This window comes from Ailuropoda melanoleuca, chromosome 4 (assembly GCF_002007445.2).
Source record: "Ailuropoda melanoleuca isolate Jingjing chromosome 4, ASM200744v2, whole genome shotgun sequence".
In the NCBI taxonomy this organism is placed as follows: Eukaryota; Metazoa; Chordata; class Mammalia; order Carnivora; family Ursidae; genus Ailuropoda; species Ailuropoda melanoleuca.
In genome coordinates this window covers 15,797,339-15,848,542 of record NC_048221.1, presented here as the reverse complement: position 1 = coordinate 15,848,542, position 51,204 = coordinate 15,797,339, and the positions used below count along the sequence as shown (strand labels likewise).

Here is a 51,204-nt window from a genome sequence, read left to right as displayed (position 1 = left end):
CGCAGCTCCGCGCCCGCGGCCGCAGGTGGGGGGAGCCGGCCGCGCGAGGCCGGGCGCCGTTGGCCCAGTGACTGCCCCGCCAGCCGGCGCTCGCGGTGCCGACTGGACGCAGGCCGCGCGTGGGCATCATTTATTCATCGCCGGTGTCTGGTTCCCGTGCCGCCCGACCCCACCTCGCGGCGGGTGGAGGGCCCGCCCCCCTCCCGGGGGATCAGAGTCCGGATCCCCCTCCCCTAACCCGACCTAGACCGGGCCGAGGGATGGGAGTGGGTGGGAGGGAGAGGACGGGCTAGGGGCGGGTCCTTGAACAACAGGTCCCGCCTTCCCTGCCGCATTCGGGCCTCAGTTTCTCCATCTGGGGCAAGGGGAGGGGCTAGCATCTGCTGATCTGGGAGGCCCTTCCCAGTCTGACGTTCTGAATTTGAAAAACCGTACTGGACCCAGGCTGGTGGTGGTAGTGGTGGTTGTGGGGGGTGGGGGTGGGGGTTGGCAGGCAGGTTGCCATAGGGACAGGCGCTCAGGGATGTCCTGGGCTTTCTGGGCTGGCTTCCTGCCCAGAAACGGCTCTGGTCACTCTGGACACCAGAGCTAGAGCGGGGGATGGGGACGAGGGTATGGTATGGTCAGAGTCTCCAGTTGCGGGTACTATGGAAGGTTCCTGAAGAAGCCAGCATCTGCTGCCCCATGGGACAGGGAAGTCTCCACCGGGAAGGGCTGGAGGACCATTTCCTGACTCTGGCTGACCCTGAGCCTCTGCCCCAGTCTGAGCCCCAATTCTCACTCCAGTCTGAGCCATGATCCTGACCTCACACTGAAGCTAGCCCACATGCACTCTGGTCCTCACCCCAGGATGAGCCTTGACAACCCAGGGATGGAGGGAGGGTGGATCTGAGGAGCTGTGGAGACCAGCAGGGCTCTGGAGGAGGAGGAGGGAGGTCTGGGGTGGGGATACTTCTCTGGTTCATTCTTCTTCCTCTCCCCTTCCTTCCTTCCTTCCTTCCTTCCTTCCTTCCTTCCTTCCTTCCTTCCTTCCCTCCTTTGTTAATTGTTTCCTGCATGCTGACTGCTGGAGAAGCAGCCCAGCTGTTGGACCCCTGCATTCTTCATCACCATGGACACCAGTGGAGCAGGCTGAAGTGCTTTGGGCATTAGGCCCACCCTCAGAATTAGGGACCCTTAGATTCAGAGCCTGGAGGTGCAGCAGATGGGCAAGGACCAAGGCGAGTGACAGCAGAGAGCAGAGGGCCAGCTGTGGACATCCACAGGTGACAGGGCTGGGGGATCACAAGGCAGGCAGAAAAGCAGGAGAGCCACTGGCAAAGGACAGCTGGCCCAAGGAATTCTCGATAGCGGGTGGCCAAGTCTGGGGCCTGGGTGGGCTGGGCCAGGCCACCCCATCCTCCCCAGGTTTGCCCTAGCCAAGCAAACAGGAATTCTACTAAAGCCCAAGTCACTTGCTGAAGCTCCCACCCCCTCATGCCATCTGTCATGGGCCAGGCTAAGGAAAGCCACACTCACCAGCCAGGGAGGTCACCCTTGGGACACAGGGTCAGAGAGGCCTTGGCTGGACTGGGCTGAGGTTAGTGGGCCTGACAGTGGTCTTGGGCAAGCCATTACTCTTCTCTGCTTTGAATTCCTCATCTGTGGAATGGAAAGGACAAGACTTTCTCATCAAGGGGCTGTTGGGAGGATTATATGGAACTAAGGATTATGGGAGTGCTGAGTATAGGAGGGCTCAGTCCAGGAGAGGTGGGATGCCACTGTTTCCTGTAAAGTTCAGTCTTTCCATTCCAGAAGCAGGGCAAGCTCAATGAAGAAATCTGAAAGGCAATACATTCATGTGTGTCCCTATTGTCCCCTGAGATGGCCATTGTTCCACACGGGTTCCATTTCTCTGCAGGCTCTTGAACATAGTTGAGATCTCGCTGTATGCTATACCTTTTTACCCAGAGTTTTTACCCAACACGAGAATCCTAGATCCCCACGTCCCCCAAGGCACTGTCAAATACTGTCACACAGGCTTTGAAGTCAAACTGACTTAAAAGAACAGGGTGTCCTGGGGCGCCTGGGTGGCACAGCGGTTAAGCGTCTGCCTTCGGCTCAGGGCGTGATCCCGGCGTTGTGGGATCGAGCCCCACCTCAGGCTCTTCTGCTGTGAGCCTGCTTCTTCCTCTCCCACTCCCCCTGCTTGTGTTCCCTCTCTCGCTGGCTGTCTCTATCTCTGTTGAATAAATAAATAAAATCTTTAAAAGAAAAAAAAAAAAGAACAGGGTGTCCTGAAACAAGACAGTTTTAAGCTTTTAAAACTTTTATAAAGCTCCAGATTTACAAGAATCACAATTTGGAAGTTTATTTACATTTCCTTTTTTGCCCCGTAGGGATGGCAAAAGTTCACTGAATAAACTGAAATTATTATCCAAAGTTCACAAAACTAAAGTAGCATAAAGAAAACTTAAGTAATGAAACTTGCAAACTATGTTTCTTATAGATTTATAGCTTTACACTTTATAACATCTAAAGTTAATAAAGCTTAAAACCAAGACTCCTGGGGTGTGATCATCTCGACGGCTGTGGGGCCTCAGTGGGCTACTTAACCTCTCTGAGCTTCAATCCCTCATCTGTAAAATGGGCATAAGGACAGTATCATGGCACCTGCACATCACAGGCCTTCAGGCAATGCTAGACCTTCTGTTGTGGTTCTTGTGGGGAAAGGCAGTTGTGCTAGTACATGGTAGTCAAACCCAGCAGCACCTCGTTCAAGGCCCTCTTGTCAAACATTTGCATTTTTCCCAATTCTCCAAAATGTGAAACACCACGGTGAGAGAAACTTCCTGAAAGCTAAAGGCTTTTCCATCTTCGAAGTCTCTTCTTCCTCTCCTCTGTGTACTTAGGAGGAATTGAGGGCCCGAGAGGGGTTGTGCCCTGTGTCAGGTCACACAGGAACTGCCCCTAACCCAGGGTTCTGCCCCCTTTCCAGTACTGTTTCTATTTCTTATGCGGTCCCCAGATCCCCCTGCACCCTACTACCAGTAGGGCCCATCAAGTGTGGGGTGGCAGCGCTCTAGACTCTCAGGGTCCCCAGCCAGGCTCCTCTGGAAGACAGTGTCCCCTCCATGCATGGTGGCATGAATGCTGGCCTGCGGAGCCCTGTTTGTCCTTTGTGTGCTATTTTGAGCTCCTGTGGGTTTCCGGTAGGGACCCGGTCCAGTCTCCTGGGCCTCTGGGTTGGAAGCCATGGGAAGGGTCAATTGATAGTGGCCAGGGGAAACTGTGACCGTTCTTTCTTGGAGTCAGAAATGCCAGGACTCAAGGCTCAGCTCTGGTGAAGCAGAGGGTTGGGAGTGGGTATCCTCCCAGTCACAGAGCCAGGCTGGGATCCAGGACATCTTGGACTTTGCCCGGGCTGGGGGGAGAGGGTGGGGCTCAGGGAACGGGGCTGCCTAGGCCTGTGACACAGTGGCTGGTGCCTACTGGGAGTGGGCTGTCTCTGACCTTGTTGGCCCCAGGCCTGGCCCAGAATAGCTCTGGGGCTGGGGCGGGCCTGGTGAGACCTGTGTGTACAGAAGCACTTGCTCTTGTCCCAGGGCACTCATGTACACAGGCGTGCAAGCGCACTCTGCACTCGCCTCTCTGTGGGTCTGAGTGTGAGTCTTAGTGTGTGTTCTGTGGTGCGTTATGTAAGTCTGTGTCCGTGGGGATGGGCACGTGGTCTGCATGGGCCCACACACAGGGCTGCCTCCTGAGATGTGTTACATGGGAGTTCTGCCAGTGCGTTCAGTAGTAGATGGGTCCGTGTGGCACACATAAGTGTGCATACCACACATTCCTGTGGCTGTGGAATCATACATGTGTGCAGGGGGCGTGGGAGTGGTGTGGGTGGGTGTGTGCAGATCTGTGATGGGACTGGTCAGGGGCCCTTGGCCATGTTGTGGGGGACCAAGGGCAGGTGGACCCAGGGGAGGCTGTCCTTTGGGCACTACTGGGGGCATTACAAATGACTTGGCCCTATCCAAGAGAGAGAGGGGCTTGGCAGGTTTTGCCCCATTTGGCAGATAATCAAACTGGGGCTTGGCAATGCTGGTGAGGTCACCCAGCCTGGGGGTGGTGAAGGGAGGACCAGGCCCCCTTCCAATTCCCCTAGATGTGGCTGAACAGGAAGTCTGGGTCCCGTGGGGAGGAAGCGGAGTGGGCCTGTCCCTTCCTGCTCCAGCCCAGGCAGCACTGCCCTCCCTCGGCTACAGGTACAGATGAGGACACTGAGACCCAAGAGGGGAAGGGCTGGCCCAGAGAAGCCAAACATAAAATCAGCTTCCTCCTGCTCCGGACTCTGTCCCGCCTGCCGTGCTTGTCACACATAGTGAGAACGCACACTCTTAGACAGCCTTGTTCTCTCTACATGTGGCCTTGTCCCTTCCTCCCAAGCCCCAGAAACCCCTTGCATGACCACCCCCATGTGCCAAGGGACCCACAGACCCACGGAGACCCTGCTCCCCTGGGAAGGAACCCCTCGAACCATCATGTGCCCCCTCCACTGGGGGAATCTCTCTTTAGCTTGGCAGGATGGGGCATGACTCCCAACCCCTCAGACTTGAGTAGGGGGTTGGTGGGCTACCCTTTCTGCTCTTCCACTGCCTGTTGGCCTCAGTGTTGTCAGCCATGAAAGGGGCAATGACTCCTGTCATCCCCTGGAACCCGTGTCCCACGGGAAGTGATGGGGGGGGACTGGTGGCTGCTGGAGGGGAACCAGGCAGCAGACAGCGGGCTCCTTTGTTACAGGCTGAACCATTGTCCTCCCCCTCCTGGGATTAGGCTTCCACCACCCTTTCCAAGGTCACAGGCCCTGGAGCAGACAAGCGCTGGCTTCTCGCTCTACTGGGCCATGTGAAGACCCAGGAGTGGGGGCGGGACTTCCCCAAGGCCACACAGAAAAGAAGTGGCGACTGGCCGTACACATCTGGCCCAAGGGGCTGCAGGGCAGCCTCGGTTTCCCCCACTCTCGGCTTCAAGTTTCTTGTGATTCTGTACGGGTGGAGGAGGTCACGAGGCTGCACCCAGGCCCCAGAGTGTCAGAATAGGGGCGAGTGCACCGGGAGGGCCCCGCCAGGGCCAAGAAAGCCAGGCTGCTTCCCCGGGCACTGCCTGCTGTTCTGGGAGCCTTTCGCCGGGAAACCAGGCTAGGCTGGACCTGAGTGAGAGTGTGAGCGAGCGAGCGAGCGTGTGTGTGTTTCAGGGGGCGGAGGAGTCAGTCCTCCTCCTCACACTCCCCGTGGGTCCCAGGAGCCTTCGGACTCCGGAGGGCTCCCGGGAAAGTCCTTAAGAGTAGACGTCGGGCGGGGGGCTGACCGACGCCGCGTCCCACCTCCTGCCTGGCGAGTCCGTCGGCGCCCGCCCCAACTTCCACTAACAACTCCCGGAGGCGGGGCGGGGCGAGGGGCGGGGCGGACGCCGGGGGCGTGGCGGGGGCGTGGCGCGCGACGGGACGGCGGGGGGCGGCGTGTGGGCGGCGGGGAGCGAGCGACCGCGGCGACTCTCCCCGCTCCCGGCACCGGCACCGCACAGGTAAGGGCGGGGCGGAGGTCGCGCGTCTGTGGGCGGGCTCCTGGGCTCCGCGTTCCCCTCACTCCAGGTGGGACCTTCCTAGCGCCCCCTTGGGCCGGCGCGTCGCCGTCCCTCCACGACTCCTCGGTCCCAGGCGGCACTCACACCGGGGCCGTCTGAGTTTGTCCCAAGGCTCCCTCCGTGCCAGCGGGCTTCGACCACGTCGTCCCTGCCCCGTGGTCACCCGGCTCGGGTTTAGGGGCAGCGCAGGGATAGCCTCCGCACCCCCTGCCTGGGGTGCGAGGGCCGCCCCCTGGACCTCGCCCAGCCTGGGAGACTGCCAGGAGGAGGTGACGCCCTCAGTGAGACCGGCACGGGCAAACGCCTAGTGGCTGGAACAGGATCCCATGTTTGGGAAACTCTGGGGACTGTGTGTGCCGGGCCAGGGAGGGGCAGGGGAGCTGTGAGAGACTGGGAGTTGGGGGGTGTGTGTGTCTAGGACAAGAAGCTCAGAGCCATGGAGGGTCAGAGAAGGGGTGCTGGGGGAGAGGCCGAAGTGGAGACTGAGGGGTCAGCTGTGGCAGTTGAGCACCCCCTCCCTTGGGCAGCCCCTCTCTGCTCTGTTTACCACTGCGTTTGCTGGTTGTTTTAGGGGACTCTGGGGCAGCCCAGGAAAAAGTCTCCATGGCAAGCAAAACTTCCTTGCCTGTCCAGACCAGGAAATACCAGCATGGGTGCCATGACAGGGTGTGGCCCAGGGGCCTGAGGGGCCAGAGGGGCCATGGAGAGGGTAGGGGAGGCCTCAGTGACCCTGCCTGAGAGCAACCTGGTGTGGATAGAGGCCAGGAATGCAGGGGAGAGAGCAGGTCTGGCTGCTGGTTGGATTGACACGGGACGGGCAGCTGACTCACCTGGGCACGCCAGGACTAGCCAGTTCTGTCCTCACCCTGCCCCACAGGGAGCACCAAGGCTGCCTGAGGAGGTAGGAGGCTGGGCCCTGCTAGGAATTTGCTGTGTGCCCTGAGGCAAGTCACCCAGCCTTTCTGAACCCCTAGCTCAGGTGAGCCTGGTGGGACAGGCAGCCAGAGGCCTGGGTCTGAGCCCTGCACACACTCTGCACATAGTGTCTTGACCCTCCAGTTCCGTCCTGGGGCTCAGTTTCTCCATAGGTACCTCACATGCAGCCTACCACTAAGGAACCTTAGACCTGGGTGCAGGACGAGAGTAAGGAGGCCATGCCCTTGACCAGAGCTGGGTGGGTTGGGGGTATGACGGGTTTGAGCAGGGATTACACCTGCTGGGTCGCTCTCATGTTGTGGCTTAGCCCTCCCCCCACCCCCAAACACACTCATGTCTGGTCTGCTCCCTGCTCTCGCATCCTTGGTTGCCTCCAGGATGAAGCCCCAAGCTTCCTAGCCAAGGAGCAGGACCCCATGGGCCAGATCCCCGACCTTGTCTGTAGCCTTACCCCCACCCACCACCTCACCGGCCATGTTTAACTTCTGGCCTTTCCTCTGGGCAGTGTGCCTCAGTTCCGTAGGGGTAGACATTGCTTTGGGGCCACAGATCTGGAAGGGTCCTAGAGTTGTGTCTGCCAGTCCGTATCTGTAAGACTCATCCTGAGGGGCCCAGGCTGCTTTGAGTGGGGAGGGAGCCTAAGGACCAGGTCTGTAGGCCCAGAGCAGCTCCCCCCACCAGTTTGTCCTTTCTAGGGAGGGCTTACGGAGTTCAAAAGCTCTGAGCTAAGCAGACCCCCATTTCGTAGAGGAGGTGATTGAGGCCGAGAGAGGAGTAGAGCTCTGGATAAGCTGGAGCATGACCAGGACTGAGCAGTGGGTCGGGCGGTTAGCAGGGAGTCCCGTGGGAGCCGTTGGGGTGGGGGCCACAGGTGCAGGCAGAGTAGGGGTGGCCGCCAGCTCTGTGCAGGGGAGAGGGGGTAGCCTAAGGTGGAGAGGGACAGAGAGCTCCGTGTCCTGGGTGCGGGGTGGCTGGGGTGGGTTCCAGGTCACTGTGAGTGTGGGGGATGCTTGGTATTCAGGACCTCCCAGTCCCAGGCTATTGACTGGCAGGTCCACACTCGCCCTGATCTGGTTCCCAGTCTGCACCTTCTGTGCTGGCTGCACCCTCTTCCTCTACCTTTAGCCTGTGTCCTCACCTCTCAGTTCAGACCCTGACTGACTGGCTGCCAGCTGAGGATGGAAAAGGCACCCCCCCAAAGGGCCTTTCCATTCCATCTGTTTGTGGAGATAATGGGGGAGAGGGTCAGGTGGACCACACTTGCTGTACCTTGGCCCTCTGGCTGGGCTCTACTGGTCTGCCTGAGTTGACCTGGAGTGACGTGCCCTGCTGCACCAGGTCAGGGAAGGGGGCATGGTTGGGGGGGTGTCCCCGGGGCTGCCGCAGGGGCCCACAGAGAGAGCAGGCCACAGCTGGGTGTCTAGCTGCTTCCCCTTCCTGACTGTCCCTCCCAAGGCCTCGCCCTTCTGAGGCTGCAGAGGCAGGAAAGGTGGGGCAGGAATGCCTGGGCCTGGGCCCTTGGCCAGAGTTCAGAGGCAGCCGCCCCGCTCCCCCAGAGCCTCTTCCCTGGAAGTTGTAGATTTTGCCAGGGGCCTGGAATGCCCTCTGGTGCCACTGGGGCTGGGTTGGCAGGGATGAGACCCCTTCCTGTCTGCCCTTTTGGGTCTGTCTGTGTCGCCTGGCCATTCCAGCGGCTTCGATTCTGTCTCCCACCCCACCCAGGTCAGCTAACTGCAGAGCCTATGTCAGAGCCAGGGAGGGGCAGTGCGAGGGTCTAGGGCTAAAAAACTCTCCAGCTCTCAACCCTGAGACGTCTGGTCGGGTCATTTGGGCAGATGAACTTTGCTTGGTGAGGGCACCCAGCTCTGGTGGGAGAGGGCTGTGTCTGCTTGGAGGCCGCAGCCTGGCTGCGGGGTGGTTTGGAGCCCAGGCCCCTCGCTGCCCCTCTTTCTCATCAGAAAGCCACATTCCCAGGGGACCCCGTCTGTGTGGTGGGTCCTTCACTCCAGGGTGGGAAGTCCAAAAACTCAAGCCCACCTGCTCCCCCCCTGCAGCCCCTCCCTCTTTCCTCCGGGCATAGGAGGGTCAGCAGGTTGGGGGGCACGGAGGGTCTAGCTGTCACCCACGCTGACCTCACCCTCCCACTGCTCGGCACCATCTCCTCTACAGCTGTCATCACGCCCATCTCCAGAAGTCTGACTTTGGGTCCTACTGTTTCCTTGCCCTGAGATCCTCCGTGGCTCCCTATTCCCCCAGACCTCTCCTTGCTTACATAGCCTTTATGGGTGACAGGGGTCCTGAGCCATGGCCTTGAGAAAAAGGCTGGGTTCCTCTGACAGTAGGTCCACACTTCCAGAGGCTTGGTGGAGAGGGAGCGAGGTCAGAGCACCCTCAGATATCACTCTGAGCCTTTGGGAGCCATGGTGGGTGTTTGAGCAGGGGAATGAGCAGGCCAGAACTGGGCTTGAGGAGCACCTGACTTTTTGGCTGAAAAGGGATGCTCCCTGGGCACTTCTGAGGCCTCCCTCCTACTCGGGCAGGTCCCCTCAGCTGGGCCCCCGAGGCAGAACAGGGCTGGGGTCGGCAGCTAGTCCAGAAATTCCCCTTTGAGGCCACCCGGGCTGATAGCTCACATCCGTCGTGGGTGGTCCTGGGCACACGGATGGAAGGCATGGCACTGACCGTGCTCTCGCTGGTGCCTTCACTCTGGCCTGTACCCCGTCTGCAGGCTCTGAGGGCAGCGCTCCAGCCATGTGCAGCCCGGAGGAGGAGGCCCTGCTGCGGCTGGAGGAGGTCTTCTCGGCTACCCTCGCCCGCATCAACAGCCTTGTCCTCCAGCCCCTGCTCGAAACCAGTGAGTCTCGGCTTGACAGTGGCGAGGGTGAGGGACACAGGAACCATCCTGGGGATCCGAGTCTTACCTTGTTAGACCTTCTGAGGCACAGCATTCTCAGCCTCAGACAGTATCAGCATCTTCTGATGGGACCAGGGCTCTGCCTCCAGCCACTGGCTGCTCCCTTCTCCGAGGCACCCTGAAGGGCCAGGCCATGAACCCCTGGTCTAGACCCAGCTGTACCTAGAATCAAAATCCCACCTCTTCCAGGGCATGGGCCTGATTCTCTGCCAGGATTCTCATCCCTCACCCAGGGCATGACCCAGTTGGGGTCTCACTTGTGAAATGACCTTGGTCAGGTGCCTCCCACTTGGGGGCTTTCCGTGCATCTGTGGGTGCCAGGGGACCATGGGATCTTATGGACCCCATATCCCAGACCTGAGAAAGCCCAGAGACTCAGGGGACTTAGCGTACTTGGTGCCCCAGGTCATGCGTGCTGTCCCTGTTTTGTGAGGGGGTGGATATATGCCCCCCCGACCCCTCACAGTTGCTGCCCCGCGCTCCAGCCCGCCCGTCCCTGCTGAGCTCAGGGTGCCACGTCGGCTTCCTGTCCCGGCCCAAGGACCCTGAGGATGCAGGACTCTGGCCGCAGCTCCTGGGCTGTGGGGCGCCGCCCCCCTCACATTACGGTTTTGCCCCCCGCCCCAGCCCCAGAGCCCTCGGATGCCCAGGGCAGAGAGGGCGTGCGGCTCCTGCAGCAGCTGCACCAGAGCTCCCAGCGGCTCTGGGAGGTGACGGAGGAGAGCCTGCACTCGCTGCAGGAGAGGCTGGGCCACCAGGACACCGTGGGCCTGGAGTCCCTGCTGTTGCTGCGCGACGCCGACCGCGTGCTACAAGTTCACGTGGAGTAAGACAGCAAGGAAGGCTGGGGCTCGGCCTGGGCATCAGCATGCCCGCCACCGGACACCAGGGCTCACCAGGGGCAGGCTGAGGCCGAGGTTTGGGTTCAGTCTGGGGGAGGGAGGCTCACCTGGGGTTGGCCTCTGGGGCTTGGGCTGCCACCGGGTGCCGGCTCAGACACCCCAGACCTGAGTTTTGGAGCCTCCCAGGGGAGAAAGACTGAGTTGGAATTATCTGGTTGGGACAGGGCACTCAGCAAGTGGGAACCGGGGACCCCGGCAGAACAGGGGTTTGGGGGGGAAGCCGTGGGCTGGGCCTGCAGGCTGTCTCTTGTGCTGCCGGCAGGTACATTGAGTCCTACGCGAGCTGCGTGGTGGTGCAGGCCTTTCAGAAGGCAGCAAAGAAGAGGAGGTGAGCCCAGGATGCTGCAGGGCGCTCAGAGGGCGGGCGGGGGTGTCCGGGAGGGAAGGTCGGGGAAGTCCCATCCCCAGAGCAGCGAGTGTCACAGCCCATGACTCACCCCGTGCGCTCCTGGTTCTAACAATTCCACACCACTCCACACCGGAAGAGAGGGAAGAAGTCTGTGGGGGCTGTGAGCACAGTCCAGATATCCACTAGCCCAGCTTGGCCCTGGGAAGGGGAAGGAGGGACTGTCCTGTTCGAGGTGCACGGTTGGACTCAATGAGCCCTTTACGCGGAGATATTGCCACGGACTGTCCAGTAGGGGCGGCTGCGTTTATCTGATAGGAGAGAAGTTTGGGGTCTGGGACTGCTCCTGGGATCTGGGGGCTTAGCTGGGGTGGGGCGGAGGGCAATGGCGGTGGGTTCAGGAATGGAGGAGGGCAGCAAAGGCGGTGTGCGGCCCTCCCTCCTCCAGGGAGTTCTGGCGGGGGCAGCGGAAGGCCCTGTGGCAGCTGCTGTCGGGCATGAGCTCCGAGGCCTCTGTGGGCACGGCACTGGCCCAGGCCCTCCACCAGCCGCTGGCCCATCACGTGCAGCAGTATGTGTTCCTCCTGCTGAGCCTTGGGGACAGCACTGCGGACGTAAGTAGCAGGGATGTCGGGGGGCCGGGGGCCGCTCACTGGGCCCCGGCTCCAGGGACTCACCTGACCCAGGAACCCCGGTTTGAGAAGGACCCAATTGTGCTTTGGGGTTAGAGCCGTGTTCCGACGGGGGTGGGGGGTGGTTTGACGGGGCCTGTCCTTGCCCCATCCTGTCTGAGGTACGTATCTGTGCCCTAGTGGAGCGGGGCAGAGACCCGGGAGCTGCTGGAGAGTTGTGTACTGGGTGTGAGGACAGCTGGCCCAGGCCCAGCAGCCTCTGGAAGCACCTTCGCACTGGCCTCTCCCCGAAGGAAGGGCTGGCAGGGAGAAAGGGACAGACTTTGGCTTTGATCCAGACCTTCTGAGCAGCCGGGGCCAGGCCAGGGCTGGGGCAAGCATCACGGGGTGGGGGGAGGTTCTGGCAAGCCCCCGCCCCCCCCCCACCAGCTGCTCTGTGTCCCCGCAGCCTTACCCCACGCGGGAGCTGGTGGTGCATGCGGCCACCCTCTTCGGGAACCTGCAGTCCTTCATGAGGCAGGTGCTGGACCAGGCCCTGGCCACGCAGGCTCTCCGGCACTCCCTGAGCAGCCGGCTGAGAGTGAGTGTGAGGCCTGACCGGTGGAGGGAAGGGGCCTGCTGGACTCCCCGAGCGTCCGCTTCCCCGCTTCCCCGTCTGGAAGTGGGAGCGGTGGCCGAGCCAGGTGGCTGGCAGGTCCGGATGTGTAGCCCTCCTCAGGCGCTTGCGGAGCACCTCCCGGGCCAGGCGGTGAGCTGGCTCTGGGGAAGAGCAGTCAGAGCTGGCCCCCTGTCCTGGGATGCCACCAAACGATCCCATCCTCCCGTCACTGCCTGCCGTGGCATGCACTGCCCCCGCTGGGGGGAAAGCCCCCTGTGCCCTGAGAGGGTGTGACAGGCCTGGGGCCCAGCTAGAGGCAGGGACTGCAGAGCCCCTGTGAGTGTCATTGGGGGCTCGGCGGGGACAGTGGCTCGAGGTGGGGTGGGCGTCGAAGCGAAGCTTCAAGGCAAGTTGGGCTGCCCCTCCAGACTGGGCGTCCCGGTGTCCATCGCTGAGCTGGGGGCCTCCAGGAGATGCTCAGACTGTGGGGGCCGGTGCTCCCAGCAGAGGCAAGCAGAGGAGCGGGTACAGCCACCAGGATGGGGGTGCCTGAGCCCCGTGCCTTCCTGCTCTCCTTCTCCAGGATTTGCTCTGCACCCCTGCACGCCGACTCTTGCAGGACAGCCAGGACGTACCGGTGACGGTGACCCCGCTGCGGGCAGAGCGCGTGCTGCTCTTTGACGATGTCCTCGTCTTGCTGCAGGTTGGGGTGGGGCTGAGCAGAGGTTCTGGGGCTGCGGTGGGAGTCTGGGGCCTGGCTGAGAAAGCAAAGGGAAGGAGACAGCTGGGAGCGAGAACTCGGGCTCTTGGGGAGGGGAGGGGTAGGGGCCTGAGAGGCAGGCAGTGCCGGGGTGGGGGTGGCAGGTGGTGTCATCCCTGCAGGAGCGGGGCACTGTTGGGCAAGGCTGCTCCAGGTGCGTCCCAGCCTCAGCCCTTGCCAACCAGCAGCCCTGCTCAACATCACCTCGGTTTCCTCATCTGTAAAATGGGATGCTCATGAGTTTGTCCTTCCACGGGTGCCGGACAACTCTTAATTCTCTTCCTTACGTGGGGGAGGAGCCCCAGATAGGAGGTCCTGGGTGGCTCTTGGTGGTGAGGAGGGCTGGATGAACCACTCGGGGCACACACGAGGCTTCCAGAGGAAAGTGTCACGTGGAAGCAGTGCCTGGGCTCTGGACATCAGCGAAGTCAAAGGGGGAGCTGGGCCGGGGGTTTGGGATTATTCCCTGGCCTGTAAACTTGACTGTGCCTAGTTCCCCGCTGACCTCAGACTGCCCTCATGATAGCCAGAGCTTCTCTGTCCTCTCAGAATGTCAGTCTGGGACTCCCCTGCAGACAGGGAGGCTGAGGCCTGGCAGGGAGGCTACTTGCCCAGACCTGTGTCTCCTGAAACCTGGTTTTGGGGTTCTGATTCAGTTTGACTTCCCCTCCACTCCCGACTTCACGTTCTGTGCTCCAGGTACACTGATGACATACTGTCACTTAAATGCTCTGTGCCCTTTCCTACCTCTGGACCTTTGCATGTCCTGTGCCAGGCCCACCCTTGTCCCTGCCTGTGTCTGGCACCTTCCTCCTGCCCTTCGGGTCTGGGCCTGGCGCCCCCCCCTCCTCCTGGGGCAGCGAGGCAGTGACTGGCCTGCCTAGGCCAGGTCAGGAGGTTGCTATGTGAAATCTCTTAGAGGAAGGGATGTTCATCGGCTCTCAGAGCAGGGACGGCTTTCCAGGTAGAAGGAGCAGCGTGAGCAAAGGGTCAGATTGAGGGAGGTTTGGGGGCAAGCTTGAGAAGGTGTGAGTGTGGCAGGGCCGTGGCACCTTGGTGTGGAGGGGAGGAGGAGTGGGGATCTGTGAGCCGGGAGCAGTCTGTGTGGTCTCAGGGGTCCGGCTCAGCAGCGAGGTCTCCATCCCCCAGGCGGTAGGAGCCTAAGAGAGGTTTCCAGCAGGGGCCTGTGGTGTCCGAGCTGCGGCCATGTTGGAGCAGGATTTGGGGGCAGGGGAAGCTGCTCCTGGGTTCCTGGCCAGGCCCTCAGATGGGAAGGGAGACAGAGGGGCTGCCCTGGAGGTGGGGAGCAGGCTCAGTGCTGGGCCTGCTGGACTGAGCAGCCAGGGGACACCCAGTGGTGTTGCTGCAGGTTGGTGCCTGGAGCAAGCCTGGGCCAGAGCAGTGGGGGGAGCGTCTGGGCTGGGCCCTGGATGACCCCAGTACCCCATCTTCCAGGGTCACAGTGTCCACACCTTTGATCTGAAGCTGGTGTGGCTGGATCCTGGGCAGGACGGGTGAGCAGCCCCCTCCAATGACACCCTGGGCCTTCTGTCCCTCCACCCTCATGAAACTGCCCGCACCCCAGGGCTGGGGCCTCCCGGAACAGCATCCTGGACAGAGCTGGGGCCTACTCGTCACCTCCATCTGTCTAGGTGCACCTTTCACCTCCTCACACCTGAGGAAGAGCTCTCCTTTTGCTCCAAGGACCCCCAGGACCGGGTGAGTGTGGGTGAGCTGTGAATCGGAGTGGTAGGGTAAGAGGAGTGAGCGGACACAGCAGGAGAGGACAGGGAGGGCACAGGTGTACCACCCTGGAGGCTCCGTGGGAGTGGCCAGGCCTCTGGGGTTACGGTCAGAGCGAGGCAGTGGCCAGCTGGGGTCAGGCTTCAGAATGCCACAGAGCACAGGGCATTTTTCCCTAGGAAGCCGGGACCGGGGCCTGTGTTGGTTCCGGTGGTTCCGTCTGGCCCCTCTGGGCAGGCCCCAAAACTGCACACCAGGATCTCGAGTCTGGATGCGGGGCCCGAGGGAGCAGGGTGGGGCAGTTGGAGTTTCCCCCAAGTGCCAGAACAGGGTCGGGAGGTGGTGGAGGGGGTACTATCGGGAGCTACCCCACAAGGCTTCCTAGAGGGGCCTCTGGCACAGCAGTGACCTATCCTGTGTCTCCCCTGTCCCCACCAGATGGTCTGGCAGTGGAAAGTGACTCAGGCTGTGTGCCAGGCCCTGCGTGGGAAGAAGGACTTCCCTGTGCTGGGGGCAGGCCTAGAGCCCTCCGAGCCCCCCACCTGCCGCTGCGTGGCATACACCTTCCGTGCGGAGGGCCGGCTCTGCCAGGCCACCTACGAGGGCGAGTGGTGTCGGGGCAGGCCCCATGGCAGGTGAGTGACCGGGGCTCCAGGCCCAGCAAGGTAGGGCTCCTCCTGGGAGGCTGAGGGGTAGACAGGACCCAGTCACCTCCAGGCACCAACCAAAGGCTTTTTCTTCCTGCATCAGTCTTTCAACTCTGTCTGTCTCCCAGTCTGTCTTAAGCCCCGTTGAACAGGACATGGCCCATAGTAGGTCTGTGCCGGGTAGAGTCCGGATGATGGTAATGAGCCCAGAGCGCGTGGGACAGACTTCAGGTCTGCAGTTACTGTTCTTGGGAGGGCGGAAGGATAATTCTCATGTCCACGTAGCACGAGGTGGTAGTGGAAATGGTTTGCAGACCTCCTATCTCCACCAGTCTTCACAAGAACGCTCTGGGGGAGTGTTACCGCCCGTTCTGTAGGTGTAGAAACTGAGGCCAGAGACTGGCATGACTTGCCTAACACCTTCGGGCAGGTTCTAGGTGAGTCCGGCTTCAGCCGCAGGTCTGCGTGACCCCACAAGCGGGAGGGCTTTGGAAGAATGTGCGCCCCCCCCATGCTACAGCTGGGAAAACCACGCCCCAGAAAGTAGAAGGCACTTGCCAAGGGGACGCTCACAAGCATGTTAGTTTCTGATACCTTGCCTGCTTCCAGAAAGGGCTTGAGGAAGCAAAGGAACAAAAAAACCCCAAAACAAAAAATGATGCTGCGTCAGAAGAGGAGAGGTGGATGCTAGAAACCACTGACTAGCATTTGATTTAAGCATGAAGTTTAGCTCGGAGCTTCCTTGGTCAAGGGAAAAAGGGGACCTGGATGTTTCCCTGGGGGGGGTGCGGTGAGTGTGCTGGAGGCTGCTGGGGCAGGTGTGCCAGGAGTCAGGAAGGGCTGAGAGCCCCTGTGGGTCAGAGAAGAGGGCTGGCTGGGGGCAGAGGGTCCAGTCCAAGGGGAACCTGGGCCTTGGAGAGAGCGTGTGGTGGAGGTCGGCTGGGGGGCCTGTGTGTGTTGAAGGATGGGTCTGGCGGGCCTTATGTGTGTGGACCTCTACTGTCTTCCAGGGGCACCCTGAAGTGGCCCGATGGCCGGAATCACGTGGGGAGTTTTTGCCAGGGCCTGGAGCACGGGTAAGGCTGGAGATGCTGCAGGAGCGGGTGGTGGGCCGGCGAGTGGCTTTCACCCCCGCCCTTGTCACCAGCCTAGCCCCCTCCTCGAGTCCCAAACCTCACGAAGGAACTTAAGGCCATTTGGTCCAGCTCCCCTTGTTGCACAAGAGGGAAAGCCCAGAGGAGGGGGCAGGTCATGGAGGGAGTGGTCAGTGCCTGAAGGTGCTCCCAGGGTGCATGAGGGGCTGGGGGGTGGGACTGGGGCGTGTCCTGAGAGTGGCCTTGGGAAGAAGACGCCTGGTCACCTGGGAGATTCTCCCCCGTTGTCTGAGAAGGCCCCTCGGAGGCAGGGACACTCTGGGGTGGCAAGAAGGGGTGTCGTGGGGTGTCTTGGGTCAAGGTGACAGCCCCGGTGCCGACTGCCTCCCCACGCCCCACACTGACAGCTTCGGCATCCGCCTGGTGCCTCAGGCCTCGGAGGATAAGTTTGACTGTTACAAGTGCCACTGGCGGGAAGGCAGCATGTGTGGCTACGGCATCTGTGAGTAAGTGACCCTTGGCCGGCGGCAGGGTGGGCTCGTGGGCGGCCACGTCCCCGGGCTGAGCTCAGGGAGGCTGGCCAGCTGCCGGTGTCTCTCTGCAGGTACGGCACCGACAAGGTGTACAAAGGCTACTTCCGGGCGGGCCTGCGGCACGGATTTGGGGTCCTCGAGAGCGCCCCACAGGCCCCACAGCCCTTCAAGTACACGGGCCACTGGGAGAGGGGCCAGCGGAGCGGGTATGGCGTCGAGGAGGACGGTGACAGGTAAGCGCCCTGGCGCCACCCCCCGCAGGTGGAAGGGGGGCAGAGAGGACCCTACAGACCAGGGTGCCCCAGGGCGCGGGGCCCATCGTCAGTGAGTCCAGTCCATCAGTGCCCCCCCAGAGTCCCCCGGAAGCCCCTCACTTCCCGTCCACGACCTTGGTTGATGCTGAGGCTCAGAATGAGGGGCCCTGAGCTCCCTGACCGAGGAGCCTCCCCAGTCTGGCCCCTCCTTACGCTCTCTGGGAGGAGTTTCTGACCCCTAGTCTAGTCCCACGTAAGGACTGCAGCCCTTCCTGGCTCTCTGTGCTGTGAGACAAAGCCCAGGGCCCTTGGCCTGGCATTTAAGTCTTGCCTGTTTCTCTGACCTCACCCCTGCCGTGCCACCCGTGCACCCCTCCAGTCTTCTAGACCACTGAATGTCCCCTCATACCTGTTGTATCTGTTGTAGGCTCCTACCTCCATAGCTTTGCATGCCATCTGCCCTTCCTGCCACCTCCCCCAGGAAGCCTGCCAGGATACCCTCTCTCAGGCATGCTCCCTCCCTCCCTCCACCCTCTCTACCTCTTGGAGGTCCTGACCTCTCTCGCCCTGTGTGTGAGTTGAGTGGATTCAGGCGCTATCATTGCTTCCTTACCTGCTCTCCACCCCCACCCCAACCGTGCTAGCAGAGCACACAGAAGTGCCCAGGAACAATCTGATCCCTCTCTGGCTCCTCCCCAGGGGTGAGCGCTATATTGGCATGTGGCAGGCCGACCAGCGCCACGGTCCGGGGGTCATGGTCACCCAGGCTGGTGTCTGCTACCAGGGGACCTTCCAGGCGGACAAGATGGTGGTGAGTGGGGTGACCCGTGTGTGCCCTGAGCTACCCTCTCCCTGTGCTGGGGCTGAATTCTGGAGCGCCCCCTGCTCTGAGGGCCCCGACGCTGAGCAGAGGCTGGGCAGGGGTGGATGGGGCAGGAAGCTGGGTTCCTAGGTGCTAGAGGGAGCCAGAACCTCAGCAGGAATGCAGTTCTGCCAGCCTCCCACCCTGGCCTTGGCCCTCCCAGCCTCAGTTTCCCCATCAGCAACTAGGTTCACTACTTACTGTAAACAGGGAAATTGGCAAGAATGAAGTGCATGGTAACAATGATGCTAGCACCTTCTGCAATGGACAGAGGCCCAGCCTGGGCTCAGCCTCCCGGCACGATCTCATGGGATCCTCCCAGGAACCCTGTGGATCATGTCACTGTCCCCAGTGGATGAGTGACACATGTGAGGCTCAGAGAGGTCAGAGAACCTACCTGGTGTCACATTCTATTGAGTGGCAGGGCTGAGACTCATACCCAGGTCTCTTGAGCCCAGGCACACCAGCACTGGCCTCCTGCCTCACCCACACCCGGCCAGATGCACGGGCACATAGTAGGGCTCTGGTCTCGTGACTCTGCTTGTTATTATGGCTTGTACATTGGCTTATGCTCCACTTTGTTCTGGAAGGGATTGAAGGAGGAAAAAAGATAAGAATAGACACAGAATAGATTCAAGTAGGACACACATTTATATCCCATTGGGCTCTGAGCTTCCTGGCAGCCATTGCAACAAGGGAGCCTGGTCTGCTCCACTGTAACCGAGGGTCAGTGACAGGGAAGTGGGAGTGGCTGAGGAGAAGCCCAGCATTGAGCCATAGGTGGCAAAGGAAGGGCCCCCAGGAGGCTTCCTGAGAGAGGCTGCTGGAAGGAAGGAGCCAGGTCCCAGGCAGTCATTCAGGGTAACCCAGGAATGAGGTCCATAGGGCAGGTGCTCAGTACTCAACAGGCCAAGGGCTGGCATCCCACCTCAGCACAGTCCTGGGAGGTATGACAGGGCTCGGGACCATTCTGCCCCTGGGTTGTTACCTACTTTCTGTCTTCCTGCCATCCCTTCCCCATCCCCAGTCTCCTGGCCCTTCCACTGCTTCTACTCCGGCTTCCTTCCCTAGGGCCCCGGGATCCTCCTGTCTGAAGATGACTCCCTGTATGAGGGCACCTTCACCAGGGACCTGACCCTTGTGGGGAAGGTGAGGACCATCGAGACCCACTCCACTCCCGCCGAGGCCTCGGGTGGAGCCTGTAATCTCTCCACTTGGACCCAGGGCTGAGGGTGTGGGCAGTGGGTGGGGAAGGGAGGGGAGGGCCTCTTCCATGTCCACAGCATCCAGAGGGTGGGCGCTGTGACCCCCTTCTGCCGTGGAGTTGTGATTCGATCTGGTGGGAGGCAAGAGGTGACAGGTGGATTTACCCTGGGCTTGCAGGGTGCTGGTGGCCGGTTTTTGTCTCCTGACAGGCCCCTAGGTGGGAATCCACCCCCTCTCCTGGCATCAGTGCCTTGGGCGGGGCCCCTGCAGTGACTGTCCTTCAGCACGGTCCTGCCCAAGCTGACCCAGCAGAAAGCAGTTGGGCCCTGCTTGGGCCTTTGGAAATGTGGGGGCTGTTTCAGTCTCCTAATGACTGGGGGGCACTGTGGCATCTAAAGCAGGGAGGCCAGGAGTGCTCTGAGTGGGACAGCCGTGCAGCGACCGCTGCCCCTCCCTGGGCCAGCACACCTCCTGCCTTCCCTAGGCCTCTTCCTACTTCTGGTCTTACCCCGAGCCCCACCCCTCCCCAAGTCCCACAGCAGTGGTTCTCCTGCTCTGACCTGAGAGTCCCTTCCTCTCTCCCTTCCAGTCTCCTGCCTCGGACGTGAGCCCCTGGGCTGTTGGCACAGCTCTTGGTCAGGGCCTGCAGGTGTGGAGGGTTATGAGCCCCTCAGGCTGGGTAGTGGGAAGGCGACCTATCAGTCCCTAGCCTCCATGACCCAGGATGGACAGGCACGAGGCCTGTCATGGTTGGAGGGAAGGGCAGCTGGACAGACAGACAGGCATCCCTGCTTCCTTTCGCTGGTGTACAGGGCAAGGTCACCTTCCCCAATGGCTTCACCTTGGAGGGCTCTTTTGGCAGCGGGGCAGGGAAAGGACTGCATACCCAGGGTGTGCTGGACACAGCTGCCTTCCCGCCAGATCCGAGCAGCACCCGAAAGAGGTGAGAGCCTGGCTGGCCCCCTGGCCTTTGCATTCTGGAGCCTGGTGTGTGTGTGTGTGTGTGTGTGTGTGTGTGTGTGTGTGTGTATGTGTGTGTGTGTGTGTGTGTCTGTGTGACTGTGTCTGTGTTTCCGCCCCAGGGACGCAGTCCTCCTCAGAGGAACTTTTCTGTACTTCCTCTTAGCTCTTTGGAGAGTTCAGAGAGCTCAGGTCACAGAGCCCTCAAGTCAGAGACCCTTGGGATCAAGGGCTACGGCATAATTTCACACACCACAGAACCAGAGGAGAACATTCTACATGGGCTTTGCTTGGACCCTGCTTTTTTTCTGGGAAGGGTACAAGGCAGTTTATAAAAATGACGCAAATAAACAAGAATAAAATGGAAAACAAAAGTATGAGTTGAACTTAAAGGAAAGGAAGGGACAAATAAGTCCTATGATGATTATGACTGAGCATGAACCTGGCTCTGAGTTTCCTGGAAGCCAAGGTGAAGAAGGAAACTTGCTAAGTAAACTCATTGTCACTATCATGGGGTTTTCCAGAAGGGGATAGACTTCTTCCCCATGGGGACAGAGGTCTTCCTTGGAAAACTGTAGTTCGAGTGGTGACTTTTGCCATGTCTGTTGAGGTGCGGTTGGTAGTTCTAATGGTCGCAGCCTGCATCTCAGATGTGGGGAGGGAGTAGAGTTGATTACTAGACGCTTCATCCTTGCATGCTTCTCCCTGACAGCAGGAGGTGAGAGTAGACAGCAAACCCCAGAGGTGTGACCAAGCCTGGGTGGGATGCAGATGTAGGAAAATCTGTGAACTTGACGTTGGAGGGCGGGGCTCCATTAGGTGCACACACAGCCAGACCCCCAGGCCTGCTGGCCAAGACAGGATCCAGCTCAGAAAGGAACCAGGTGTGGTGGGAGGGAGAGTGGGCTCTTCGGGCAGGAGGATCCTGGACTTCGGGCCCTGTTCTCTTTTAGGCCAAGACCCCGCTGTCTGGACTCGGCCTCCAGCTCTCCAGATCTTTCTGTCTCCTTTCCAGGGCTCTGTGTATCCCTTTCTTCTCCACTGTGGAGTAGATTCTCTCTGTCCTTCTCTCTGCCTCTTGTTTCTTCTCCTGGAGCCTTGGAGGTTAGCGCACCCCAGTCCACCCACCCTTCGTGGGCCCTGACTTGGGGCCAGAAGGGACGTCCCCATCTCTCCAAGGGCCTGGATTGGGTCCTGCCCACCACAGCCCCATCCCTACCCCACCCCCCACTGCCTCTATTGCAGGCAGCTAGGTGTAGGTGCCTTCCCCGTGGAGAGCCGCTGGCAGGGCATCTATGGCCCCTTCCGGGACTTTGTTAGTGCCGGCTGTCCTGGGGACGAGCAGGAGACCCTGCTGGGCTTCCACGTGCAGAACTCGAGGGAGCTACGCAAGTCCCAGGAGTACCTGTGTTGTGAGAGGTGAGGTGCAGGCATGCACGTGTGTGTGTGTGTGTGTGTGTGTGTGTGTGTGTGTGCGTGCACGCGCACGGGGGCACCCACGGGGGCATCCAGAGGGCCAGGGCGGGGTTCTGTGGGGCTCCGTGTGGGCTGGGGAGGAAGGTTCCTGGAGGGGGTGGGCCAGGGCCCAGGCGTGGGTGAGAGACGTGTGTGCCCGGTGCCCCAGGGCCCAGCCCGAGCCCTGTGCGGACAGAATGGAAGACGTCTTGGATGAGCTGCTGCTGCACCGGGAGCCCCCGGCCCTGCGGGAGTGCCTCGGGAAGGTGAGGGCCCTAGGGCAGAGGGGTCTGCGGGGAGGGAGGCCTTCTTGCTGCCCCTGGTGCTGCCCAGAGGGCCCAGGCCTGTGGACCACATCTCCTCAGAGAGCCTCAGTGCTCCCATCTGTGAAATGGGAGCAGCTTTGGAAGCCCTGTTGGGGCGTGCTGTGCTCTGGCGCCTGGCCGTGAACCCCTCTCTGTGGCCTTTGCACCTGCCAGGCTCTGAGCAACTCCCTGCACCCCCTGGGAAAGCTGCTCCGGACGCTGATGCTGACCTTCCAGGCCACGTACGCGGGCATGGGGGCCAGCAAGCATCTGCAGGCGCTGGCCCAGGAGGAGGTGAAGCAGCACGCCCGCGAGCTCTGGGCTGCCTACAGGTGAGCTGGCGGCACATGGGCGACCGCAGGCAGGTGGGGCTCTGCCCTTTCCCGATGTCAGATGCTCTGCCTGGCATGCAGGGCGGGAGTGGTGCGTCTGGATTGAGAAGGAACCAGAGAGTGGGTTGGTCAGTGTCCAGCTGGTGAGCAGAGGGGTTAGAAAGTAGGAGATGAGAGCAAGGACTGCCTGTAGCCAGAGTCCAAGCCTCGACCAGGCCCTGGGCTGACCCCTGACCCCAGGGGAGCTCTCGGCCTCCGCAGGCTGAGCCTGACTCTGGACTCAGACCCCATCTGCAGTCCTGGCTGAGCCAAGACCCCATCTAACGTGACCAGTGGGGACCCCAGATGCTGCAGTCCTTCTCATGTGGGGTCCCAGCACTCTCGGGCTGAGGTCCTGTGCTGCCAGCCTCCTAACTACAGAGGTCTGGGAGGCTGGGCTCCTCGTGCTCTGTGGCTTGGAGGGGGGGCGGGGCCCTCTGCCCCGGTCTGCGGGGACTCAGGTTCTGGAGGAAGTGGCAGCTGTGCAGTCCCTCTCATCGCTCTGCAGGGGTCTGCTGCAGGTGGCCTTACAGCGCAAGGGCCAGGCTCCCGAGGAGGACGAGGATACGGAGACAAGGTGACCGCTCCCCTGGGGTCGGCAGGGTCCCCGCCCCAGGGGCAGCCGGGCTCAGGACCAGGGAGGCTGCCCACCTTCGCTCCTGGAGCCTCTCTTGGGGGATGGGGTACTTCTGGGGAAGTGTTGGGGGCTCATGCTACTGACCAGGAGTTGTTTGTTGACCATTTGAGGGTCAGAACCACCCATGACCTCTTCCTTGGGGCACCTGGGCGGGGGCGCCGGCACGGTGTATCGGGTGCATCTTCGTTGTAAAGGTGCTATACCCCAGTGTCCCCTCTCAGGCTCACAGAGGGTGAGCCACCACCCCAGGCACCCTCCCCCTGCACACAGATGGGGAAGCTGAGGCCTGGCAGGGGCGGAGCCTGAGGCCACACAGGGTCGGCCTCCGTCCTCTGTCTCCCTCCGTTCCCGAAGACCAAACCTTGCAGTTCACCTTCAGCTTTCAGGCCCAGAGAGCTCGATCAGGGAGGCCTGTCACTGCATTGCAGGAGATGTGAGAGGTGGGGTTAGACATTAGGTAGAACTTCCCCGTGGAGTCCTAGGAAGCCCAGAAAATGAGGCAGCCCTGGACCACCTGGCATGGCTGCTGAGTGCTTTGCTGCAAGTCCCTTGTCTGTCCGGGGCCGGGTTCTGCTTTCAGTCGTAGGGGGAGCAAATCCCACCCCAGCTGCCATAGTGGTTCTCAGCATCTAGTGAGAGGACCAGGGGGCCATGGATTTCAACCGAGGCAGCGAAGGACTGAGAACAGGCTTTGGAAGCGTTTTCTAGACAATGGAGAGGCAGGGACGCTGTTTGCTATGGGCCAAGGAGCTCTATGGGCTCTTTGAGGGGCAGCCCAAGTAGGGATCCCTCCCCCCCCGGGTCCCCCCCTGCTGGTTCCAACCTGTCCTGCCACTGTCACTTAGGGACCTGCAGGTGCATGGCCTCGTGCTGCCCCTTATGCTGCCCAGCTTCTACTCAGAGCTCTTCACTCTCTACCTGCTTCTTCATGAGACGGAGGACAGTCTCTACAGCCAGGGCATCGCCAACCTGAGCCTCTTCCCCGACACCAAGCTGCTCGAGTTCCTGGACGTGCAGAAGTAAGCCTTCCCTCCTTGCCATGTTTGCCGGGGCCCGTGTACACAGAGGGTACACATGGAGTTCAGTGGTCTTTAGCAGGAAAGGGGGTGGTAGTCATTGGCTCATGTACCCACGAAGTTCCAGGATTATGGTGGTGTTGTGGGTTTCAGGCGTGGCTGGATCTAGCTGCTTAACTGCATGGTGAAGGGAAGCAACTTCTCTTTCTCTCTTGATCTCTCCCTGGCTCCCATTTATGGTGCCAAACATGGTACCGGCCACTCAAAGTTTATACTCTACCATCTCCATCCCCCACTGTGCCCCAGGGAGCTGGTGTCCCTTTCCCAACAGCTCCGGCAGGGCCCCTGAAGTCCCTCACTGTCTTGGCTTGGGTCTTGAGCCTGCCCCGGAGGCTGGCTGTGGCCCACATAGGCCAGTCTAGCTCAACATCTACTACTGGGGCTGGGGCGAGGTGTCCTGCTCTCAGCCACTGGACTGAGAGTAGGGGAGGGGAGGTCCCCAAGGGGAAACTGAGGACTGTTCTGGGAGCAGGTCCCTTTTACCCTTAGTTGCTAAAACGTCCTTTCTGCTCAGTGCCTCTTCTGATGCTCTGATGCCCGGTGGAGGGCATGGGTGCTCTCTGTCTTCCCACATCTGGTCTCCCTTGTCACACAGCCGTGGTGCTTCCCACCCGCCCCCTCTGAAACCCCGTTTCCCCTTCCATTGTGAATGTCTCCTGCAGCTGACTCGTCACCAGCCCAGAGACCTGGGTCCCGATAGCTTCCCCAGTGTCCCTCGCCCCCACCCCCTCCTGCTGCCTCCATGCTGCTTCCTGCATGCTGGCCTCCCTGCTGCATTGTCTCCCCAAGTCCCTGCGCTGTGTGGCATCGCATGGTACCTGCGTCCCTCCCCGTTCACCAGCCTGCCCCGGCTCATCAAGCCTCCAGAACAGTCTCTTCCACTGTCATTCTCTGGCCCAGCCCCGGAATTTGTTCACAGGGTCCCTTGGCCTGTACCACTGCCCCTCACCCCTATCCAAGTTTTGGGGTGCTGTCTTCTTCAGGAATCTCTCCCAGCCTCCCCTTGCCCTGGGCTCCACGCAAGCGCTCTGAGAGACCATTGTGGACCCCCCTTCCCGTGCCCAGCCTTGCTGTGGGACATGGTGTACAGGGAATTTGCCCTCTGACCTCAGACTCTGCCCCCTCCTCCTGGGAAAGGCTCTGTGTCACACTTGTTTCGTTTCAGGCATCTGTGGCCCCTCAAGGACCTCACGCTGACAACCAATCAGGTGAGAAGGTGGGTCCGTTACCTGCTGCAGGTGGGGGGAGGCCTGAGCCTTGAGCTGGGCCCCCAGAGTTTGCTCAGCCTTCTGAGCAGCCCCCCGCCTCCCTACTGCAGAGGAGCCCGGGCAGCGCTGGCCAGCAGGTGTGGGGGGAGACACCCGGCTTTCTGGGTTGTTCTGATCTCCCGTGTGGGTGAGGGGCGGCCTCTGGCCCGCCGGGAGCAGGTGCAAACCCAGGCTCCATCCCTTTTCCTGGCTGTCAGGCCGTGGGCGGGATACTTCGCTCGGAGCCTCGGTTCCCGCTTGGTGGGAGTACTCCCTGCTGCGGTATTGGTACCCCCTCCTGAGAGTGTTGGAGGGGGCGGTGGGCCGCTACACACCAGGCGGTGGCTCTGAAGGTGTGTGTGCTGGGCCCGCGGCATCTGGGGAGCTGTTAGAAAAGCAGATTCTTGGATCCACCCCAGACATCCTGAGTCAAGCTCAGACGGTGGACCTGGATCTGTGTTTCAACAAGCCCTTGGGTTGGAGAGCTGCTGACGTAGTACCCACCCCGGGCGGCACCCAGTGGCCTTTGGGGTCATTATCTTCCTTCCCAACCTCTGGAGACCATTATCCCACTTTACATTTGGGTAAACTGAGGCTCACGGTGGAGCTGTGACTAGCCCTGGGTCACTCAAGCCTCTGGGTGGGGCTCTTCTAGAGCCAGTGATGGGGAATGGTGGATGGCAAGAGCTCTGGCCCTGGGAGGGAGGGGTGACAGGGCGGGGGGAACCGTGGCCTCATCCCTCTGCCCCCCATCCCCCGCAGAGGCTCTCCCTGGTCAGGGACAAGTGCTTCCTGTCAGCCACTGAGTGTCTGCAGAAGATCATGTGAGTCCACGCCCTGGGCAGGGTGCGGGGCAGGGGGCAGGAGGGTGGGGGCCCCTGCTTGGGGCTGAACCCGAGGGCCTTGACCTGGAGCCCGCCGCCCTTGCAGCACCACGGTGGACCCCCGGGAGAAGCTGGAGGTGCTGGAGAGGACGTACGGGGAAATTGAGGCCACCGTGTCACGTGTGCTGGGCCAGGAGCACAAGCTGCCCATGGACGACCTGCTGCCACTGCTGATCTACGTGGTGTCACGTGCCCGGTGAGCCCCAGCAGGGCCGGGGCTGGGGGCGCTGCGGGAGGACCCCTTCCCACCCTGCCCTGACGCCCAGCCCAGACTCACTGAGAGGTCTTGGAACATCGGGGCTTATGGACACAGCTTCTCTTGGTACGGAGCGGGGCTCTGAGGCTCAGAGAGGTCCCACCTAGGGTCCCTTGGTTGCCAGGAGCAGAGTAGGGACCACAGCCCAGGTGTCCAGCCATCCAGGCCAAGGCTCCTTCCCCGGCTGCTTGGCGCCTGTCCCCAATGGGCCGCCTTCTCCTTCTCACTGTGGGGGTGGGCATTCTCCAGAATCCAGCACCTGGGAGCCGAGATCCACCTGATCCGAGACATGATGGACCCCATCCACACGGGGGGACTGTATGACTTCTTGCTCACGGCCCTGGAGGTGAGGGACGGAGGTGGTGGATGGAGGCAATAATACTCTGGCCAGTGGGGCAGACTCCTTCCCTGCCCTGGACTCTGTTGTGTGGGTGAACCCAGAGTCAGTGCTCATATGTGCTTCCCTGGGAAGGTCCGCACGGAGTCCCTGGTCCTGCCCTTGTTAAAGGAGCTGGGGAAGGGCCCCTTACTTCACCCCAGCCCTTGGGTCCCTGGGGCCCCAAGCATGTTCCAGGCTACATCTCTGAGCATCACAGGAGAGGGGAGGCCCCTGTTCTTGCAGACTGGGGGTGAGGCTGAGTTGGAGATGGGGTGGTCCAGGCGGGGAGACGGTGTACCCCGGTATTGAGCCGACTGTGCGCGGGGCCGGGGGCAGTCAGGGCATCTCCCCCTCAGCCTCGCCTCTTTCCTGCCAGTCTTGTTACGAGCACATCCAGAAGGAAGATATGAGGCTGCACCGCTTTCCTGGCCGCTGGGACTCCAGGGAGCACTGGTAGCTCGACCACCCCGAGCCCACTGCCGAGCAGAGAGGGGCCGCCACGGACTTCCCTGGGGAGACGCTGCTGCTGATGTCCTGAGCGCTGACAGCTGTGACCCTGAAGCCGGGGGCTTCCCCTCCCCCTCTCCCGGCCACTAGGTCAGTCTCGGATGACCTCCTTGACCTGCCGCGGCTCACAGGCTTTTTGCCACCCGAGCCTCCCCAGGCCTCAGCATTGCTGTCTGTATCCCAATGGTCTAGATGGTCTGTGACGGACCTTCCACTCATCTTGCTGGATTCCAGAGTCCTTCTGAAAGTTTGCCGTTTGTCGGCTGGGCTGAAATCCTTGCATCATTGTCTGTGTTATTCCCTGTTTCTCCACTCTTGGTCAGAGGCTCTAAGTGGCTAGTGACCTCTGTGTGTATTGAAACTCTTGTCCACGAGTGGCCTCCCAGGGACCTGCCTCCTTCCCGACTCTGCTCCAGGGCTGAGCTGGCCTCTCAGGGAGGCAAGGCTGAACAGACTCCCAGGCCACCTGACCTGCGGGGTGGCCTCTGGCCAGGCCCTTCCCCTTGGCGGCACGCAATCGAGCAGGGGCTTGGAGGTCTGTGGGGTACGTGGGGGCGCGGGAGCAAGCTGCCGGGCAGGGTGGGGACACTCGCCTCGTTTGCCTTGCCTCCCGAGGTCCCCAAGTACCTGTGAACTGCACACCTGTAGCCCATGGGCCTGTGTGCAGGAGGACAGCAGGGGCACGGGGCCATCTGTGCCCTGTCCAGGCTCAGGACCCTGCAGGGGTGGGGGGAGGCTGGGGGGAGCTCCAGTGCCTTTGCGGGGGGAGGACTTTGTTCCCACGGTGGTTCTTGTGTGGGACTGAAAGACACAGGAACAAGGGCTTGGGGCAGCTTCACCCCTGCCTGGCCTCAGTTTCTCCTCCCCACACTGAGGGGGTTGGACCAGGTGACCTGGAGGGACTCCCCCTGTCCTAACAGGAGATGTGTGACAGTAGGCAGGGTGACTGTGTTCTGAAGGGGTCCAGGGGCAAAGCGTGGGGGAGGGTGGATTTATGCAGGGACGTGGCCCCAGAGGGCAAGCTTGGCTCTGGCACCATGGCCACCCGGCCACCATGCCCTGGGTTGTAACCGAATCAGGTCACCGTTCTTGGCTGTGCTTCCCATAACAGAAGCACTGACCTCGAGGCCTGTGAGGGAGGCTCTGAGAAAGCCCAGTCACACCCGAGCCCAAGGCTGAATCCCCACTGGGAGCCTCGGGGTTGGGCAGCTGCTGGTGGCTGGGGGGAGGGGCACCCACACATCCTCAGATGATGTAGGGCTGTGGGGTGGGGGTAAAGCTTTCTCCGGCTGGTCGTCCCCCACGAAGATCCCTGGAAGGGGGTGGAACTGATGGAGACAGGATATCCAGATGTGTGGGCGTTCGTGCTTCCCCAGGATTCTGGCTGCCCAGCGGGACTTGAATCCTCTTCGGTGGTCAGCAGCAAGTTCTTGTCCCTTGGCGCGACTCTAGCCCCACTCCTTCAGGATCCGTGAGCTCTCCCGGTAGTTCAGGCTCACCAGGACCCCTCTACCCTCCCTGTCGCTGAGGCTTGTCTACCACCAGCTGAGCTGGAGCCCCAGCACAGGGCCTCGGGAGACCCTGCGGGCGGGGGGCTATAGCAGACCCTAACCTCAGAATCACAGCTGGTGAAGACATGGACGTTGACGCGGGTGTCAGTGTTCATTTGCAGAAGAGACACCTGGAACCAGCCGTGGAGGTGCCTCAGGGAGGCCGACGGGGATGGGTCACCTGCAGGGACCCCAGCAACGACCTGTCCCACCTGCTGCAGGAGCCCCTTGGCTGCAGGGAGAATATGCTAGCATCTACTGGGGAGGTCAGGCTGCAGCCAGGGACTCCAGAACCTTGGTGACTTGGCCAATGTCCAAAGTGGCCTGGTGGGGCCTGGCTCGGGTCCCGTCTGGCCTCTGTCTGGTCCCCATCTTGTTTCCCAAGATGAGGATTCTCCTTTTGACAGTGATGGTGACAAGGCAGTGAAATTCATTATAACTGAACCTCGTCATCACCTGGGCCAGAGAGGCGAGAGGCCCGGGATACCCGTTTACTGACCGCTGGTGTCACAGGGCCACCCCAGCCCTACCCTCGGGGGCCTGGATTTGGAGCTAAGACACCGGAGAGATGAAATGACGTCTCCGTGAGCAGATGTGCCTGAGTCTCACAGCCTGAAACCCCCCCTTCCCTCCCACTGCAGCCCGGGCCCTGCCCGCAGCCTCTCATGCCACCTCTCAGTCCCTGCTTCCCCTGTACCTCCATGTCCCGTCTGCCCCCGCCTGCTCTCCAGCTCCTGCCCCTTGTTCTGTGCCCCAGACGGGCCCTCCTCCAGCCCACTGGCCCAGCTCCTGTGAGGCCCTTGTGTCCCAAGGAAGGAGCCTCCCAGCTTCTCTCTAGGGCCCATTCCCTGCCCCCGTCATTTTCCTGGGGCATGACAGCTGGGTCCCTGTTCCCCTGGCCCCGTCCCCCAGGTGCGGTGCTCACCGCCTCTCCCTGGGCTGGCACCGATGACCGTGGGAGCTGAGGGTGGAAACCGGTTGACTCAGGAAAAGTCAGACCGGGAAGGGCCACAGACCCCAGGGCTTAGGACTGGCTAGGGTAGCGTGTGTGAAGACAGAAGCCCTTCAGGTGTAACCAGCACAGGCAGGGGCCCACCGTGGAACGGAGACCTGGCCAAGCTCAGGCCAGGAGCAGACAGGAGGTCGATGCCAAAGCCCTAGAAAAAGGGAGGAAAGAAGACGCTCTTTCTGTCCTCAGGGCTCAGCTCGACCTCACCTGGAAGCAATGTGGCCAGTCCAACAGGTGTCTCCACGCACTAATCTGTTGCGGGGTTGAGCTCCCACTGCAGGAAATGCCAAGGGGTGGCCAGGTTGGATGGTTGTGTTTGGGGGAGATGGTGTCCTCCTGAAGGGGATCGGGGTGCAGAGGGGCCCCATCAAGTCCCCTGCCTCCCCCACTCAGCGAGCCTTACCAGGGCCCTCTTGGAGGCCAGCCCTGTTCCCTGCATGGAGTACTGTCTGGACCATGGAACAGGTGGGGAGGGCTGGCTCTCCTCCCAGAAAGGGTGCCAGCGGCAGAAAGAAGAGGAAGCCGGAGAAGCCGAGTCCACGGCTACTCCAGAGTAGGATCTGGTGGGCGACTAGAGGGTCCTAAGTTCTGACCAAGCCTCCATTCAGATCACCCCTGAGGGTGCTGGGAGCCAGGGCACGGCCCAGACAAATCCCTTGCCCACTGCAGCCTCGGAGAAGGCTGGAGGGAGTGAGAGTGTGTGGGGGGCAGCCAGAGGGCGCAGGGTTGCTGGAGAAGCCTCAGCAATCCTGTGAGTAAACACTGAGCAGGGGTCCTGAGTGAGAGCCCCCTGGCCTCAGCTGTCAGCTCTCCCAGAGGGATGGCTGGGCACTGGGGAAGGGATAAGTTCAGGGTTTGGGTCAAGGTCAATATTAGGGATTAAGGTTAAGGTCAGAAGCAGGGTCAGTGTCAGGTTAGGGTTAGGGGTTAGGATTGGAGTGAGGGCGAGAGTTTAGGAGTGAGGGTCAAGGTTGGAGTGAGGGTCAAGTTTAGAGTGAGGGCAAAAGTCAGGTTCCGGTCAGCTCAGGGTTGTGGTCCAGGTCGGGACTTTCCTGGTTGGCCTTGTCCAGGGTTGTGCAGACGTGAGTTCTGGCTTTTATTCCTCTTGCTGTGGGCAGGAACCAGCGGGTGGGGGCTGGGCAGCCAAGGCCTTGGTCTCCCTGTGACTGTGGCCCAGTCCTTCCCCTCGCTGGGTCCTGTGTGCCGTCTGCGAGAACAGTCGCTGGGCCAGACCGCTGTTCTGCCATCCAGGGAAGGAGAGGGAAAGCAGGCAAGAGGTCGAGCTGGGACCCTGGTGCTGTGGAGGGCCCCGTGTCGCAACCCCTTCCAGGTGTGGTGCTCTGTGCCCTTAGAAGGAAGGGTTTGGTTGGACTGCGGAGTGGGGCTCACGACACACCTGAGGCTGGGGGCTATGTCCCGGCCCTCTCTGCATCCTGCTGCGATTTGAAACAAACATTTATTTCATGAGGCAGGGCAGCGGGAGAGCGTGGCAGGGCCTCCAAACCCATGGGAGTAAGACCTGCTGGCCCCCTGTGTTGGGGAGGGTCCGGTGTCTGGGGACAACGTGGGTGAAAGCTGCTGGTGGCTGGGGAACAGATGAGTCCCGCCTGGCTTTTCCCTGAGACAGTGACGCCTTCCCTCGCTCTGCTGGCTGGAAAGGACCTGCAGGAGCTGGTCAGCCCAGAGTGGCACCAAGGCTCTTCCTCTGTGTCCCGAGGCGCAGGGCACTCTGCAGCGCCCTGCTGCTGATCCCACAGGGTAGTGGCCTGAAGCCGGGGCAGCTGTGCCCACTGCAGGGGACAGGGCGCTCTGGGTCTGTGTGTGGGGAAGGGGTGAGGACCTTTGAGAAGGGGCTAGCCTTCCTACTATGTCCTATGCAGTCCTTGAACTGTCACTCCCAGGCCTGCCTTCAGAGTCAAGTGCCCCCCCCCCAATTCAAGGGCTGCAGTCCTCGTGAGAAGTGCGGGGCTGGAGTGACCGGGGTCTCAGGGAGCCCCTGCTTCATACAAAGGGAGGCTGGTCATGTGGCCACACCAGGCTCAGTTTCAGAAACGCAAAGAACATGGGAGAAATCAGGTACAAGCCATCAGTTGGTACGCGCTCTGTACACGGTGCAGACAGCCGTTGCAGGTCACCTTGGAGCTGTCCCGGACACCTTCGCAGGACCCTGTGAATCACTAGTTCATGCCTTTCATTCAGGTTTGGCCAAGGCTCCGTATCACGCTGCAGGCATCCACGGGGATAAGCAGAGGTGACAGCAGATGAGCTGAGAGGAGCCGTGTACTTACACAGTGAACCTTGCCAGTGCCTCCGAGGAGAGGTGACCTCGGTGACTGGGGGGCTGCTCCCTGATGGAGAAAAAGCCCAGGCGACACTCGCTGTCTGTGTGGTCAGGGCAGGACGGGAGGGCTGTGTCCTGGCAGATGGCACTGTGGCACTGGACCTCGAGGAGTGAATTGGCCACATGGAGGAATGGCCTGCCCAGCAAGAGGGAAAGGCAGGGACAAAGGCCGGGAAGTGGGGAAGGGCCTGGCTTTCCCCGAATGCGGAGGACTGGGAATGAGCCAAGGAGAGGTCAGGTAAACCCACAGTGAGAGAGGCTTGCAAAACCGGTGGGGGCCTGTGCTCGCATTTCCTGATTTTCAGCCTCCCACGCTGTGGTCCTCTGTCCCGAGGTGGTTGTCAAACACCCACCGATTCTCTCTCCCTCCTCCCAGCAAGATACGGAGACGACAGCCTCTCCCCTTCAACCTTGGCCTTCGGAGGCGGGGTTCCAAAAGCTCCCACGCCCTCTGCCGGTTTTCCTGGACGCTCGTGCTGGGAGCATTTCAGCACTGAGTGAGAAGCGGGCCACCCCGAGCAGCCATGTGGGGATACCACAGACAGAGAAAGAGAGAGAGAAAGGGATGCCCGGTTAACCCAGCTCATCTGGGATCCAGTTGCTCAGGTCTCCCAGCCCAGACCCTGAGCATGTGAATGAGAACACTTTTGGGGTGACTGCAACCTTGGCCAGCGTCTGACTGGAACCCCCACCCCAGGCAACAGCTGCCTAGCCGAGCCAGTCACCCCAGCTTCAGGAGCAAACCACATAACTGCTGGTGTTTCAAGCCGCTGTTTGGGTTATCTTTCTGACGTAGCAGCAGACACGTGGAACCGTCCTGTCTCCATTATCCACTACCCCTCCTTTCATTAAAAACACTTTGATATGTTTCCTTTTTAAAACCGGAATTTATTAAGATGGGAAGCTTCGTAGCCCCATTGTACATAGAAGTCCATCATCAATGGCGATAAATGGAAGACAATTGCAGAAAGCAACACAGGAAACGGAACTACGTGATCAGTTTCTCCCTACTGGACAGTGGCCTTCCCGCCCACCTCCCCCCGGGGTGGAGCTGAGTCCCACTGGCGGCTTCCTGGCACTCACCAGAACCCGTTCCCGAGCCCCCTTGTAAACCCCACCACCAGCTGAGATGCACCCCTTTCTCAGGGTTCTGGGTTCCTGCCCCATGGGACCCATCTTCCAAGCTCCTAAGCGTCACTATTTTTGGCCTCTTCCCTTTCTCCCTCCAGCCCTAGGGAGAGGGGCTGCTTTCTGTAATTCTTTGAGAAGTCCTGCTTTGCCTTCTCGGTTCTTCAGTTGCTGGCTGTGGTAGGCGGCATCACTGTCGTCCCAAGATATCCAGGACCTAATCCCCAGAGCCTGTGAATTATTCACCTTACTGGCCAAAGGGACTCTGTAGATGTGATTAAGGGTCTTGTAATAGGGAGATTATCTTGGATTACCTGGGTGGGTCCAGTCTAATCACAAGGGTCCTTAGAAGTGGAAGACAGAAGAAAACCAGAGGGAGATGTGACTAGGAGAAATGGCCTGAGTGATGGGGAACGGGACGGAAAGCCTCTAGAAGCTGCAAGAGGCGAGGAAGTGGATTCCGTGCTAGAGAGCCTCTAGAAAGGAGCACTGCCCAATGAGGGCCATGTCACATTTCTAGCCTCCAGAAATGAAAGACAAAGAATTTATGTTGTTTTTAGCCCCTGAATTTGTGATGATTTGCTCTAGCAGCAATAGAAAACACACTGGTTAATGCTCCTGTATGAAGTTCTCAGTCAGTCACAGGTGGTCATCCTTCCCCACCCCGGGGACACACACTCCCTTCCAATGCCTCAAGTCCTGCCTGCGCCCTCTCACTCCAGATGGTGGGCAGACCCCCCATCTCCCGCCTCCACCTCTGGGGGCTGGCGGGCAGTGACTCTCAGGAAGTTCTTCCCTCCGATGTCTTTGACCTTGTACTTCCTGTCACTGGCCCCCGGATGGCACAGAGTCCCCAGGATTCAAGGGTCCCAGGGAGCCAAGAATCTGTCCCCTCCTTGCTTGTGACACCTTCAGCTCATGTATTCCCCTGTCATTGTGTAGGGCCTCCTCAAAGTGGGGGTTTCGGGCTCTAAACCCCCTACAGGGCCTTTCTGGTCATGTGGACCCCGCACACTCAGGGCAGGTGACAAACTAAACCCCCTCCAGTTCTCTCTCTTAAAAAGGAGTGGTGTCGCTTCCTCCAAAAACCTTCACAAAAATGAATACCTGATGAAGAGTTAGGAGGTAAAAATAAAACTCTAAGAAAATTAAAAGAAAAAAAAAACCCAGGAGAGTAAGTCCCCCAATTAGGATGTGAAAGACTGCATTATCTACGGACAAGCGTCAACTCCTGTTGCTGCTGCCTAAAGGTTCTTTGGGCAAAGATAAAACAGTGGACGACCTGGCCGGCCGTACCACCTATCAGAGCATGGGCTAGAAAACCCATTCAGAAGTGGAGTGTAAAAGGAGGCCCCTGTGCATGTAAGTAAATAATAGATTTGGTGTTGGTGAGCAGAATATCTGAGATAGCTTTAAAGTTTCAGGAACTGTTTGTTGACTGAGGGTGGCTTTGCCCTGATATACTAGACAGCATAGAAAACTGTGTTGATGGAGAAAGGAATTATAAATTTAGCTTTGAACCACTGTCCCCATTAAAAAAAAAAGGTGATTTATTTCATGCGTCTGTTATCTATTTGAAAGCTAGGAGGTAAATCTTTGCAGTGTTTATTGACTCTAGGATGTGTTTCGTTCCTTCTCCCTCACAGGCTGTTCTTATCAGGCCTGGGAAAAAGAATAATGTAGCACCTGGGGGCAAAGAGGCAGCCTAGTAGCTTGGCACTGGAGGCCAAGACAGAAAGGATCTCCATGGCCTTGTTGACTTGGTGCTGTGACGGACAGGGAGTAAGGTGATCCAGGAGCTGCGGGAGACCAGCAAGCCTGAACTTGTCTTCATCGAAGGCGACAGACAGACTCCTGACCAGGAAAGCCACAGCGATGCCCCCCAGAGCCAAGAATCCCAGGGATCCCTGGACGTAGTCGAAGGCAGAGACAGAGCCCTCACTGTATCCAGTGATGACGTGTGTAGACACAGCGTGTGTGTTCATTTCACTGAAAGGAGGAAGAGGTCCCAACCAGATTCCACAGACAGTGACTTGGATCGAGGGAATGACAGGTGCTGCTGATAACAACCCCGCCTCAGGCTCTTCCTCCGCACCGTTGTCTGGAAAGCTAAAACCACAGTGATGATTTTTGCCAAAACAGTGGAAGTAGCCACAGGGAACACAGATGCAAACGTCATTTGTTGAAGTACGTAGATGCCTTTGTTGGGAGGACCAATGAAGAAGGAACAGGGGAAGCACAGGCAAAGGGAGGTGAGAGGATGTAGCTGAGAGCTGGCTGTTGGCCTTGACAAAGGGGATGTCTTGGTGCTTCGCAGAGACCCCAGGGACCACAGCCATATGGACAGAGAAGCATAGACCTGTGCAGGCTGGAGCCATCCCCAGTGGGTCTCAATAAGCCAGGAAGGTTGTTTTCTTTGGGAGACAGTCGTCTTGATTTGCGTTTGAGTACCATCTTGATGCGGTAAGAAATTTGTCCCTGACTTTCATTGACGTGATCAGTGGTACTGCCTTGACTCTGGAAGATGCTCAGGGCCGGGCTGGTCTGGATGATGGATTCTCCCTAGACTTCCTCCTTCAACGCTGATGGGGAGGCTACAGTTGCTACTGCTTTCTGCCAAACCCAGATTCATCCCTCAGGCCAAGAGGAGCAGTCAATAGAGACACTAAGGAGAAAGCCACCTGGCTTTCGCAGGTGGAAATCTCTGACCGTTTGATGGGATTTGTTCCACTGGCAGTTTTCAGGACCCTGGTGGACATGGCTGTGGTCAATACTGCAGATCGGCTTCTCTTCCTGTGGCTTGAAGTCCTGCTCATAGTTGGTGTAGTTGTTGTAATAATCAAACTAAATGAATTTGGCTAGCGTGTCAGTCAGATGGATCAGGTCAAGAAGGAATTCTTTTAAGTCCTAGTGCAAGAGTCTTTCCAGAAGACGACACCATCTTTCTCCTCTGTCTTACTTTCCTCAGTTTTGTCCTCTGCCTTCCTCATATCCTTCCCTCTTCTTGTCTCGAGTTCTATCTAGGTAGACTTAGGAGCTGTCCTGCCAGACAGCCTTCTGGGGTAGGTGGGATCTGAATGGGGCCGCTGTTGTGCCCATGGGCATACGCCGACCGTCACTAAAGCCTCTCAAGGTATGAAAGTGCGGTTATGTTTATTACTAACTACAGACAGAGGAGCCGCAGAGCACCTGCGGGTGGAAAGGTTGCGGGAAGTTTCCAGAAGCACCACACCCTTGTAGCACCCTTCACTTTATAGGCCAAATGGACACAGTGGGACAATTATGGAATCCTGAAAACTTCCTGGTCAGGAAGTGGTCTTGTAAAAGGGGAAGCGTCCGAGGCTTTAGCAACTGACATCAGCCTGTTTTGTGTTGACTGACTTAGACCAGCTGAGCTAGCTGTCTGCTAAAAGGGGAGGAAGTAAGCCTCGAGTGACATCAGCCCTGCTTTGAATGAGGTGTTATTTAGAACTTTCTCATCAAGCAATGTGCTTGTACTATGCGCAAACGCTCCATTCATTCATCCAACAGATAAGTTTTGTGTCTCATAATATATTGTGAGAATGGTTCCAGACCCTAGGGCTGTACCGGATGACAAGACAGCCAAAGTTTCTGCCTTCGAATTCAGCCTCTGAACCCCCCGCCCCAGATGGGTCCTAGCCCTTCTTGGCCCTGTACTAACTTATCTACCCTTTCCCCACAGCCAGACCATGTCACTGGAACCACCCTTCATGGCCTTCTCCCATCTCATTTCTCTAGTTCTCCCAAAGCTGGCTTCTTGCCCAGCAGGTGCTTTTTCCTGGTGACCCTTCCATACATTAGAGAGGAGGAGGCCTTGTCGGCTCACCTTCAGGGAGTCAAGTTTTCCAAAGGGCAACCTTTAGGACTATTCAGATCTCTGAGAGGACACTGCGCCAATGGGGCAGAATGAAGCCAAAGGGCTTCAAGGCCTGAGTCATCCTCTAAAGCTCTTTTGGACCTTGAACAAACAAATCCTATGTTATACATCGGATATTTTCCAGGAACGAAACCAGGTTCCATAGAAACTTGTTGTTTTCTGGAAGAGAATTCCAGTAGAGCTTTAAAAATGACAAGTTACATCCATACAGGTGGATGTGAAAATTTGACTTTATGTATCAGTCCTACGAGAGTAATTTCATTCTTCTTGTATTTATGTGTGTTCCAAAAATCATCTAAAACATTGGTAACTGAAACACACCAATCAATAAAAATCTCTTCAGTGCAGATTCAGCCTGGGAATAGGATAGAGCCCAACAAGTTAGCAGCGCTTGGGTATTTCAAAAGATAGATCTTGGGGGTACCAGGGTGGCTCAGTTGGTTAAGGGGCCAACTCTTGATTTTGGCTCAGGTCATGATCTCAGGGTCCTGGGATAAAGCCCCTTGTTGGGCTTCATGCTCAGCAGGAAGTCTGCTTGAGGATTGTCTCTCTCCCTCTCCCTCTGCCCCTTCCCCAGCTTGTGCACACGCTTGCACGCGCACTTGTGTACTGCCCTTTCTCAAACAAATAAATTAAAAAAAGACATCTCTTTTTGATACTCAGAGACAGGATATTTACAAATGGTTTCACCTGTCTGCACACCCATAATAAAACCCTCCCCATGGAAACGGGGTCCCCAAATCCAAACTCTTCCTCCTGCTCATCATATCCTCAGCATGAGTTCATCATTCTCTCTGATGGGTCATCCACATTGTGCTGGAGACCAGCATGGAACCAGCCGAGATTCCTGCCAAGTCTCTATCCTCCATTTAGAAGACCAAATGGACTCAAAACAGATCCTGAGATGTCTATTTTTACTATCTAAACAGTGTCCTGAGGAGGTAATGTTCTAGACTGTCTGGGCAGGGACTTGGGAATAGAATTCCTTCTCCATCCGACGCTCCATTTTTAAAGTACTTCCTCCACCAAATTTCTTGAGTGACCTTCTGCAACCCACCAAGCCAGCTCCCTTGTACCTCTCCTGAGTAAGCCATTGCTCATAGAAACGTGGCGACAACTGCCCAGAGGAAGGGAGGTTGGGGGACTCTGAGCTTCTCTTAAAAATTAAGCAATCCAAAGGTGGTACATTTTAGTTGCTCTAAAATGACATTCACCCTTGAACGAGGGTGTAGCGGCTTGATTCTAAACCTGGTAAACTTCAGGAGGTGGAACTGATATTTTGAAGATGCCCCTGGTGGATTTGTGAGTGGCCGGCCTAGAGGGGAAGTTTAAGGGAAGGGAGGGGGTTGGGGTGACTGGGTTTTAGTGGGAGTATCTGGGCAGGTAGGGCACTGGTTACAGAGAGAATGATATTGGGGGTTGATGGAAGTTGGGGGTGGGTATGGAGAAGCTTTCTGGAAAAATCATAGAAGAAAAAATGCTTTGATCTTAAAAGTCTAAATGTAGGGGCAGCCTTAAAGTGCACTCACTGGACGGCCTTTGGTGACTCTGAAGATTTTTACTCATAGAAGCTTAGAGATCTATTCAGTTGTTTACCCATGACGGTCACCCTCTGTTTGCCTCCCTTAACCTACCGTGCATCCGGCACCGTACTTCGCTTATGAGGAACTGTGTTTGAAGATGATGAAGATAAAGCTCAGACCTAAGACAACTTGACTAGTCACCTAGCTAGAAATATGCACAGTGAGTTCTCTCCCTGTGTGTTTATACTGTATGAAAAGCCCAATCCAGTAGGTGCTTTGTGGCTTCAAAACAAACAGCATCTTTGTGGTCCTTGTGAAATGCCTGCTACGAAAAACCTTCTCCTGACCACCAGGGACTTCCTCCTATGATGGCACAGTCCTACGGACCCCCTGAGAAAAATGAGTTTGAGAGCCATGTCTTTGAAAAACCCTTTATAACCTCTTGGAATATATTTATGGTGACCCTATTTCTTCACCAAACATTTTGACACAGGATCAGATATTGGTAGCCCATTAGCAGTAGGGATTGCTCTAGAAAGCCCAGCTTATTCAGTTCCCCTGGAGGTGGAACTGGGAGGGTCTGTTTGCAGAATTTAGTCCCTGGGGCGGGTGGACTCTGGGTGGTTTCTTCCCAGGAAATAACCCCTCACACCTGATGTCTCAGACTGATGCTTTCCCCTGGAGCTGTAGCTTGGCGTTCTAGAACATTGTCCAAAACCCGGGGCCTCAGGTCCTGGCCGACGTTACAGGGGATGTGGGAGGTTTTGCTCCTAAAGAACAACGTCAGTTCCTGATCAAGACCCTGAAATCCCCTTTGATCTATGTAATTTGTGACTTGGGAAGTAAAAGAAATCAACTCCAGGCAGCTTAAAAGAAAGGAATTCATTCCATGTACCCAGCAGTCCCTCAAGGAGCCTGAGGCCAGAAAGCAGCCAGACTCCTGGAAGGGACCAGCACCAGCCTGGAACATAGCCCAGAACCTTGGAAGGCACTTTCTTCACCTCCTGTGCTTTTTCTCCAGGCGTCTGCTTCCCTCCTATTTCCTAGTGGTTAGACTTCTCTGCTTTCCAGTCATAGCAGGGGGGCCCCCAGAGCGGTCAGATTTCCATGGTGTTAGTTCAGATGCACGGAAGAGAATGGATTCTTTCTCGATCCCACCCCACCCTCTGGGGAAATGTCAGCTGGGTCCACACTGTGGTCTCTCCTGAACCGGAGTCAGGTCAGGGCTTGGTGGTTCAAACATGGCTGCCGTGGGGGTTGCACATTAGGAGACGAATAGCCAGAAAGAACTTCTTCTCTGAGTTCGGTCCTGAGCAGATGCTGCTCAGAACAGTGAGGGTGGGAGTGTGACTGGGCCCCAGCAAGGAGATCTGTTGGGTCCCGTAGGTGCTTGTCATTTGGTCATAGTCCCCTTGGATCTATGGGGACTGTCATTAGTTTCTACTCAGTACACTTTCTACTTTTTACTTCAGAAGCTGCTCCTTCTCCATTCCATGTTGACCTGAGAGAAATCATATTGTATTTTTCCCTTTGTGGTTGGCTTATTATTATTATTATTACATTATTTTATTATATTATTTTAAGTAGGCTCCATAGCCAGCATGGAACCCAACGTGAGGCCTGAACTCACAACCCTGAGATAAGACCTGAGCTGAAATCAAGAGCTGGACACCTAGGCACCCTTATGGTTAGTTTATTTTACTCAGCATAATGTCCTATAGGTTTATTCATGTTGTAGCCTGTGTCTGATATTCCTTCCTTTTTTAAGGCTGGGTAATATTCCATTGTATGGATGTACCACATTTTGCTTAATCATTCATCCGTGGATGGACACTTGAGTTGTCTCCGCCTTTTGGCTCTTGTGAATAATGCTGCTAGGAACATGGGTGTACAAATATGTCTTCAAGATCTTGTTTTTGATTCTTTTGGGCGTATACGCAGAAGTGGGATTGTGGGACACCTGGGTGGCTCAGTCAGTTAAGCATCTGCCTTCAGTTTAGGTCATGATCCTAGAGTCCCGGGATCAAGCCCCATGTCAGGCTCCCTGCTCAGCGGGGAGTCTGCTTCTCCCTCTCCCTCTGCCCCCCACCCAGCTTGTGCTCTCTCTCTCTTGCTCTCCCATTCTCAAATAAATAGATAAATAAAAATCTTTAAAAAAGAGAAAGAAGCAGGATCATATGGTAATTCTGCATTTACTTTTTTTAAAGAGCCACCATACTGTTTTCCACAGCAACTGCATGCACTGTTTTATATTCCCTCTAGCAGTTCAGAAGTGGTTCAATTTCTCCACATCCTCACCAACATGTTTTATTTTCTGTTTTGTTTTTGTTTTTGTATAGTGGTTATCCTATGAGTGTGAAGTGATATCTCATTGTGGTTTTATTTTGCAATTCCCTAATGATCAGTGATGTTGAGCATTTTTACATGTACTTATTGGTCATTTGTGTATCTTCTTTGGAGATTTCTATTGAATTTCTACTTGAATATGCCTACTCACATCCATTACCCATTTTTGAACTTTTTTTTTTATTGTTGAGTTATAGGAGTTGTTCATATATTCTGGATATTAACTCTTTATCACATGTATGATTTGCAAATGTTTTCTCCCATTCCATGGGTTGCCTTTTCACTCTGTTGATTGTGTCCTTTGATGTACAGAAGTTTTAAATTTTGATGTAGTGCAATTTATCTATTTTTCTTTTGTTGTCTGTGCTTTTATAGTAATATCTAAGACATCATTGCCAAATCCAATGTCATAAAGCTTCCCCCCCCATGTTTTCTTATAAGAGTTTTATAGTCCAGCTCTTATGTTTAAGTCTTTGATCCATTTTGAGTTAATTTTTGTATATGGTGTGAGGTAAGGGTCCAACTTAATTCTTTTGTGTGAGGAGATCCAGTTTTCCCAGCATAATTTTTGAAAAGACTGTCTTTCCCCCATTGAATGGTCTTGGCACTCTTGTCAAAAATCATTTGACTACATCTGTGAGAGCTTATTTCTGGGCTCTCTATCCTATTCCTTTGGCCTATACGTCTGTCTTTATGCCAGTATCACACTGTTTTGATTACTTTAGCTTTTTATAAAGTTTTGAAATCAGAAAGTCTGAGTCCTCCAACTTTATTCCTCATTTTCAAGATTGTTTTGGCTATTTGGAATTCCTTGAGAAGCCATATGAATTTTAAGATGGATTTTTCTATTTCTATAAAAAACACCATTGGGATTTTTATAGGATTGCTCTGAATCTGTAGTTTGCTTTGGGTAGTATTGACATCTTAACAATACTGAGTCTTCCAGCCCACAAATGCAGAATGTCTCTCCATCAATTTGGGTCTTCTTTACTTCCTTTCAGCAATGTTTTGTAGTTTTCAGTGCACGAGTCTTTTGCCTCTTTGGCTAAGCTAATTTCTATGTACTTTATTCTTTTTGATGCAATTGTGAATGAAACTATTTTCACAATCTTTTTCAGACAGTTCGTTGTTGGTGTACTAGAAATGCAACTAATTTTTGCACATTGATTTTGTATCCTGCAACTTTTCTGATTTCCTTTATTAATAGTTGTAACATTTCTTTTGTATGTATTTGTGGAATCTTTTGGGTTATTTGCATATGAGGTCATGTCATCTGTGAACAGAGATAAGCCTTTTATTTCTTTTTCTTGCTTAATTGCTCTGGCTAGATTCAGTTCTATGTTGAATAGAGGTGGTAAAAGTGGACATCCTCTCTTTTCAGGACTCCCCTGACATGAAGTTTAGATCTTTTGTTACTGTCCCACAGGTCCTGAGACTCTGTTCCCTTTTTTTTTTTTTTAAGAAAATTATTGGGGTGTCTGGCCAGCTCAGTCGGTAGTGTGTGTGACTCTTGATCTCTGAGTCATAACTTCGAGCCCCATGCTGGGCATACAGATTACTCAAAAAGAAAAAAAAAGGAAATTACTTTCCCCTTGTTGTCCAAATTAGGTGATTTTATTAACTACCCGCAAGCTTGCTAATCCTTTCCTCTCTATTTTCCACTCGCTGTTGAGCTTATCCAGTTATTTTTGTTGTTTGTCAATGTTAGTTATTGTATCTTTAATTTCTAAAATTTCCATTTGGTTCTTTTTAAATATTTTTCATGTCTTTGCTGAGATGTTTTTACTTCTCCCACTTGCTTCAAGAGTGCTTGTAGTTGCTTGTTGGAGCATTTATATAACTGCTGCAAAATCCTTGTCAGATAATTCCAACATCTGCATCGTCTCAGTACTGCTATCTGATTATCCTTTCTCATCTGAGTTGAGATTTTCTTGGCTCTTGTTATGAGTAATTTTGGATTATATCCTGGGCATTTTGAGTACAAGGTTATGAGACTCTCCCCCTTTTTACATATCTATTTTAGCAGGCAGTCAATCTATTTATATTAAGAATGAATGTCCTGGCCTACTTTTGTGGGCTATGTTTTAAACGTTAATTACTTTTCAAAGCCTTTGCAGTGCTTTTGTGGTCTGTTGCTCACGAGCTACCCGGAGGCCAGCCTGAAGCCTGGGCAGGATTCCACACCATCGTTGAGCTCTCAAAGCTTTTGCTGTGTTGAACCTGGTCAGTTTTACAAATGGGATGTGTCCAGGACTGGATACTTAAAGCATCCCATTCTGCTATGAATACCTCCTCCCCAACCCCTCAATTCATATGTTGAAGCCCTAACCCGTCCTGTGATGGTTTTTGGAGATGAGGCCTTTGGGAGGTAGTAAATTTTGGTTAAGATTAAGAGGGTGCGGGGCGCCTGGGTGGCACAGCGGTTAAGCGTCTGCCTTCAGCTCAGGGCGTGATCCCGGCGTTATGGGATCGAGCCCCACATCAGGCTCCTCTGCTATGAGCCTGCTTCTTCCTCTCCCACTCCCCCTGCTTGTGTTCCCTCTCTAGTTGGCTGTCTCTATCTCTGTCGAATAAATAAATAAAATCTTTAAAAAAAAAAAAAAGATTAAGAGGGTGAGGCCCTCATGATGGTATCACTGTCCTTGTAAGGAGAGGCCGCAGAGAGCACTCCCCTGCCACCCCATGCCGTGTGAGGACACGGTGAGAAGGTAGCAGTCTGCAAGGCAGGAAAGAGCCCTCACCAGAACTGACACTCAGGCACTTTGATCTTGGACTTCCAGCCTCTAGCTTCCGGCACTGTGAGAAAATGGCCCTTGTGCTTCTCTCCCCCTTTCTTTCCAGTCCCTGCTGCCAGGGCACCGAGGCCTTAGTGTAGACCTTCTCGCCTCTCGGGAGGCATCTGCAGAAGCTCCTGGCTGGCCTTCCCACCTCTTTTCTCCCACCTTTCAGTGCAGGGTTACCCTCCAGAACCCAGGCCATTGTGGCCCTTCCCTGCCAACACCCTTCCATGGCTTCCTGTGCCCTTGGGAGAAGCTCCAAGTCTCCCAGCCAACGAGGCCCTAGGGGGTGATTTCTGCAGACTCACACCTTCTCCTCACTCCCAATCTTGCGTTGTCGAATGTATTCCCTCAAGGCCACCAGGACACACCAGCCCTGAGTCTTACCTTCACCTGGGTCACATTTACTTTACTAGCTTGTTCTCAGGAAGCCCTCCCTAGGCCAAGATGGTGGGGCAGCTTTGCCTGCCATGGCTCCCAGTGCAAAAGTCCCTTACTCTCAATGGCCTTGACCTTTCCGCTGTCTTCCTCAGACTGTGGCCTCCAGAGCCAGGGCTTCTGGGTTTCTCTGCTGTACTCTGGTTGTCGCACTGTGCCTGGCGTGTGGCAAATGAGTCAACGAACACATCTTCACCTGCATTTGGATCCCATCGTAGTTCAGGATGGCAGGACTTTGCCTCCGAGAGTCCCTTGCCTGCAAGCCCTGGCCTCTCTTCTTCCTCTATTTAATTCCTCTTTTCCTCCTACTCAACAGAAATGTCTCTTCCGTCAATGCTCTCACCTGAACCCAGCTGCAATTTGTAATGTATTAGTTGACTTGAATCCCATGTTGAATGAGAGACCGTAGTAGTGGGAGGAAGGGTTGCTGTTTGCTGGATCAGGTGAGCATGGGACCTGGGGAAACACTCTCCCAACCCTTCTCATCTTCTGGTGGCTCCCACTGCCTTGATGGAGGCCTTCCGGGCTCCCTGGGGTTGTGGATGGACGCACTGTCCGGCACACCAGGGCCCTTCGAGCACCGGATCGCCATGCGTGCCGCTGCCCGGAGTGGCTCCTGTCTTGCTGTCTGTGTGTCCCGGTGACATTGCTCCTGAGCATGCACGGCCTACAGCCTTCAGGTACTTCACAGCATGGTCTCTCGGAGCCCTTGCCCTGGCTGGAAACTGTTGCCAAGGCCGAGTTTCAGTTTGCACTTTGGGAAGTAGCCACCCTCTACTGGGGTCTTGAGAGATGGCTGGGGAGTGACCGTGACATTTCAAAGTCCAGAGTGTAGATGGCAAACCCTTCATTGGGGTGGCCAGATACGCCTTAGCTGAGCCGACAGAGAACTGGCCAGGGCAGACGTGTGGGGATTTAAAATAAAGCCATGAAACACAGAGCATGCACGTCCGTGGTGGCCAGGCAACCAAGCTTTATTAAAATTACCCTGAGCTGATCGAAGGGTTTCAGGCAACCATGCTTTGAGGAGGCCAGTTAAATCCACATGAAGGAGAAATAACATTAGATCGATTTCTTGGCATAACCTTATTTTTGCGATTATTTACAATACAGCTATTTCTGCAGACGGGTGCATTTCTCTTCTCATAAAAGGAAAACAAGAGAAAGGATCACGCGAAACTGTTTTTAGGAGAGATGTGGAAAGACACTGGCGGGCAATGTTTAAAGTGTGACCGTGAAGATCGGCTCCCCACCCCCCACTCCCGGTGGGTGCTTAGAATTTAAAATCTGTAGATTTTAAGATTAGAAGGTAACTATATGAGTATAAAGTATGCCGCATGGAGCTCTGGTATTACATAATCTCATCAGTAGGGACTCTGGGGCTAATATCCTGACCCCGTGTGGAGGGGGCTGACCTGGCTGATCATTCCCACGTGGCGCCGGGAGGACGTGTGGGTAGATCTGTCGCAGGTCGGGGGGAGTGTGACATCTGTCTGGCACAGCTCAGGGACGCAGGCATTTGCACTGACTTCTCCTGGCAGAGCCCCCTCAGTGCTTTGACTCCTCTTGAGCCAGTGAAGCAAGAAGCTCCCGGCCCATGTTTGCTCGCTTTTCGGCCTCATCTGGATTGTTCCGCAGCCTCAGCTTTGCTTCCAGTCTCTGCCTCCATTCCTCCCTGAGCCTGAAAATAGAAACGAAACTGAGCAGAGCACCCATGTCCATGGTGGTTGGTTCGGGGACGCTTCTTTCCTTTTTTTTTCCCCTCTGAAGTTGTCTGTGTGTCTGTGTGTGTGTGCATTCAGGCTTTAAAAGGTATGCAGACGACTTGATATATATTTACACATATGCACATTTACATACTCACATACACATGTTTTATATATTTAAATATATTCATATATATTATAATTGTGTATTATAATAAAACTATAGTATATTTAAATATATTAAATATTTGTGTATTTTTATAGGTATATATTTAGCTCTATATATTTATAGGTATTTATTTTATATTTTATAAGCATATATTTTATATTTTATAGGTATATATCTAGCTCTCACTTCTGTTCAGACTATTCTAGTCTTAATCCTTCAAACTTTTCCTTTGAGAGTGCAATGTCTTTTAAAGTACAGGGAGAGGGGTGCCTAGCTGGTTCAGTGGGTAGAGCACACAATTAACTCTTGATCTCAGGGTTGTGGGTTCGAGCCCTACATTGCGTGTAGAGCTTACTTTAAAGTGAAGGAAAAAAACTTAAAAAAAAAAACAAAAAACAAAGTACGGCGGGCGGGGCGGGGGGAGCCTCTGTCCATCTAGAATTGTTTACTTGGCCAAGCTATGTTTCAAAAACAGAGGTGAAATAAAGATGTCTTCAGCCATACAAAAACTGAAAGAATTCGTCACCAGCAGCCTGTCCCTACAGGACACGTTAAAGGAAATCCGTCAAGCGGAGGGAGGACGACACCAGATGGAAATTGGGATCTGAAGGATGGAGGGAAGGGCCCCTGAGAAGGCGACTGTGTGGGTATAATTTTCCCTCCCAACTTGACTCTCCTAAAAAGGTAATCAGTGTCTGAAAGCAAACCTGTTAATGACGCTGAGTGGGGTCTGTGAGGTGTGTGGAAGCAGAATCGTACTTTGCACAAAGGCCAAGGGGGGAGCAGCGGGGCTCCGCCTCTGGAAGCCTCCCACGCCCTGCAGGAGACCATGCGGGGCTAGAAGGCACACGGTGACAGAGACCCTAAAGCAACCCTCGAGTAACACCAAGAGATATCATGGAAAAGCCAGCAGAAGACATGGCACGAAATCATGATGAATATTTAATTAACCCCAAAGAAGGCAGAAAAAGAAAGGAATGAGGCACAGATGAGAGAATAGGAGACAAATGGCAAGGTGGCAGATTTAAACCCAATTGCACCAGTTTGCGTTAATGATGTGAGCCAACTGATTAAAAGGCAGGATCGCCAAATTGAATAAAAACTGATATTGAAATAAATGTTGCCTGCAGGAAAATCACCTGTATTATGAAGATGGCAATAGGTTAAAATTAAAAGTGTTAGAGGTGAATTAGACACTTAGGGAGTCAGGGCCAGGGTCCCCAACAAGGCATCAGGGAGCTGGTGGGACAGCTGAGACAAAGCCGCCCTAGCATCCTGCTTCACAGCTTTGACAAGGCCACAATAGCATCTGTCTGGCAGCCTCTGCAGGAGTGACTTTTGCAAAACATCCTGAAACAAAAACAATTAGCCATAAAACATCGGTCACTACCCAGGTTGAGGCAGTTGGTCTCCAGATGTCAGCCCAAAAGACCAGCAACACGGGAACAAGAACCTAAGAGGCAGACAGGTGCATGATCAAAGCCCTGATTGGCACACCTTAGTGGCCAATCCACAGGGACCCACACTCAGGGTGCTCAAGATAGGTCCTCGAAAGAGCTTATAAAACCCCTAGATTTGAACTTCGAAACAGCAACGCTCTCGGGTCCCCTCCTTCTCTGGGAGCTTTATACGGTTGCTCGATAAACTTTGCTTTGGTGCCCACCACTCTTGGTCTGGTCTACCTCTTCATTCTTTGAAGCGCTGTGACCAAGAACCATGGGCGTTAAGGGACCAAAAATCCTGTAGCAAAAGGATGAGAGAAGATTCCATCTTAACCCCAATCAAAGAAACTGAGTGGTTGTAGTAAAGTCAGATAAGGTAGATTTCAAAGGCAAGAACATTACCAAGGAGAAAGAGCATCATTTTGCAATAAAGGGATCAATTTATCAAGAGGACATAATAATCCCAAACATTTGTATAAAAACAGAGCTTCAAAATACATGGAGTGAAATGAGACCGAGCTGTAAGGAGAAATAGACAAATTCGCAATTACGGGCTGAAGATTTCAACACGCACATTTCAGCCATCGAGAGAACATCAAGTCATCAGTCAGGCCATGGAACACTCGAACAACACTATTGGTAAAAGTAACATGGTCAAAGTAACAAGGAGAAACCCAAGGCGCAGGGAGATCTGCCAGCTCGCCCGGATCACAGCGGCTCAGACGTTCCCCTGGCGTTCTGCCGCTGCTACGCTCAGTTCTGGACTAAGTGGCTGAGCGCGGGACGCAGGGGAACTGACCTTGGGCACGTGTTTCTGTCCCAGCCTCAGAACCACTTGATGAACTGGGACCATCTTCTCCATCTTGTGCAGGGCGAGACGAAGTAGTGGGTGAGCACAGAGACCTTCTGGAGGGGGGAGCGAGGTTCAAATGGGAAGAGGGGGAGAAGGATAAAGAAGTTCGAGTCTCACCGTAGCACCAGCCAGGAAGCTTATTTTCTGCAGTCTTGTGTTATGTGCATAGACGGACGCTGTGCACATGTATTTTCCTGTTTTAACAAACTGTGGTTTGTTTCGGAGCTGATCTGCTCACCCCTTGGTGTGCACCTCACTTTCTGCATCTTCTTCAAGCAGTTCCACTGCGCCTGAGACCTTCTGCATGTTCCCCGAGGGGACACACGCATATGCACGGTGGGGCAGCATGCTGAGTGGCCTGGCCTGGGGAAGGGAGATGGCAGGGACCACAGAAATGACTGAGTGTGCACCGCAGCTTCTCAGGGAATCCCTGGAGGACATGCCCTAACACGACCCTCCAGCAGCTAGGACAGCCTGCTTCTCCTTGCCTGAGGCCGGGAATACCGCCGAGCAGGTCTCCACGTGTGGGAGAGGCCGATTTCCGTCTGGGGCTCAGGAGGGCGTTTGGAAGGCGACCGTGAGTTTCAGTCGCGTGACCTGGTGCGTACCGTCAGTCCAGCAAGCATGCACTGGTGGAGTCCCGACCCTCGCCGTTGGGCCAGCACCCAGCTGCCCCACCACCCCTGGCTGTGCCCTTTGCAAACAGACAGTGGCTGAGCTGTTCCAAGAGAGGACAAAGGACCCAGAGGGGCGGGGCCCTCACAGGCTCCCCCAGGTGGAGGCGGTGTGTGAGGTGGTGAGCTGCCCCTGTTCCCACATCCACGGCAACCCCGGTTTGGCCAAATGGGTTACTGTGTTTCAGAGGGCAGACTAGCGTGGCTGCAGCTGGGATGTCCAGCAGAGGGGTGACAGCCCCTCGCCCCCCTCAGAGAACCCCACGGGGCATCCTGGGTCTTCATGCAAATGAGCACGGAGCATCGGTCACTGTCTCCTTTGCTTGGCTGCTTTTCACGGACACATCTGCTGACCTGCTCCCCAAATTTAGTGCAACCCTCATGCCCTAGAAATGGTGTCAAAGGGGAGAGATTTTTCCATTTATAAAGATTCAGATTAACGTGTCCATTTGTTAACGTGGAAGAATGTTTACAATGACTGCCCACAACTAGAGGTGGTGACAGGAGCACATGCAAGGAAAATTGAAATAATCAGGTCGTCTAAGATGCCTGTCTGGCATTCTTCCAGGGAAATCAGTTTTGTTCTAAAAAAAGAAAATAGACAAACAAGGGTGGTAATGCGGTGTCCACGTGCGTCCATGGTGGGGATGTTGATGGCGTGGGATATACATAGGAATTCTACTTTCTGCTTAATTTTGCTGTGAGCCTAAAAGTGCCCTAAAAATACAGCCTATTTTTATTTTTATAAAAAAGATTTTATTTATTTATTTGAGCGAGCGAGAGAGCGGGCACACTCTCATGAGTGGGGGGAGGGGCAGAGGGAGAGGGAGCATCTCAAGGGGACTCCTCTGGGGCTCAGTCCCACGACCCTGAGATCATGACCTGAGCCCACATCAAGAGTCGGTTGCTTAACCGCCTGAGCCACCCAGGCGGCCCCCGAATAAAGTCTATTTTTAAAAACTAATAATAATAATAATAATAATAATAATAATAATAATAATAAAGGTAGACAAACGAGCCACATACTTCCTCAGGGCACTTCTCCCCAGGCGGTACTCCTCGGATTCGCGGTAGTAGGTCTGCTTGCCGATCTCCCGCTCCCAGAAGCGCTTGAGCTCGTGGCAGGTGTTCCCGCAGAAGATTTCCCGGCGGACGTACTGATTGTTCATCCCCTGGAAAAGGACACGTCAGTCGGACCCCCGTGGAACACGGACCGCCGTGGAACACGCTCCCTCGGACTCTGGAGGGTACAGATTCTGTGAACGCGGCCCCTGCCATGTATTTGAGGGGACCCTGGCCAGCCACTGAGCCTCACCGCCTGTTGCCAGGACACAGTGACTCGAACGCAGAGGCTCCCGGTGGAACACCGCGTGGCGCACGGGCACCCGGCAAACACCTCTGACCTTCCTTCCTCCTCCCGTTCTCCCATTTGAGAAGCACGGCCTTCTCCACTTCCTGTCAGCAGGTGATGCGTGCCAGGCGTTTGGTGCGCGGGCCACTTCGTCGTCATCCCGGCATCCCCGTGAGCGGGCCTTCCCTTCCTCATTTTAGGGGTGAGATGTGGGAGGAGTTACAGAACTTGCCTGTGGTCCCACGAGGCAGAAGGTAGGCCGCATACTTCTGTTTTCAAGCCCTTCGCAGAAGGGGCTTGTCACACAAAGTGGTCCCCGCGTCTGGCGCACGGGGAGCAGGCCGCTTTAGGATGCGGCATGAGGGCGCAAGCACTTTTGCGTGGGGCTCTACCTGTCTGACGCTCGAGAATGCTGGCAGTTTTACACGAGGAAACTCTGCCCAGCTCCCAGACCTCAGTGGGTCCAGCAGACAGGCCAGAAGCAGGGACTGGAGGGGCGAGGGGTGCAGGGGGAGAAGCAGTGGGCTGTTGGAAATGTCTAAGGAGAAGCTGGTGACCAGGCAGTGGAGGCCAGGTTAATGGAAAGTGGACGGGTTCGCAAGGCATCTTGGGGGTGGCCAGCTCTAACTGCCAAATGCGGGTGAGGGGGTGCCAGTGGCGACTTCAGTGCCTGTGTGCAGATGGGAAACAGCAGAGGAGGGGGCTCATGGCGAGGGGCCTTGAGCAGTGCTGGGCAGGTCGAGCTGCCTGGGTGCTAATGGGGGGAGGGGGAGTGCTGAAGGGGCGTCAGGACCCAGGGCCTGGCACTCAGTGTGCAGGTGGGGACCAGCTCTCTTGCAGAGATCGACGGAAACACTGGGGCAGGATGGAAGCAGA

The 51,204-nt window shown here is 56.3% G+C and overlaps 2 protein-coding genes across 8 annotated transcripts; one reads left to right on the top strand and one right to left on the bottom strand.

Annotated features, from left to right (window-relative positions):
- Positions 1 to 5,476: 5,476 nt before the first annotated feature.
- ALS2CL (ALS2 C-terminal like) lies at positions 5,477 to 27,397 on the top strand. 7 transcript variants are annotated; one of them, XR_004624679.1, is made up of 26 exons: positions 5,477 to 5,559; positions 9,284 to 9,409; positions 10,097 to 10,295; positions 10,634 to 10,699; positions 11,166 to 11,331; positions 11,798 to 11,929; positions 12,531 to 12,650; positions 14,163 to 14,221; positions 14,360 to 14,426; positions 14,889 to 15,085; positions 16,108 to 16,173; positions 16,599 to 16,697; positions 16,796 to 16,957; positions 17,678 to 17,789; positions 18,912 to 18,989; positions 19,859 to 19,989; positions 21,252 to 21,425; positions 21,631 to 21,727; positions 21,941 to 22,098; positions 22,646 to 22,714; positions 23,620 to 23,793; positions 25,016 to 25,066; positions 25,860 to 25,921; positions 26,028 to 26,177; positions 26,487 to 26,583; positions 26,993 to 27,036. XR_004624679.1 is itself a non-coding variant. In XM_034658193.1 (26 exons), exons 2-26 carry the CDS (start codon positions 9,307 to 9,309, stop codon positions 27,071 to 27,073), a joined length of 2,862 nt encoding a protein of 953 aa, XP_034514084.1. In that variant the 5' UTR covers positions 5,477 to 5,559; positions 9,284 to 9,306; the 3' UTR covers positions 27,074 to 27,397. The 7 variants fall into 7 exon arrangements, 6 of the variants coding, with proteins under 6 accessions (XP_034514084.1, XP_034514087.1, XP_034514086.1 ...); XM_034658193.1 differs by having other exon boundaries at positions 25,016 to 25,058; positions 26,993 to 27,397; XM_034658194.1 differs by lacking the exon at positions 5,477 to 5,559 and adding an exon at positions 6,746 to 6,762 and having other exon boundaries at positions 25,016 to 25,058; positions 26,993 to 27,397.
- Positions 27,398 to 45,213: 17,816 nt separating this feature from the next.
- FAM240A (family with sequence similarity 240 member A) lies at positions 45,214 to 50,152 on the bottom strand. The gene is made up of 2 exons (XM_011222871.3): positions 50,004 to 50,152; positions 45,214 to 45,814 (listed from the first exon to the last, which is right to left on the bottom strand). The coding sequence occupies exons 1-2, from the start codon at positions 50,144 to 50,146 to the stop codon at positions 45,682 to 45,684; spliced, it is 276 nt and encodes a 91-aa protein (XP_011221173.1). The 5' UTR covers positions 50,147 to 50,152; the 3' UTR covers positions 45,214 to 45,681.
- Positions 50,153 to 51,204: the final 1,052 nt, after the last annotated feature.

Bases quoted from the DNA above. Each gene is read 5' to 3' on its own strand.
- ALS2CL (XM_034658193.1), top strand. From the start codon at position 9,307: ATGTGCAGCCCGGAGGAGGAGGCCCTGCTGCGGCTGGAGGAGGTCTTC. The intron at 15,086-16,107 runs GTGAGTGACCGG...ACTGTCTTCCAG, and splicing joins CGGGGCAGGCCCCATGGCAG to GGGCACCCTGAAGTGGCCCG. The intron at 25,059-25,859 runs GTGAGAAGGTGG...CATCCCCCGCAG, and splicing joins TCACGCTGACAACCAATCAG to AGGCTCTCCCTGGTCAGGGA.
- FAM240A (XM_011222871.3), bottom strand. From the start codon at position 50,146: ATGAACAATCAGTACGTCCGCCGGGAAATCTTCTGCGGGAACACCTGC. The intron at 45,815-50,003 runs GTATGTGGCTCG...TTCTATTTTCAG, and splicing joins GGGAGAAGTGCCCTGAGGAA to GCTCAGGGAGGAATGGAGGC.